The following is a 70,674-nucleotide window of genomic DNA, read 5'->3' on the forward strand; positions in this document are numbered from 1 at the left end:
CTCCAGAGAACAAACATTACTGTAGATTATGTGTGTTCTTAAGGGATGGTTATGTTCATCAGATCAAAATGAATGAACACGTCAAGTGTTACGAGGAGAAAAGAGCCTTTGTCTGTGGTGCGATCAATAGTTCAGTTACAGAACCGTCAAACTGGGGCTCAAATCTGATCTCTGCATCCATGCGTGCTGATTTCAGCCCCTCTTCAAAAAAAAAAAGGAAAGGGCGAGAGTCACGCTTACCTTGCTAATCATGCACCACAGTGTCCTGTTCCCCTATTTAAGCCCATTAAACTTTCAAACTGGGTTTTATTGCTAGTTATTTATAAAATATTCAAAAGGGATTTCATTTTATTTCTGCAAAATCGACAAAAAGCCCCCAAATAGTTGTCGACAGAGTGAGGATTGGGTTTATTTAATATTATGCAACACATTTCATTTACACTTTAATAAATACAGGATACGTTTTTTTTTAAAAAAAAGCTGTGAAATACATTTGATAAAAACAGGAAGAGGAGTGTTTTTAAATCATTTTTAGATTTTATTGAGTAACAGTTTATTCCACATTGATCTGCCCTCATCCTGTGTAAACTGAATGTAAACTAAAGGTTTTAGAGCAATGATAAAACAAATCTAGCTTTAAGGGCTTTAAATTCATTTAAATCTGTTTTCATGTGGACCTAATTATTAATCATTTACAAAGAAAATTAAGATTGCTAAAAAAAAATGCTGTAGCCATGATTTCACGATGTCATTTTTAATTATTTCGCTCAAATACTTCAACCAAACATGTTTTAGTATTTTCTCCTCTCTCCAGCAGCACATCCATGGATACTGCGAGCGACTGGGCACGAGATTGGTAAATTTTAAGAGGGTGTGGTTTGTCCCTGCTCAGACAGGATGAAATCACCCATGCCGCACGTTCATGCACACACATACCCAAAGTCATAAACAGTGATGCCCACACGCGTGTGCGCCCCTCCCTGCCTCATGCTCTGACACACTGACTGGCTGATTTTGTGATGGGCCTGTCTCTGACACACTGACTGTACTACACTACAACAACAGAGACTGCCCCGCCTCCCCCCCTAGCAGCCCCCCCTTGTATCCATGCAGTTTTTAAGCAGAAGAGCCCCTGCCCTACGTCTCCCTCCTCCCCCTCTTCCTCTTCTGGAGGCTGAAAAAAAGAGGGGCAAGAGGAAGAGGACAGGAAGAGGATGTGTGGAGGGCGCAGAGAGAAGGACTGACCTCACACAGTTTCTGAGAGCACCACTACATTCTTAACAACCAGCGATACTTGTAATAATATATAATACACCACACAGTCTGCATTAGGTTGAAAATAATAAATAAATCATTATTATTGCATCATAAATGTTCTCACTTGTTTTCACTTCTCTGAGTATCCCACAGGCTTGTGTTGGATTAATTGAGCACGTGTGTCCGTGCATCAATAGGATTGCACATAATGAACTTACTGCCCCTCTGATCCCTCGTTGTGAAGGTCTTAATTGTGCTCTCACATCCACTTATTGGTTTTAACAAGTTAACGATTTAGGGGAGTCTGTCCATTTCTACCGCCTGTGCCATGTGCATAATGGAGAGAATGACACAATGAGGTGCTTTTTCACTTATTCTACTCTCATATTCAACTCCCCTCCCCCATTATTCATTCAGTGCACTCCAGTAAAACTCACGCGACGAGAAACCATGCTGTGACTTTACAACTACACACACACACACACACACACAGACTCACACACTTGCTCTTACTCACCCCAAATCCCCGGGGGTATTTAGTGCCATCCAGTCCCAAAACAGCCCGGATGCTCATTAAAATTGCACAGTGGACAGCCCTGCTATGGAAATCTGAGCTACTTTGAACTCGTCTCTGCCTTGCTGGAACTCGCACTGATGATGATGATGGGCCTCGGTCTGTTTGGGGTTTAAGGATGCTACTCTGCCAGCCATTTGTGGTCCCCATACTTGTGATGTCACCAACAGGGGACACAGTTAAGACAGAGGTAACCAGACTACATTCTCAAGGACGCACGTGTATCTCATGACATTGTGGGTGTGTGATATTTGGGGCACAGCCGAGCTACAGGCAAATAACCATCCCCATCCGTTTCTGTTGGCCTGGTTGTGTTCTTGGGGAGTCTGCTCGTGATGACGCCATCTTACACAACCACTCATTTATTTAAGTAGAGTCGTTGAGAGGGAATCACCGGGTGAAATACACAGAGGGCAGAAGAAGTGAGAGGAGTTACAAATGGTAAACAAGTGAGCAATAGAACCTAACACTCAGGGTGGAGGAATGGGGTGCAGTAGACGCACGTGCACCCTACACTGAGGCATCAGCAGAACATGTGAAGTAAAGACAGCGGGGTCCCCTGAGATTGTATCTTCCAACATGATTTACAGCCCCCGTCAGATGCAATGAAATAAAACTGGGTCAGCATGATGAAATGTGTCATGTTGAATCTTGATGAATGAAAACACTGCTTTAAAAAAACACCAGGAATATCTTAAACAATGCTCTAAATAATATTCTTATCTAACACTATGAACACAGCAATAATGCACAAAGTTAGATTGTTGCAAATTTAGGGCAAATGTTCAGCAGAATCAAATCAAGCACATGGACTCAATAGTTGCTGCTTGGCTGATATTGAACAAGGATTAACTTTGCACTAAAAGCCCTGCATTCCAGAAATATAATACAGGAATTCACAGAGCTCTCACCACACGCCCCATGATGCTGAATCAAACACGTTTTAGCTGCACAGACAAGTGAAAGTCCCTGTGTGCGCATGTGATCCTGTGTGTGTGATGTGTATAGAAAATATCTGTGTATTGTCATAGTATGTGCTGAGGTGTCATTACATAATAGAGCCGACTGGAGAGAGAGAGGGAGAGGGAGGGATTGAGGGAGTGAAGGGGGGCAGACAACACATGTGGGGTGCCAACCAGGGACATTGGGTGATCTCGCCTGGTGGATGTGTTGATGGTGGAGATAATGGGGGAGGGTAAATAATATGATTAAATGGACAGTTTACTGGATTTTTTTTTGTTTTGGTATTTGATTACTCACAGATTACTGTAAATTGTGTAGAGTAATGTTTGTTTATGTATATTGATAGTGAAATTAAAAGCATGAATTAACATAACCTTAACCATGTATTCATGTATCGTCATATGTCTGTCAGTTTAAAGTTACAAATGATGTAAGCCCTTGTGCTGCTGCTCTAAAATGCCTTGGAACTTTTAATACATTTTACCTGGACTTTTAATGTCACTTTACAGATTTTTTTTTTTTATATAGAGAAACTGCCTCTCAACAGAAAGAAACCTTGAGCAGGATCAGACTACAACAGTGAGAGCAGGAAAGAGAGAGCCAAACAGAGCAACAACAAAAACAACTATAATTATGAATACCCTTCCAGTTATAATGATGTAATTATGTGTAGTATAAATAAAATATGATAATAGACAATCATATTTATATTATCATTCGCAACTATAAAGTCATCAAAATATGGAAGACAAACACTGTTTATTATAGCAGCAGAAGCCCTAACAATAAAATGAACATCAACAGCGTCAAAAAAGGAAAACAAGGAAAGTTTCTCAGTTGTTTGTGGCCCTAAGGAGAGGTATCTTTTTAAGTTACCACATATCATTCCTCATACTAAATCGTGGTTACTACAAACCACAAAAAAAAGTTAAGTCCTGGGATGACCTACATAAACTAAAGCTGTAGTGGGTTTGTAAACATGGATACATGAGTGACAGCTCGACGATACACTGTGGCGGATGGTTCCTTGATGAATCAGCATATGAAGGGGTTGGTGAAAATGTTGTGGTGTTCAGTAGTTTGAATTCTGTTGTAATGAATGACTGATTTTCTTGATTGTTTTTTTGTAGGTTTTTTGTTTCTAGAATACATAAATAATTATATGCAGTTTATCCTAACACACAAAATTACCAATTGCAGTAAAGCATGAATGTTGCTTGTTGTAGAAGAGGGTGGGGGATCTGGCAGACTGGTGTAGCCTCAGGCTGCATTCATGCTCACAGTACTTCAACTGCACTCAGCTGACCCACATCATCAGACAGAGAAACATTGATGGGGGGGTTAGGGTTTCAAAGAAAGGAAGTTGGGATCAGTGGAGATAACCTTACAGAGGATCTTCCTTTATGACTAGTCTGCATTCAACAATAGTTTTCAACAGAGTAGGAATAAAAAGTTTTATCTCGAAAAACATTCAAATACACATCAAATATTATTCGACTAAAAGTCTATTATGAACTGATATATGATTGATTTATAGAAACTGAAAAGAATAAATATGTCAAATTCAATTCCCTCCTACTTATAATAACATAAATAAATGCATACACATTGTAATTAAGGTTGTCCAGCATTTTAAGTGTTACTTCATATTTTTGAACTTTTCCATTGAATTTAAATCTTATCTTGAATAAATCTGTGACTAATCTGGACATTTTTGCAGCCTATAGTTTATAGCCAATTCCTGGTTTTACAATAGCATTTTTTAACGTGCAGATTATCATTTAGCTCATGTATTCAAATACTGTAGGTTTTTATTTGCTGAACATGAATGGGCTTAATTTGTAGTGCTCGCTTTTCATTTCTGCACCACTGACAATACACACACCAAGCTTACTAAACATTAATTCTGAAAACATGATTACATTTGGCTTGACATAATAATGATGACAATTATTTAAAAACAACTAATTCACTGATAGTCCTGTTGTTGTTGGAAAGTAGTAGCAACAATTCAACTCAGCAAATAATATATAATTTACTTTAAAACCTCATATATGGTCTTTTTGTCAAATATGATTTACAAATACTTCTTTATTACAATTTCCACAGCGATAATTATTACCAGAGGGTGAAAAGTACTGTTCACGTGCAGCTAGGTGGAAACCACTAGCATGAACCAGAACGACTGCGCCAAATGCTCGTAAAGAAGAAGAAGAAGAAGCAATGGCGTATTCCGCTTCCGGGTCACGTATTAGAAACGTCGTGTGAACGGAGAACCTAAACGAGCAGGACCAAACAAACTTTTCCTGAAAAAAATAAAGCACTTAAGAGTGTTTACTGCGTTCAGACTTGATCTTTTCTGATTGGATTTTGTAACGTTATTGGCGTGAAGAAGGATAAAGAAACATTTAAAGGTGTGTGACTTATATGAAGGAGTTATTTGTTGGCGCTCAAAGACAGCGGTGTGCTAACGTTGCTAACAGTGCTAGCAAGCAGCCTGCGAGATGTGGCGGATGTAATTGATTTAACCTTTATGTTGCTTAGAGTTAGCACGTTTCACTGTTGTAAAAAAAGAGAAAGCATTGGATATACTGTGTGCATTGATTTAAACGGGTTAAAATGGGTGTTAAGTGTGTGCTTGCTTGCGGATTTGTTGTAGTCTTCTTGTTTTTAGGACTGGCAAATCAATGACAGTTTCTAAAACAAAGGTGACAGTCACGTCTGTTTAAATGAATGAAGCGGATGCTATGGGATATAAAGGTGTGTGTTTTTATGCAGGATTTGGGGATGTCTCTTCCTAAACGGGAGGTGGAGGAGTTGAGGCCGTGGGTGGAGCGCACAGTGAAGAAGGTGCTGGGCTTCTCGGAGCCCACGGTGGTGACTGCGGCTCTGCACTGTGTTGGAAAAGGACTGGACAAGAGGAAAACCACAGGTAATAACTGTTTGAGTGTGAAACAGTCTAAGACTGAATCAGTTTGGCCTGATTTCGATATGTAAACATGTTTCTTTTAGCTATATATAATATATGAATGTTTGCACCAAAAATATGTAATGTTTGCTTTTGTTGTAAAGCAAAGATTGTAGGAGCATTTTGTTTCCATACTGTAGGGATAAGTTACACATCTTGTCGTTTGCTAAATCCTCAGTGTTTGTTATGATTGGTATACTACCTCAGAGTTTATTGAAGCACCACAGACACAGTGGTCATTAAATCCTAACATTTAGTTGATCACATTCCTGACTGTCTTGAATGCAACCTATCAGCAGTAACTTTTTACAAGAGAAATGTAGGGCTGGGCGATATGGACCAAAATATATATCTCGATTTTTTTTTTGCTGAACCACAATATTCGATATATATCTCGATATTTTCTTCTGTTAAAAAATAAAAACAATATGAGTTTTAAGTCAAGTCAACATGGCCCAAATGTCAAGTCACACAGACATTTTTATTCACAGTCAGCTGCACAATAATGAAATAATACAAAATAAATGACCTGTTTGTGAAATACAAATTACTATAAAATAAATTACTCCTTCAAATAAAATACATCATAAATGTTTTCTGTATAGCTATGCAAATAATGTAAACAGAGCAGACAGAATAAAATAACTCCTTGCTCTCAAAAAATAATTTTCCACACAGGTACTGATTTCTTTCTTAATTTGGGCGCAGCCCTGTACAGATATCTTTGCATCTTCATATAAAACTGTCCAGTGTGATCTTGTGGGAAATAGCTGGTTTGGAGACAGGCACTCTTCATTTCCCACTCCTCCATAAAATGTACAGTCAAACTCATATACGGCTCGCGGGTCCTGCTAGACCACATGTCGGTGGTCAGCGCAAAGTGAGACACGTTAGCTAGCCGGACGGAAAGGGTCTCTCTGACTTCAGTGTACATTTTCGGCAAAAGTTCTCTTGCAAAGTAACTGCGACTGGGCAACTGGTACCTTGGGTCCATGGCTTTTAGTAGCCGTTTAAAGCCGTCTTGTTCCACCGTTGCAACGGGGACAATGTCCTTAGCAATATGGTAGGCTACTGCCCTGGTTATCTCGCCCCACTTTTCACCTTTTCTTTCATAAGGCACAGCACGAGTCATTGCTGCTCATCGGATATTTTAAACCCGAACCATCTCCAAATTATAGAGCCGGTGCTTTTCTTTTTACTGACCAACTCCTCTTCGGTTGTGTTACTCTCGTCTCTGTCTGCCTCCATGATGTCTTGTTGTTGTGAGGGAGCGGGGGCGGGGTTTAGTGTCACTCAGAGGGACAGAGCGGGAGAGAGGCGGGGCGGGGTTAAGAGAGACAGATGGAAAAAGGCATACTGGCGACTCTACGGATGAAACTTTTAATGTTACGTGAATTATATCGATATTACGATATAGTCCTACTCTATATCGCCTGAATAAATATCGATATTTATTAAAAACTCGATATATCGCCCAGCTCTAGAGAAATGTTGTGTGATGATTTAAAATCAAAGTCTACTTATTCACGACATCATCTGTGTGCACTAAACGGATTATACATAATTTACCATATTAAATGTAACCTGTTTGTTTTTGTTGTCAGTTTTGAGAGATCCATGTTGAGGTTTTGATTAGAGAATCACTATAATCATGATGCACAAAGATTGGATGTTTTTTTTTTCCTGGTGTATTAAAAGCCCTCTGGTGATGTGGACAGGATTTCTTTAACCTGTTAGTGATTTGAATCTCTTTCCCACCCAGACCAACTGCGTCCGTTCCTTGACGAGTCAGCTGGTGGTTTTGTGGAGCGCCTTTTTGAAGCTCTGGAGGAAAGCCGCAGCGCCCGTGGCAACAAGGGAGCTGGAGAAAAGAACCGCAAGAGAGAACTAAGGGTAAAAATACCAAAAAAACAGTTACATACTTTAACTGGTAAAGTCTGTGTTGTTATTCGATACAAAATATTTAAAACAAAGCTAATCCATTTCATTACTTGTGATCGCACAGAGTAAATTAACATGCACTTTGTGGAGATATCCGAGAGTGTAAGTACTTATTTTTAAATGCAATATTGGTGTCTGTTGTGGTTGGTTGGTCTCAGGATGTGTTTGGTGATGAGGCTGAAACAGGCGCAATGAGAGAAACATCAGAGCCAGCTGATGGGACAGTTGCAAAGCGAAAGCGGGTTCCTCGTTTCGAGGAGGTGGAAGAGCCAGAGGTCATACCTGGACCTCCATCTGAGAGCCCTGGCATGCTCACCAAAATGCAGGTATGTGTATCAACACATGCCTCAGTGACATGTTCCAGGTTGTTGTTTTGAGTTTTAGAATGATAACCATTCTGCATTTACAAACCTTTTTTCCCCCTATATCCGTAGATCAAACAGATGATGGAGGCAGCCACAAAGCAGATCGAAGAAAGAAAGAAACAACTGAGCTTTTCCTCTCCAGTCTCCGCTGCACAGGTGATTTAAAGGCCATCTTTTTTTATTCATTAATAACTGCAAGGCCTCACTTACTGGAAATCATGTCAGCCGTTTCAGGCTGTGCATTTAACGTTTGCCCCTTTGAACTCTGCAGACACAAATGGAATCCCCTCCAGTCTCTCGGCTTCTCGGCCAGGCTGCTGCAGCTTCAGGCGGTGCCTCATCAATCGCCCCTTCCCAGGCTGCCAGCTTCATGAACGACGCTATCGAGAAGGCCCGCAAGGCTGCTGAGCTGCAGGCCCGCATCCAGTCCCAGTTAGCCATGAAGCCTGGTATACTGGGCGCCATGGGGAACACGGGGCCTCACAATTTTGTTGCTCTAGCTAATCTACATGCTATGGGAATCGCCCCACCGTAAGTAACGTCTCAGTATATAGGATATAATCTAAAGGAAAAAAAACAACCTGGGGGAGACATCTTTTATTGACGTAGCGTTTTGAAAACAGAAAGTGTTTTTTGTTTGTCTCGGTATAGAAAGGTAGAAATCAAGGAGATAAACAAGCCAACACCCCTCATTCTGGACGATTTGGGAAGAACTGTTGATGCCAGTGGCAAAGAGGTTGAATTAACACATCGCATGCCCACACTGAAAGGTACGTGTTCACCTGTCATATATCCTTACACACCCAAAAACACACACTAGTTTGCATCTTGTTTTGTGGTTCTTTCACTAATTTTCTTCGTCTGTCTCTCCGTTCAGCAAACATTAGGGCAGTAAAGAGGGAGCAGTTCCGTCAGCAGCTGAAAGAGAAGCCTGGAGACGACTTGGAGTCCACGTCCTACTTTGACCAGCGTGTGACCATTACACCAGCTCAGCGCGCTCGCAGGGGCTTCAAGTTCCACGACCAGGGGCGCTTCGAGAAGATTGCTCAGAGAATTAGAACGAAGGTGGGGCTTCTGTCTATGTCTTGTGTCCACATTCATATTTATATGTCTGAAGTCTAAACAGGAAGTTAAAATAAAGCAACTTGACCCATGTTCTCCCTGCATTGATTTGGACCACTAGGCCCAGCTGGAAAGGTTGCAGAATGAGATTGCTCAGGCAGCGAAGAAGACAGGAATTCAAGCATCTACCAAGCTGGCACTGATTGCCCCCAAGAAAGAGATTGGAGATTGGGAGGTGCCCAACATCGAGTGGTGGGACTCCTTCATCCTACCCTCCAACCTGGACATGTAAGAAAACTGCAGCAGCTCCAACATGAAGCACTTTAGGGTCATCCAGATAACTAGATAAACACACCTGACCATGTGCGGAATGCCATCCCTGTCTCTCTCTCATGTATCTTTTTTCTTTCTTTTGTTTACGTTACACATTTATTCAAAATAGCTACAAAATAAAAAATGTGGTATGATGTTGGATAAAATGTTGGACTGTTTGTTGAAGGCCTATAAGAAATCTACATGGTGGCATAAACAATATTTGAATTTGTACATTCAATTGACTAAATAAAATGTTTCCCTTTTTGTTTCATGAAGAACACCTGACACAAAGTTTGAAGAGTTGGTGCTCTTTGGTGTGACCAATCTGGTAGAACATCCTGCGCAAATTAGCCCCCCAGGTAAGTGTGTGGAAGGTCAAAGTGCACAGATACAGGTGCTCCAAAACTTTGTCTTACACCAAGTGAAAGATACCAGTCTGTGGTGAAATATGCAGGAACTTGTTTTTTTAATGTAAAAATACATTATTCATGAACATTGCTGTTCCTATTGTTTTTGCACTTCAGACGACTTTATTCTGGATTAACGTTCCTCTTGGAAAATGTTCCAGCTTTTTTTTTTAACCACTCAGACTTTGAAAACAAATCTAAAACATTTTGCCCTCTATGGAATAGTTTCTAACAGATCAGATCCACAGTTTAGCATTCTTTTTCAGCAGCTTTTCAAATAGAGCCAGAGCCAAACTATTCCCTGATTGTTTTTTTGTTGTGTCCCTGATCCGTGCATTTCCTCTTATTTATCACAGTCGACACAGATAAGCCAGTGACGCTTGGTGTTTACCTGACCAAGAAAGAACAGAAGAAACTGAGAAGACAGACCAGAAGAGAGGGGCAAAAAGAAGTCCAAGAGAAGGTTCGTCTGGGACTGATGCCTCCACCAGAACCCAAAGGTAGCCAACCCAGATATACTAGTTATAAACTACTACTTAAAATATCAGACAGAATGTAACTCATGCTTCTTGCTTTATCTCAGTACGCATCTCAAACTTGATGAGAGTGCTGGGGACAGAGGCGGTTCAGGACCCCACAAAGGTAGAGGCCCACGTCAGAGCACAGATGGCCAAGAGACAAAAGTTAGTAACATAATAAATCTCACTTATACACTCTTCCGAATTGTCTTTTTAACATTGCATGATAAACTAAGAAAAAGTAAAATATTTCTTCAAAGTTTTTGACTGTGTCCCCTCGTTATTTGCAGGGCTCATGAGGAGGCAAATGCAGCTCGCAAGCTCACAGCGGAGCAGAGGAAAGAGAAGAAAGTAAAAAAGTTAAAAGAAGACATTACAGATGGTGTTCACATTGCAGTTTACAGGTGTGTGATGTTAAAATATTATTAGAGTGTTTGTGCCGTTGAAGTGTGTCTAATATCAGCATCTTTCCCACCCTGTACAGGATCCGTAATCTGCAAAATCCTGCAAAGAAGTTTAAAGTGGAGGCCAATGCCAACCAGTTGTACCTGACGGGCACAGTAGTTCTGCACAGAGATGTCAACCTTGTGGTGGTGGAGGGAGGTAAGAGAGGAAGCTGACGAGTACAAAAACAAACCTATCAATGCTGTCAGTTCTATTGATGTGTGTTTTTTTTTTTTTTATCACTCATCTGTTTTGATTTTATGAAGGATACGAGTGAAGCGTAGTTAGGTGCATTGCTGACTTGTTAGATGGATGGGCGCGATGTAACTTTTTTTCTAGAAGCTTCAAATCTGCTTTAGCTCTTAGTCTGTCATTAGGTTGAGACAGCATGACCAGCTTGGTCACTGTCACCGTCTGGCTCCTGTAGCCCCCCTGCAGACGGGTGACGTCACTTAGACTTCTTCAATGACTATTTACAGTCTATGATTGTGTCACTTTATAAGGGCTGAGGCAAGCAAGGTTTTCCTCTCTTGAAACCATTGGGAAATCACAAAAGAGGGATTGTCAATATCAAACATAAATTTAAATGTTTTCCTTCTTTAGGTCCTAAATCTCAGAAAAAGTTCAAGAAGCTGATGATGCACAGAATCAAATGGGTGGAACACAACAGTAAACGAGATGGTGAGAGTTACTTGCCCTTAAAGCATTACAATAGTTTTTATGGCTTTGTGCTTTATTCAGAGTCACTAAACTTTATTTTTATATTTTTTCAATAAGATCCAGACGCTGATGATGATACAAAAAGGAACAACAAGTGCTGGTTGATTTGGGAGGTAAGAGTTCACCCATTCAGCTTTCTAGCCCACAATGTTGTTTAGTAACTCAATTATAATAAAATGAATCTGCACTGTTTTACCTGTGATCTTATGCATGTCTAATGTTTCCGCTTGGCTCTCCAGGGCACGGCTAAAGAGCGTAGTTTTGGTGATATGAAGTTCAAGCAGTGCCCAACAGAGAACATGGCCAGAGAACACTTCAAAAAACACGGCACAGAGCACTACTGGGATCTCGCTCTCAGCCAAAGTGTGTTGGACTGCACAGATGACTGATGCTGAGAAAAGAAGTCGGCACACTTTATACAAGACCGACAGCCTCACCAGGCGGCCAGTCAGCCCTAACTGAGCGGCTGCTTCTCACCTGGTGACAGACAGACTTCATCCAGGGACGTGACGAAAGTGGAGGAACAATAAACCTATGTGGACGTTTTGTTGAAAAATGTTTGACACATCAGGGTGTATATGTGTATGTATGCCTGCATCAGTGCTCATCTCTTTGGTGATAGGCTATTCTAACAGATGTTGTTTGTCATTGAATACTTCTGACAAATTGCACTGTGCAATATGAATCACGTACTTAAGGCTTCGTGTGATGGCGAGAATTAGTGTCATAATGTGCTATGATTTTTCTGAAGAAAACCGCTATGTGTACACTGATAATCCCTGTTTGAGTCACATCAGCAAACGACTGAATGGGATTGTGCTAACATGTTTATAGTTAAACCTGGAAGGATTCCGAGGTTATGTTACAAAATAACAATAAGACGTACCCTCAAATCTTTTTTTTTTTTGCATTGGAATCAAATCTCTCTTTGACACATGTAGCTACCATATGTTTTGTTTGTTGCTCCACAGACGCAGCCTTAAATAAACAAACTTCTTACCATCTTTGTCTGTTAATTTGAACGTACTGCACTGATAAAAACGATTTATTTGACGGGACAGTCTATGTTCATGATACAGATTCAATATCCAGATTTGCAGTCTGCAGTAGATCAGTCAGGGACTTTGGTTGGGAACTGGATGGTTGCTAGCCCAAGTCCTGGTGCCAGGGCACTTCTCGAGTAGTGCCGGGGTGCCCTTGAGCAAGATGCCAAACCCCTTAACAGCTCTGGCACGCTCCATGTGCAGCAGACCTCTTTCTGACAGCTCTGCATTAATGCATGTCCACAGGTCCTGTTTGTGCATGTGTGAAAATCATATTTCTCTTTAACTGAATTTCTCCCTGGACAAATTAAACATTAAATTTAAAAACATGTTAAAAGAAAACACGAAACAGATGAGCAGCAGGAGAAATCACATCATTATCATCATCATTCTGTACGTTTTAAATTGTAAGGGAAAGACCTATGTGTGTGTGAATAAAGTAATCTATATGACTAAAATCAAGAGGGGCGTGTTTCTAGTTTCTAGTCGTCTTCTTCAGCTCTGCTCTGTCCCTCGTCCGATCACCGGAGAGCTGCAGCAAACATGGCGGCTGGTTCAGCGGCTGCAAGCGGCCACGGAGCCCGCAGCTCCAACGCTGCTCTCGAAGCGTCTTTGGACCGGAGGTTTCAAGGAGTATCCAACACTATGGAGTCAATACAGGGACTATCAACCTGGTGCATTGAAAACAAAAAGCACCACGGCCTTATTGTTCGCTACTGGATGAAGTGGCTCAAGAAATGTGAGTAAACGTTACCTAACCCTGCTAGCTAGCTCGACTCAGGCTAATTCAGATGCATGTCTGACCCGTTGACGGGATAAACTTGCAGAACTGAATCCGAGCTTTTCCTGTTAACCCAGTTTAGCTCGAGTGCAATGCAATCCTGTGCAAAAAAACAAAACACAACAACAACAATGCAGGCTAATCCCTAAAGTGATGTTTTAACAAGCTACGACTTTGACAATCTGTCGTTGTTGTCTACTTGAAATTAGCCGCGTTTAGCAGCTAGGCTAATGCTATGGCAGTGTTTACAGTCGGGCCTCTCTATTTAGCACCACGTCCATGCACTCAAGTGCTTATTTTACACGTTATTAGTTAGCTTTTCAGGATTCAACTTAGGTGTGCGTCTGCCTCGTTACTGTCATACATGAGTAATTAATGATGCAGCAAAAAAAATGCCAAATGCTTGATCATGGTAAATGCTAATTCCTCTCATTAAATGGTTTCTATTAGACATGCTTCATCAAAGTAGTTCGAAGTAAATCGTGGTTTCAGGCTTTTATAATGCAGTACTCAAACAACTTCTGAAGCCATAAACTTTCTTTCCTTTGGATTTTTTTCTCGTTTTGAGCAGTCTTTGCACAAGTACTATTAGTTTAAGCTTTAGTATTTGAAAGAGCTCAAGCAGCATGCCCGTACACCTTTGAACATGTAGCTCTGCTCTCACACACTGAATGTATACCTGCACATTTGCAGATTGGTTGGTTGCCTTGGTTTGCTCTGTGAAATTGTAAGCAAAATGGAAGTATTTATTTTTTTATCACAAGAAAGCATTGTAACACAAACTGCTATGTCTGTCTGTCTGTCATCATCCTCACATGTCAACACATTCACTCTCTATGACATTGGCAGTCCTGCACGTCTATTTAAAAGATGCAATGGCAACGAGAGCTCTCACTTTATCCTCGGTGTTGGATGTAATCCCATAATTACTTACATTAATACATCATCCTCTGCAGTGTCTATTTCATGACTATAAAACTATCCCCACAAGCTATCATCAAATATAGAATATTTGAAAGAGTTAGTTAAATAAGTAGTTAGACGGCTATAAAGCCATTTTAACCTGATTTTTTTTTTCAGCTTAAGCTTTCTGTGTCAACATTGATTTTTTGTTTTCACTTTTTTTGTGCATCTGAAGTCATTTGCATTTTTCTGTGTCCACACCCTCTTTATGAATCTGCTCACTTCATTACAGTTTTATAGTTGTTGGTCTTATTTAATGTTTTTATTATTCGACCTCTGAGAAATACAACTGTCATACATGCAGTTTAGAGACATGTGCATGGTCCCTAACTAAAGACTTACCAAAGACATTTTCAGAGGATTTGGAGTGTTTTTAAATGTGGAGTGGTGAATGGTTCAGTTTCCTCCTGAGTGATGAATCCACTCGAGTTATGAAGTGAACTCGAGTGCGGGTAACAGTATTGGATGTTTCTGCATCATAAATGAGGTTTACATTAGTTGTTGTTGAGTGAGAAATTGACATTAGTCATAAAGTAAATATTGTACACTTGAGTCGTTTCCTGTGAAGTTTTGTGCAGTGAGTTAACAGTGATTAAAGTGTTTTTCATTACGTTTTTTTTTTTCATCATTGTAGCAGGTTTCCAAAAGTAAAGTTTCCAGGGTTTTTTTCTGAGAAGTAAATTTTGACATTTGTTTGTTACATACTTTAATTTATGAGAGGTTATATTTAAATTGACTGTCCAGAATCTTTGCATGTTGAAAAAGTCTTTTTGAAGTCAGACGTAGCAGAAGTTTGGATTGGATTTGGATTCCTATGTGGAAGCCCGAGTGTGCACATTTAAAATCACGTTTATATGGACATTTAGACAAGTAGATTACACCTGATGTTGATTCAAACTATGCAATATTAATCCAAGTTAAACCTCTAGTTTATACATGTAAATTAGCCACTCTCTTGCTAATATTGTTGCTCAAACATTTTAATAAACATTGTGGACAAATGTTTTTGTAGTCTGAGAACATCTTGAAGAGTTAGCTGATTTCGTCTGCTTCTCAGGCTGGAAATGAGAGGACGTCTCATCAGTCAGTGTCTCTTTGCACTGCACTTTTGAACCCCCTTGCATTAGGACCCATGGAGATGCATTATAAAAGCGTTCACTGAGATGGGTAACTGCTGCTGCAGGTTCGGCCATTGTTTTCTTTCAGAGAGCAGTGTCAATTGAGCAACAGTCAGTCCACCAATCATTATGTACTGTTGGCTGAGAGTTATAATATTAGAGCGTGGCGTTGCATAGGGAAAAGTCAGTCCGGTGTAAACCCGTGCTAAACAAAGAGTTCATATCTATGGATCATTTGCAATGCACTGTCCTACATGGGCCTTTTTTTAAAGTACAAGAAAACTACAAACCACTGGCCCAATCATTCTCCAAAGTAGATAACTATTTCTGTAAAGCCCTGCTGACATCCAGCAGTCTGCAGTCATTTATATCTGCTATGCTCTGCAGTGTGAACTCTTTAGATTTAAAGATGGGGGTAATAGTTTTTAATAAAACTGTGGACATTTGTGTTGGATTAGTTTCTCTGTGATGAAAAGGCTCTTCAGACATTTATTGACTGAGTTGTTTTACAGACGAGCGTTGCACTAGTGTGAACTTTGTCATCAGTCAGTGTTCTCAAATGTTTATTATGGGATTAAATCATGCTCCAGTGTTGGTTGAGAAACAAAGGTTCATAACTTTTAGTGCGGATGGTGTGTTTGTAAAAAAACAGACATGAAAGTGACCTCTCATTAATACATTAACACATTAAAGACTCATTACTACAAAGAAAGATCAAAACTCTGAGCTGGCCGCCCAAATGGACTCACACCATCCCACTGTCTGATGGTATATGTGGCTGGGACAGATTGGAATGAAATTGAATGCATCATGTATGAAAAGGGAGGAAAACAGTAACGTGAAGTCATTGTATCTCTACATTTCAGGAACCGGTCAATTCAAAGTGCTGCACACAAGACATGAAAAGCCTTAAGACAAAGCAGAGAACAAAGATTAAAATACTACGTCACAAAAACACTAGAAGATTAAATATCACAATTTGAAATGGAAAATTCCAAAATAAAAACCGAGAAATGAAATTAGGCAGAAAAAATACAATAATATACAAGTTACATAAATAACCTCTAATTTGTGATGGAAATGTGTCGTGCTGTGTGACGGTTGTTTTATTGTTAAGCTCTGAATGGATGTTGTGTGTTTGAAGCTCGGCTGAACTAAACCACATTTAATGAACTCTTTGAATCAATTGGATAAAATAAGCTGTTTGTTACATAAAAAACCCCAAACAGAAGGTACAGGGTGCTTCTACCCAACTGTGTCTGTATTCAAATTAATAATAATTTCCCATTTTTAAGCTGCTCAGGGCTGTAAATGTGTGCTTCCATCTCACAGTCCTGTAGTTAACCATCCTCCTCAGGGTTTTGTTGTTGTTGTAAAAAAAAAAATTGTGTTTGCCCTTTAAAGGGACAGATTTGTTTACTGGAAGATATCAACGTTTTTTGGATCGTACTTGGATATTCTCGTGTGTGTAATTTGTTAAACAGATGTGTAAAGAAATAAATGAAGTTAGTGCTGCTTGGTCTCGTCTGAAGGAATAGCCTGATCCAACACACGGAGCAGCAGTGTTGTATTCTTTCATGCCGGTTAAACTGTGAGTGTGTTTGCCTCTGCATGAGCGAGCGTTGACTCTGATTGGAGATAAAATATTATAAGGACTGTAACTCGTGTCATCTTCAGATCCTCACAGTAAAACTTTAAATTAAAGCTCATCATTGTGCTGTAAGTCGACACTTTAAAGGTCCTCTCCAGCTTTGCTGTTCACGGGTTTTGTGTGAAAAGAATCAAAAGGCCGTCTTGTAAGGACAATAAACAGAGCGCCATTTCACTGACTGAGGTAAATAAAAACCAGGGCTATTGAATGTAGGTTTACGCTAGACGCAGTTTCAATATGTGGTACTTAAAATTATAATAATGATAATAAATCACATCAGCCAAAGTTCAACTGAGATTTCCTGTCTGTGTGGATTTTATTTCATTTAGTTTTTATCTGATCTGAAAGTTTTCCTAGATTCTGACTTTGAGGTTATAACTGAGGCCAAATATGAAACGTTCCAGGAAGATAATCCGATGTCTGAACAGAAAGCACATTATTAGTCGATGCTGAAAGTATGTTTGATAAACGTGACCTGGAGTCGTTTCCCTGCACACACCTTTTTTTTTTTTTCTTTTGTCTTTTCCTTTTTCATCGTCTTATTCTGGTCACTGTTTGATTGAGTTATCATGAAAACAGTTTGTTTAAGCATGGTCATGGTTTCACGGTGTACCAGAGGCTAAATGCAGCACAATGTTGCAAAGTAGGAAATACTGTCTGATATTGAATACCGCTGTTAAACAGTAAGTGAAAAGTCTATTTGAGGAAGCACTGCGTCCGGGCAAACAGGATTAGTTTTTGAAGTGGAAATATTTGATGATCAGAACTATGAATGAACTTATCACAGACGTCATGTGCTCTGATCTGCTCAGTGTACAGACGAGTAAAGGATACGATGAGGGACAGCTTCAACTGAAGGACTGATGTCAATGGAAGATATTAAATAACGTGATTGATGAACATTGATCAGTCAGATGAGTGTTTAAATGATAAAACATAAAGAGGTTTTCATGACATGGTGTTCTAATAAGCATTGCTCTCAGACAATTTCATGTTTATACCAAATATACAAATATTTAAAAGTCTTACAGTTTCAACATCTGCTGTTTGTTTTTATACAAATAGATAAATCTCAGTGATTTTGGTCTGTGTGCTATTGGTCTACCAATATTCGGTTATCCTGACATGATGTTTAGCATGTCGTTACAAAGATCATGAAGCCTCCCACATGATGTTAGCTGCTGCCCCACTCTTCCTCTCCTCAAAAGAAAGTAAACACGCAGAGGAAAGCATGCCATGCTGTCATGCCACATTTAAAAGTGCACACTGCCACCTACTGGCTCAGAATAAGATTGGTCGTCCATGGTTTACATTCAGCGTACATTAAACATGAATGAATCTGTCGGATAGAGAGGATGAGAACACGCATGTTTAAAGCATTCCTCAGCAGATATCCTGTGTTAGTTTGGTGTTTTTTTTAAAAGTAGGACTAACTTTTGATGGAATCGCTGTTTTATGTTGATTTATAGATCAGTAATAATTCACCTCAGCCAGAGGATTAAAAAGATTCAATCATTTTGTGGTTGTTTCATATCTAAAAAGTTGTTTAGTTTGGAGCATTTTATTCGTCCACACTAAGTTTATGAAACACACAGGAACAGTTTGATGTTTGAGTGCCTGAATGATTTCCTTATATTCTGTACATTAATCTTACCTTCTCGTCTCTTCATCTGCTTTTTTTTTTTTTCTTTCCCCAGCTGACAACAATCACCGTTTGAATCTCTTCTACCTTGCAAACGACGTGATTCAGAACTGCAAGAGAAAGAACGCCGTTGTGTTCCGTTCGGCCTTCGCAGAAGCCCTTCCCAACGCTGCTCAGCTCATTAAGTGAGTACGCAGACTTTCAGGAGTGCTGAGCAAACACTTAAAGTGCAGGATGTTATCTCAGGAGTTGTTCTGCCTTTCTGCTGACATTGTAACGTGCCTTTTTTTTTTTTTTTTTTTTACGTTGCAGAGATGTGAAGGTCCGTAAGTCTGTGGAACGGATCTTTGTGATCTGGGAGGAGAGGAGCGTGTACCCTGAGGAGGTCATCGCCCAGTTCAAAGCGTGCTTGAACAAAAAGGATAAAGAGCGAGAGAGGCAAAAGGAAAAAGAAAAGGAAAGGGAGAGAGACAAAGAAAAAGAGAAGGAGAAATTAAAGGAGAAGGAAAAAACGAAGGAAACTCCTCCTGCAACTGGTCAGTTTGGTTATTTTGAAGAAGTAAATGATTATTCATATTTGCATATGTCATATGTTTTAATTGTGTGTTATTGTACATTTATTGTCCAGCCGTGGTCAACAAAGCTGCCCTCAAGTCAAAGATTGTGGAGGAGTTCACAGTAAGTCTGTGTGATTATGTATTGGCATCATTTTCATTATACAGCTCTAACATATCTTCTTTATTAATGCGCTCTCTGTTTTCTTCAACAGCCGAACGTCCTCATTGAACAGTTGTCCAGGTATAAGCGGGAGGTTGCAGAAGAGGAGTTCAGGGAGAAGCAGCTGGCCGCTCTTAGGGTGGACGTCTGCAGCACAGAGGCTCTAAAGAGACTTAAAGGTCAGAGGTCACTCCTACATTTCCTCCCTCTCAAACTTCATCTCCCTCGTGCACTTTTTTTTTTTAAGCAAACAAAAAAATATAGCATGCAGCAAGAGTATTTATGTTTTTATTCTTTAGCACAAGGTTTTTTTTTAAGGTAAGGTTGTTTCTGGAAAGAGTTGTGCTGCTGTATTTTTTTTCGTTTTTTTGTTGAGCTCAGTCAGGCTTCCAACATGTCCTGGAAAACCTGGAAAATATTTAAATCTGTCCGTTCAGGAAAACACATGAGAAAAGAGAGAGAGAAAGTGATTGTCCTCGTTTCACATCAGAGTTTATAAAACAGAGGCAATTGTCACCGGACAGGGCCGCCTTTGTTAGAAAGCCCAATAATGGTCTTTGAATGAGGCACAAATCTCACATTCAATCAAATGAATGTACCTTGATTAAAAGTTCATTTCTACAAATAAAGCAAAAAACAATAAACAAAGCCTTGAGGCCCTCCCCTAGAAATATAGCACTTCAAACACTATAATATAATGATGTAATTTAGTTGTTTTTTCTCTTAATTTGTTAAACGAGAATGATCTCATGTTCTTTACAGAATCACATTTGAATATGAATCAGCCTACTAATTTTAAAACCCTGGAATTAATTATTTAGACATTAATGTGTTGTCATTAGGGGGGCAAACAAGTACTCATTCATTCAATAATAATCGGTTACAAAAAATGTGTAATCAATAATCATTTTGTAGTCCACATTTAAAAAACAAAAAAGATGTTAAAAAAGAACAGAATAACAGAAATAAAACTTCAGGTGCAAAAGATGACAAAGTGCTTATGAAGGCTGATCTGTACGCTAGTGCTCGGATCATGCATAGTCTGCTTTAACTCTAGAACTGCCCGCTGTCTAATGCCCACTCCGAGCGCCGCCATGGGAGACTGTCATTACTGTGCTCAGAAGCTTACTGCTCAATTCCACCAGATGTGTGTTCGGTCCAGCTCCGCTTCGGCTGCAGAGCTGATGGCTTTCTCTTTTTTCAATGTGTGTGCTTCTACTTGGTCTACTTTGTTTGCAGTGTGTTCTGCTTTAGTTTAAAACAATAGACAGTTTGACCTTACAGATGTTTCTAGGAAGTCGTGTTATAAATACAAAGACCTCTGAAATCAAACATTGTACAAATACAGTTTTTAACTGAAATATGATGTCATTTTCCCCAATTTATTAGTCAGACCTATGAAATGTAAATTTAACAAATGTGATCTTAACATAACTTAGTCATTGATTTGTTGTATTAAACTACATGAAGCTTCCACATTTTAATGTTTTTTAAATATTTTTCTGTTCCAGACAAAGCAGGAGGGAACAAGTTTGCGAAGGACTTCGAGGATGGAAGTCTGAAGTTGCAGGAGTTTGTCAGCTTCCTTGAAAATGAGATGAAAACGGGGCCTCCCCTGCTGGAAGCTTTGGGAAATGCAGACATTTTCTACGAGATGCAGTATAAGGAGGTTAAGATCGTGGCCAATGTGAGTGTTAAGTTGAATAATATCTGTATTTTTCGTTACGAGAACATCTGGAGAAATTAACAAGATCTGCAGGTTAACCTTGTGATTGTTACTTACAGTATGTTACGTGGCACCGCTCCTGTTTTACTTCAAAATACAATTTATTTTAACGTTATTAAAATAACTCTGGAGCAGTTTAGATGAGCTCAGCTGGAGCATACTATCTTTCCATTATTTGTCATATAATTCTGATTCTTTCTGCTCAGGCGTACAACGCTTTCGCCAACCGCGTGGCCAGTCTTAAGAGGAAATTGGATTCCCTCAAGTCGACTCTGCCTGGGACCGAGGACTCTCCCATCCCCTCCCCCTCTGAAGACGCTCCCTCTCCCACTGACTCTGATTCCCCGTTCCTGGGACTGGGGCCTAGCAGAGCACAGGTGGATCCGGAGCTGGATGGCAAGGCCATGGATGATGGAGAACTACCAAGTGACAACCGAGACACGGAGGACATGGACATGTCTGATGAAGAGGCCAATGCTGTCACAGCAGGGGGTTAGTGGCTACAGAGGGTCCCAATGTTTGTGACAGATCCACATGAGGCTGTCCAGTTGTGCTGTCATGTCGATTTGAAAAAGTATCAACCCTTTGAATTATTTTACTAGCAGGTGAGAAGAACGACAAGGGCCATGCTGCTGTTGCCAAGCCTACCAAGTCAGACGCAGCATTAAAATCTCCGACCACACCGACAAAAGCCTCCAAGGCCAACAATATAGCTGCTGCCACGGCAACTGCAGTGACTCCTACCTCTGCTCCAGCAACCCCTCTGGGGGTCAATCTGGAGAAGGTGGATCTTGGAAAGATCAGCTCCATTCTTAGCTCGCTCACATCGGCCATGAAAAATACAGGTATGTTCAAAAATAATTATTAAACCCAATGTTCAACTAGCAGACAGAAGTCATTGTGAGAAAAACATCGAACATGTATCCTAAACATAACACTGTATTCTTTCCCCCCTGTAGCACCATGAGGCTTAAAATATTGACCATTATACACAAGATTGGAGCGTTGAATACTAACGTGACTCTTCTTAAGTTTTATCTGTTTTCATATCTGTCATGTCGATTTCCCAGCTTTTCTTTGGAGGTAAAAAAGCGTCTGTACGAGTTGGACATTGGAACAAACCTTGATATTGTCACTGTAAAATGCTCAAAATTAAAACAAAAAAAATGAATATGAATGAACAGAGAAACACTGAAAGACATTTCAGGATTATAGAAATGTTGCTCAGAGACCTTAACGGGTGTGTAGACCACATTAAAAGTTATTGGTCCACGTTTTAAGTGGACTTGAACCATCTGAGCTTTTAAACACTTTCTATCTTTTTGTAATGTTTTTATTCTTAGCAGCCAGCCCCGCTCGGCCGTCTCCTGCGACACCCACCACTCCCTCTGGCCAGTCAGCCGCCTCCAAAGTGACGCCCTCCAGCCCTGCACTGGCCAGCATTCTGTCACGAGTGGACATCACACCTGAAGGCATTCTCAATGCTCTGTCCAAAACAAACACACCTGGTAAAATGCACACTTTTTAAAGTCGGGACATTACTGACCTGTTTTGTGCTTATATTGTAATCTTTTTTTCCTCTCTTCTGTTTCTGTCATGGTGCAGGTTTATCGTCCCTTCTGCAAAGTGTGACCAACACTGCCTCCGCTCCTCCCACCCGAACCTCCCCAGAATCATCAGCCGTAAAAACTCTGCTTAGCCCAACCACTTCAAAACTTAAATCGAGCACAGGGAACAGCTTCAAACGAGACACACCAGGCAGAAGCAGAGACTGGGGGAAAGAGAGACAGCTGTCCCCTCCTCCTCCACCCCCTCCTCGCCCCTCTGTCCCCTCTGTCTCTCCCCCCAGTCTAGAATCAAAAATCAACAGTTTCTTGCAGGGTAATCCAGGCTTTAGTCTTGCTCTAGGTGATGTCAGTCCTGATGGGGTGGATGGAACGCCGGTGAGAGACGAGGCCGCCTGTACCCCCACCCAGGATGAAATTATGGACACGCCTGGGAGTCTGCCAGAATCTCTAGGCTCATCTGGAGTTCATACCCTCTCGCCAACCGCGTATCGTGGCGAACCCTGGGATGCTGTGATCACCCCATCAGGAAGCAACGGCAACGGGGACTACACCAGCTCCTCCTCTTCTTCTCGGTATGGAGCCGGGAAGAAAAGCGGAACAAAATTAAAGGAAGATGAAATGAGAAAGCCGCTCTCCTCTTCTCCAAGTAATGACTTAAAAGGTAAAAAAGATGGACAGCACGGCCAGCTAAGGATTATGGGAAACAACAGAGGGATTGGAGAAAGGAGGCTCTCATCAGGCTCTCGTAAGATGAGCACGGGCTCAGACGACAGCGGTCTGAGTGGAAAACGAGAAGACAGAGGAAAAGGTCTAGGCTCTCCTGGCCCTGGTGAGAAGGAAAGCCAGTATCATCGTATCGAGACACTCGTCTCACCCTGCACTGAAGGGGCACCCATCCAAACTCTGGGCTACTCCAACCGCCCACTCGCTGGAGAGCGCATCAAGACAGTCGAGAGCATCCGCATGTTTGGCAGAGGGTCTCGGAGAGGTGGAGGAGTCGTCAGTCGGCCAGGGGGAGCGATGTGGTACGAGGAGGAGGAATACATGGAAGCTCAGCCTCCCTCCCCCCACGCTGCCCCCCCTCCTCTCAACATTGTTCCGGGTGGCGCCGAGGACATGCCCCCCACCATGCCTCTTCCTCCACCACATCTCCTCCTTGCACATCTCCACCCTCCTCCGTCCCATCCTCATTCTCATCCTCCTCCACCTGCTCAGTTCCAAATGCCCTTCCACGTAGACAACATGCAGGGTCCTCCTCCGTCCCTCCTCCACCAGCATCCTCCTCCCACATCTCCTTTCTTCAGCCCGCCTCCGCCCATTCCCCGACCCCCTCCGCCTCCCATGCCGCAGCGCATTTCCCCTCCACCTACCCATCCTGCCGTTCCCTCTGTTGTCATGGTCGGTGGAGTGTTGGTCCCTGTCGATCGCTCCCTGACTCTTCCTCCTCCTGTCAGACCTGAAGGTGTGGAGCGAGGCGGGGTGGGGCCCAGAGGAGGCAAATTAGGCCCTCAACCCCTCATGTCGTCATTGCTGGGTGAGCCGCCCAAGCTGCTCCGCCCTGGCACAATTAAAGAGCCTTTTGCCAACCGACATCCCCCCCCTCCCCTCCGCCTAGGTAACCCTGGTGTTCCTCTCCCACTACTGGGCAGAGTGAAGGAGCCTTTAAATCTACCTCTTCCTCTGCCTTCTCCCTCCCCCACATCCTCCACGACCTCTCCCTCCACGCCAAACTCCCCCGCCGTCGACACAGTCCCTTCCCATCTCCCCTCACAGTCGGCTGCCCCTTCTCACCACAAGCCCCCCGCTAGTCCTCCAGCTATGTCCCGTAATCAAACCCCGAACCCCGTTCCCCTCCTCAACCTTCCCACTACCCGACCCCCAATGCTTTCAGTCCCCGGCTCACAGAGACCCCTGCTGCGAGGCCGAAACCCCTCTCAGCATCGTTACCAAGATCAACCCATAGGGGGGTTTCGCAGGGGCAAGCGGGCCGGTCCTCCCTTTACAGGTGGTCCCTTCCATGCACAGAAGAGACCTTTTCTACCCCCACGCTACTGAAGCGGTCGTCTATGACAGGCTGAACGAGAAGTTCAAACGACAGCGCCGAAGTGCAGAATGTGTGTTAGCCCTGCTGGTATGAACCTAGATATCTTTACTCTGTCAAATAGCTTGAATTAAAACTACCTTCGGCTGTGTGTAAATAGCTTATTAAAACTTCATGCTAGAGCTAGACAGCCAGTCATCCTACACCGTACAGTGCAGCTGTGAGGTTATCTTTTACAGAGTACAGAGTGTTGTGTGACAAACCTCAGTCTATCTTTTTCTTTCTCTCCCTACACAGTAGATTAGTGTCATCAGGTCTCAATAAAGTTACATCATTTTCAGAAGAAAAGTGAAAAGAAAAGCAGCAGTTTGATATTTTAGGAAATCATTTTTTTTGGTTTCTTGATGTGAGTAAAAGATCAGAAGAAACCTCATCTTTTCCCTCAATATCCAACACAAGCCAGGGCTGAATTAGCTTAACTTAACATCAAGACTGTAAATGGGAAACAGGCTATCAAAAGGTTAAAATACAAACCTTACACTTCTGATCATCATTAATGCATAATACCATTTTCACAGGTTTATTTAATACAAAAGTAAAAGTATTGTAATAACAAGTAGAAGTTTTTGAAGGCTGCAGTGACTTATTGAGTCGAAGCTTTCTGCTGGAAATCATCACAGCAGCAACATGATCCTTGGTCACTGCTATCAGCTACAGCTTACGTTTTTGTTACCCGTTTAGAGAATCAGGCTAGACGTCTGCCCTATTTCCAGTGTTTATGCTAAGCTAACATTATACTCTCCCCAAATACAATTTTAAAGATCCATAAAGCCAATAATGATATTTCCCAAAACATCAAACTATACCTGTAAAAAAAATGTTGTAAATTGCTGAAAATAGGTTTCAAAATAAGCTCTTCTTCCACGAGTGTTTGGGTGTGTGCTGTGTCCTACAATTGTATTTCACATTTCAAGTGACATGTTGCAGCTTAGGTTACCACTTGTTTTTATTTTCAGAATACCTGCTGTAAATAGTGTTCTTCTCTTGCTCAACCTTTCCACCTTCCATCTCTTCCACAATATATCTCTTTAGCTTGTAAATATAAAAAAAAGTGAGATGATGCAGCGTTTTCTCTTCAAGCTCTTGTGTCTGTTAATGAGGACTTTGATCCGCATTCACACACCCCATATTTACTGTGATCGAGGTCTTGGATAAGCTTTAGCCCCAGGAGAATTTCTCTGCAGTATCTGTCGCACCTGCAGAAGAAGCGGGAGAAGATAAATGTACATTTTTATTTTCCAACATAAATGTTTTCCTGTGCGCACTTCACGTTAGACTGAGTCATGAAGATACTCAGTAGTGGGTGGGGGGGAAATATTCAAGCTTGACCTACACTCACACTAGGCTTCAAAGTGTACTGACTTGAATAAAATCCACAGTTTCAATTCAACCTGGGGGGGGAGGTATTTTATTTGGTCACTATTTATGACTTGAATTGCGCTGTTGTAATTTATTTGCGCTGTTCAGCTTTTTGTTTTCTGCCTGTTTTTTCATAGAAATAGTTATCGTATAGTAACAACTACTGCCATTCATATTGCATTTACATTAAACTACTTTTATATTTAGCTGTACTTTTTTTTACCAGATTTAATTGGCCATTTTCACTTTGCAGCTCTCGTATATGGTATCAAGGGGGCAAAACCATTTGAGCTGATTAGGACTGTTTTGACAGTGGTTCATTTCAGATATTTTTTGCTATTTTGGCCCCTTCCTTTCTTTTGTTTCTTTGCTATTTTCATCCTTTTGCCCTCAAGCCCCTGTGCTCACCTTCTGCTCTCATGGAGAGTGGTTTGTTTCTGACCTAAAAGTCATCAAGATTTACTGCAAATGTATCTCCATGACGTTTGTGCATACATGCATTGTAAGAATATAACGAGGAGCATGTTTGTTGCTGCGGTCTTAGCACATCATCAGTGTACTGATGTTTTACTGAATATTATATTATGTGCAGAACAGCTAAGCACCAACCTTAAACTCTACTGTGTGAACGCTGTATTTATTTTCTATACACAGGTTCCTGCTCACCCAGTAACTATCAAATTCACCATTTTAATTGTCCATGTATGTAACTTTTCTTAGTTTTTCTTCACCTCTACTTTGAGTAATTGAGTTTGAAATTGAACATGTGACATTTCTAATGGTCTATGTACATTTTATAAGCTGAATTGCTCTACTGCTGTTCTCATCAATGATGCTTTATCACTGGTGTTTGGGTGTCCAATCCTTTCTGGGTTGAAGAATATGCACACACTGAAAATCACATTCAGTATGCATACACAAAGAGGCAGATGCAGCCATTTTTTTTTTTTTTTTCTTGTCTGAAGCAAAAACAGCAGACAAATCAAAAGGATTTAATTCATGGACATAAGTCTCTTTTCCAAACATCACAATGTTTATCTTTTTTTTTTGGTTACACCAATGACTCTAAGCAGCTGGTGTGGTGTTTTTCTTTAACAAGGGAATTTGCTGCTTTATATCACTTCTTGCAGAGAACTCTCTCAGCCTCTTTTATGTTAATTCCTCTGAGCATTTTGCACACTGCAATGCACAGTGTTTTTTGAAAACCATTTCCATTTTAAATAATGTACACACCATATTTGAAGCACCCACTGAACACATTGTGACACAGACAGACCCAGTTTCATTGGAGCAGCCATGACCTCACATACACTAACCAATGGCTGTACAGTTAATTTCCATTTGCTTACACGCTGTGTATTTAAATTAGTACATTGTAAAGCTGAGGGACCTTAATGTTTCAGCGTTGTGCCAACATCTTTACTGCTACACTGAACATGTAAATATTTAACTTTGGCCTTTGCCTTTCTATTTTTTTTTTTTACTTCATTAATATGTTTAACATTTTGAGGAAGTGCAACATTTTTAAAGGTTATTCACAGTAAATCCATGCCATATTAATCTGCAGGAGGACAAAAAAAAAAATTCTTTTTGCAAACATGCACTGTGAACATTTAGTGGGAAGTCAATTACTTGAGCTGGTCCCATATGCATAATGTCATGCAGAGTTTCTAATTAATTGACTAAACTGAAAATGTCGGCTTCGCCGATAAGTGCAATGAAAACGTATCTTAAAATGAATTTGGCAGCTCTCTTTCAAAATGAGATGCTTTAATGCCCTTTAAAGATGAATTTGTTTTTTATTAGACGACGGTGTGACCCCTCTTTTTAAAGCTGCTCTATCTCCCCCAAGTGGCCGTTTGGCTGAACTGCACCACTTTAGCTCATCTCTCCTTAACTCATGTTTCTACGTACCGCTGTTGGCGTAGTACGACGAGACAGATTCGGAACCAGGCTAAATATCTAAAGCCCGTTTCTGCACATTTAATATAAACTTTAAAGCATGGATTACTTTATATTTAACAATCAAAATTACCATGCACAATTTACCATGCAGTTAGATACACTTGTAAACTGATTTCAGTGCGTCCTCGTAGTTTTCACAAGATTAGAATTTATGTGTCAGTGATTCGACCATTAACTTTACATTTAAACAATATAAATGTTAATTTTCATCATTAACTCTCTGGTCTAAAAGATTGACTGCATCGGGCTCTAGATGAACAGATGCAGCTGTAACCTCAGTAGTTTGCTCTTAAAGCAGAATGAGTGCTGGTCCACCTTGTTGACAGTAGACATGCTGCAGGTCTGTGTATTCGTGTTAAAGTCTTTGCAGCTGCAGAACTGAAGCTGATTCAATGTAATTATTGATGGGACTTGTGTTTTGCGACATTATAAACTGTTGCATCACTATTTGATCATCGTTTTCAATCCTGTCTGGAGAAAAATGATCTGAGAGTGCATGCTTGTCAGGATTTTTAGATGGAGGTATCTCCAACACGTTCAAGTCTGCGTGATAGAGCTGCTGTTTTGACGCTCTCTCTCTCTTGAGTGTGGACGTTTGGTTTTGAGCGAGCACGTTGTCTCGTGGCAACGTCACTACGTCACAGTCTTCGTCTTATCTGTGCTTCCGGTGTTATGGCCGCTCACAGAGAAAGGTTGACAGTGATGTGAGATATCTGAGGATGAATTCGTAGGTTTAGGCAGGCGTGTTTTGGATGGCGGTAGTTCAGCTGTTTCGGCTGGTTGTCAGCCGATCGGCGGCCCGTGCAACGCTGCGCGCGCACAGGAGGTACAGCAAGGTGATCAAGCTTGTTATTACAGTACAGTAGCTTAGGCTAACATTAGCAACCAGAACATGGTGTCTTCTGTCAGTGTCTGCAGCTGTTGCTCAAGGAAAGGAAGCTACTATTGTGTTTTAGCTAGCAGGCTACTCTTATAAAAGCATGATTATCTCTGTTTTTATTGTCTGCCACTTGAAGTATAGGACATTTTTCACTTTGTTTTTGAAGAGAGTTCATGTGATGTAATGAATAAAAACAGTGTTGTATGAGTGAGGCAAACAAATTACCCCCCCCCCCCCCCCCTCTTTGAAGTTTTGTATATTTCCTTCATATAATAGAATAATCAGGCTGAACTTAATGCACTATGTGCATTAATGTAATTATGTTTTAATACATTAGTATGAGCCCAATTTATCTTTAGAATATCTCTTTACAACAATGTAGCCTATCACTAACACTAAGTTATTTCTAATGCAGCCCAGCAGCCATTCCTACCTTTCCTGAGGTCAAAGTGTGTGTGGAGATGTTGTTTTTATCCCTTAATTACATCTCTTCTGTCTGGCTGCAGGTTTGTCCAGCTCTCTCTCAGCGGCTGCAAGTGTTTGAGTCCCTTTGTGAAAAACGGTCCAATAAGAAGAGAGTTGAAGCCACGGAAACACCGCTCAGTATTCGACTGGCTGACGGCCGGACAGTGAAGGGAACAGCTGGCGTTACTACACCTCTTTATGTTGCACAAAGTGTTCGGTAAATTTAAAAAAAAAATAATTTCACATATTTTATTAAGCCCTGTGGGGAAATCTGTTTTTCTTTTTAAGAGATGGGCCTCTCACACATATTTGCTTGAATTATACACATGTACAACCTATGGACATACATTAATGCAACCAGAGCAGTTGGGGGTTTGAGGTCTTTAACAAGGGCATCTAGGCAGTGCTCAGGAAGTGCCTGGGCAACTCTTCAGCAACCAGACCAACTTTCATTTGTTTGTCCGCAATGGGACTTTACCTGGGATGTCTCTGGTTCCAAACCCAAGTCCCTACGGATTGAACTACTGTCTGCCATTATTATAAATATAGAATTCATACAGAAATGCAGCCTTATTTAACTTGCATGCATTTGGATAATATGATCCCTTTTAATTGCAGTGTGAAAGGAGCTCTGGTCAGCACAGTGAACGGGGAATTGTGGGACCTTGGGCGGCCACTCGAGACAGACTGTGAACTACAACTTCTGGGGTTTGACACAGTAGAAGGAAAGCAGGTAATCACTCTTGTAAACTAAATGTTTATCATTTTAATTTGTCTAAACTTTACTGTAGATTTATAGTTTTCTATCAGCCATTTGTTATTGATTTCAGTAGTAAACCACCCAGGGTAAAGGATGCAACATAAAGCAAGATTTCATACTAAAATAACTGTTGTTTTTTAATGTATTTATTGATGGAACTAGTCTCTTTTTATTCCTTTGATCTAATCAGATAAGTATTTGAAAATGTCCTTTTCTGTAATATAGGAGTTTACATCTAATGTAGACTCAATAGGGACCTTCTTAATCCACTCCACTTTTCAAAGTATGCAGTCGATGTATCCTCAACCAGCCCTCCACCTTGGTTCCTTTGTTAGGCAGCATGGAGGACAGGAGCCTGTGTCCTGGGCGCTGTGTTGGAGAGGGAATTTGGTGCCGAGGTGTGCAGAGAAGAAGCGTCCGAGCTCGGGCTTTACTGTGATCATCTGTTGGACAACAGGTGAGATATCTAACTGCTAAACATGTTCAGATGTGTCTGATAAAGGGTGGTACGCTGTAACAAGGTTTATGCACACTTGAAGCTGAGGTCCTTTACTTCTTCATATGCACATGAAGCTGTTGAAATGGAAAAGCAACGAGCTTCTCTTATACCTTCAACCCCTTGCTTTCACATCCTGAGGCTTATAATAAAACAGCAGGGATAGATCAGTGATCGGCACATCTGGATGATGCCGTCTAATGATCATGAGCATGTTTGATGAGTTTCCAATCTCATTCAGTGATGTCAAGCCAAAGTTTCCACACATAGCAGGCAGGTGTTCCAGCTCCGTCGGGTCCTCTTATGTCACTTCTTCTTGTGATTTGTTGCGGCTGCTTCTTCCCTTCAATTGATGTTTCAAAGTATTTGTAAAACACCTATTAGCATCACCGCCACCAGGATTTCTGAGTGGATTGCTCATGGTTCTCCACTCAAATGTATTCTTTGTACAACTACACACACCGAACTATGAGGTCCGATACAAATACCTACTATTAATTAGTTTATGCTGCTGTAATGAAGCCATTTTTCTGACAAGGATAAACTATCCGACCTGTCTTGTGTTTGTTGCTGCATAACAATGTGTCTTATTGCAACAAATTCGTTTGCTTTCGATTGGCTGAACTCTGTCCTCCCCACACAGCGTCCTGTCTCTGAGTGATGTGGAGGACAGATGTAAACAGACCGCAGCCCTCAAAATCCCTCTGTCCAGACTGGAGCTGAATACAGACGACATCCGGGAACTCTTCCATGTCAGTAACACCAGTGTCTCTGTTGTAACAATACACTCATGATCATGTCTGAAAGCATTTACTCTATCACGGCTCCCATCTCGCTGTCTGGGGGGTGGGGGGTGGGGGGGGGGGGGGGGGGGGGGGGGGGGGGGGGTCGCTCTGTGCAGAAGACGACGGAGTGAGCTCAGCAGCAAAATACATTTTAGCTGTGGATCTTTGTACCTTTTATTCATGATGATAAAGCATGTCCCCGCTGTCCATAGCAAACTTCCATATGATCATTGTTGTGGGTTATTTATGTTATAGGACAGTAAGCTCAGACTGCAGCTCTTGGAGGAGCAGGTGCAAGGCCCCATCGTCACGGTATACAGGCATGTATTTTTATAATATGCCTGTGTAATAACTTAATACACTCATTCCTAATGTTGTCTTGCTCTTCATTTTGGAAACATTTATTAAACTGGTTTGATCGCTCTGGTGTGACTCAGGTGTGGGGACCACATTTCAGTCTGCAGCGGCCCCCTTCTTCCACACACCGGCCTCCTCAAGGTGTTCAAGATGCTCCAGGTGTGTTAGTGATTTTTTTTTTAATTCTCCTTCTATTCACTGCTGTCCTTCCCTTTCATTTTGTCCACCCTGCTGCTCACTTTAAGGAGTAATAGCAGGTCTCTTGAAATAAAAACACTGATTAAAATCAGGCACGTCGACTTTGGTGATGCTTCGTTACCATGATTTTAAAATTCCAAATTTACAGCTTTTTCTTTAAATGTGTCATTCAAAGATGTAGGGTTAACCTCGTCTTATCACTAAAAATACATTTTATTTTGGACCCTCTGGGCAATATCCATCCTGTTGGATTACCTGCTGGGGAATATTACATTTCCTCATCTTTATTGATCCAGAAAAAGGGAGGAGTTTCCATACTTGGCTGTCGCTGGGCAGACTGAGATTCCATGGCAGACAGGCTGGAAATATCAGCAACAGGATGTTGTGTTTGTCAGAGGCCAGATTCCTGTTCTCAGCCTTTACAAACACACTGCCATCCATCAGTCTTGCTGCTGTCACCCCTTCCTCTTCTGGCCTCACTCTCCCTTTCTTTTTCTCCACCTCTTTGTTTGCTCATTATCATTCTCTCTTTCCCTCGCCCCCTCCCACTCATCCTCCGTTTCATCCTAGCTGTCCGCCGTGACCCTGACCAATCAGACGGAGTCCTCAGGTTTGACGCGTCTTTTAGGTGTGGCCTTTCCTGGCGAGAAGGATAGGGAAATATGGGAAAGAGAGCAGGAGGAGACGAGAAGGAGAGACCACAGACGAATTGGGACGGTGAGAAAAGAGAGATGCATCACTTAAAATCTGAGGATAGAGATGTGTGTGCAAGTCTTAAATGTACCTTTTTCATGATTTTCTAGGACCAGGAGCTGTTCTTTTTTAACGACGTGAGTCCAGGCAGCTGCTTCTTCCTGCCTAAAGGAGCCCACATTTATAACACCCTCACTGACTTCATCAAGGTGAACATAAAGTCTTGTAACATCTCTGTCACTGACTGTTTGCAAACGGAAAACAAAAAGTAGACTCATTACTTAGTTCTCGGTAAGAGCATTTTATAGAGACACACTGCTTATGCATCATAATGAACTTCACTGAAGCTGATTATGAGAGCTCCACATATGACCTCAGCTGTCTTTTTGGGGAATGTAGAAAAAATGGAATGCTTTCCAAATAATCATCCATCACACACAAACTTAACAAGTGCTGTGTTGATGCATCCCGGGGGCGGGCATGTTGAAATCAGCTGTCAGGATATTGCTCTTGTTAGCCTTCAGTTATCGTACTGTTGTGACAGTCTGACCCAGTCCTGCACTCATTGTCGCACGTCCTTCCTTCCTGACATCTTGTAGAGCGAATACCGAAGGCGGGGCTTCACTGAGGTCGTGACCCCGACTCTGTACAGCACGGCATTATGGGAGCGCTCTGGCCACTGGGAGCACTACAGTGAGAACATGTTCACTGTGACATCAGAGGGCGCTCAGACCTACGCTCTCAAACCCATGAACTGTCCTGCACACTGGTAAACACGCACACACATTATTACAACCCCCCCCCCCGACAGTGTCTCACTCTCCTCTCTTGTGATTAGTCTTATGTTTGAGCAGCGTGTTCGCTCGTGGAGGGAGCTCCCCCTGCGATGGGCCGACTTCGGCGCGCTGCATCGTAACGAGCTCTCTGGAGCACTGGGTGGGCTCACTCGTGTCCGACGGTTCTGCCAGGATGATGCCCACATCTTCTGCACACCTGAGCAGGTACATACACTGCCCCCCCCCCCCCCCCCCATATAAGAGAATGCATACATTATTTTATTTGGAAAGTTCCCTTCTCTACACCTCTGCACACTACTGACAGTGTTGTGTGGGGAGTATGAATCACGAATTGGACACACGTGGAGCCGTATTACAGTGATTAGATGGGTTGTTCAAATAACTCCTGAGACATTCCAGGAGGCCTCAGCCTGAATGAATGAAGGTCTTTGTTCAAACATTACACCTCCGTATGTGCATCTTGGTGGCTCCACAGTCTGTGTAATCCTGATCCCATACACAAACGCCCTTCCACTCCTCCTTCTGTTGACCTGTTAAAAACCTGATCATGGTCACAGGATGATCCTTACTCTTTGTTGCTGAGATGCTAATTTAATCTTCGGAGTTTACAGTAAATACATTTTACAGATTTATTCTTCTTAGAATCCAATCCAAATGTACTATTAAAACACAAACACAAGTGTCCCTCTCCACATCCCTTGTTTCCCTTGTCTTCAGCTGTTGTTTTTTTCTTTCTTTCTCTGCAGCTGCAAGAAGAGATTGTGGCGTGTTTGGACTTTGTGAGGCGCGTGTATCAAGTGTTCGGTTTTTCCTTCCACTGCCTCTTGTCTACTCGTCCTACACCGTGCCTCGGAGAACCTGAGCAGTGGGATGATGCTGAGCAGGTAAACCAGCACACACAGCGTTGTATGTCATAGTCAAAGGCCACTAAATGCATAGAACACGGTGTGGTTCATCACTGCAGAGGAAAAGCTTTTAACGAATGACTTGGTGTGATGATGTCCATTTAATCAGTCAGCTCTATGAGGGGTACTTTCAAACGGCAATCTGCTCTTTGTGGGGCTGCTGGGCTGATTCGTGTCTCTAATTCCCATTGGACGCCTTTTAAATAGCCGACACAGCAGCGTTTTAAGCAAAGTCAATTGAGTGTAATTGAACATAAAGGCTCCAAGCTCCCACAGCTCCTTAATATACACACTTAAAGACCAGCATGACAGTCATAATGTGCATTAATGTACCTGTATTGTGTGTGTGTGTGTGTGTGTGTGTGTGTGTGTGTGTGTGTGTGTGTGTGTGTGTGTGTGTGTGTGTGTGTGTGTGTGTGTGTGTGTGTGTGTGTGTGTGTGTGTGTGTGTGTGTGTGTGTGTGTGTGTGTGTGTGTGTGTGTGTGTGTGTGTGTGTGTGTGTGTGTGTGTGTGTGTGTAGCAGTTGGAGAGGAGTCTGCAGCAGTTTGGTGAACGTTGGGAGTTGAATCCAGGAGACGGAGCTTTCTACGGACCAAAGGTCAGCACAAAGGGCGACACGCAATAAATGAAACAGATTTCCACATACACGTGTAAACATCATGTATCATAGCAATTGCTAAAAGCCAGCAAAAACCACTGGGATCTAATCAAAAAAATAATAATAATTTGAAATTCTTTCATGCTAAAAGCCCCTTAAAAATGATCTCATTAGTGATTTGTAATTGATGTTATTCCATATCCTGATTTTGTGAACAAATATTATTCTTACTGGTCTGAATCAACCTTAACCTGCATTTATTAATAAAAGGTGGAGGTCATAGATTGCAGCATATAGAAGCTTACACTATAAACTGAAGATATACTGTCACTCTGTATGCTAATCAAGCTAATCAGTTGCTATTTTTAGCACGACAGTTCATTGGCAGACACAATGTTGGTATCTATTTTCTCGTCTAACTCTTTGATGAAAAATGCTTCAGCACTTTTAGTAGTAGTCCAGCCATTAAGTTCTGCATAGGTTTAACCAGCTTACATCTTAACTGTAGAAACCTTGAAACCAGACTGCAACGACAAAGATAAGAGCAACACAGAGGTCTTTGTTTCCTTCTGGTGATAAACAAATACATCTCTGAGCCACAGTTCACACTGTCCCAGACCACAGGAACAGCTATAAAAACTGAAATGTGCTAGCTGTTCTACTCGTGCTTCATGACTCATTATAAGTGGCTGAACTTGAGAATGACCTCGGTTTTCTTTGAGGCAATTTTGATTTCTTGTTTACTTATGCGACGAGTCATTTAGCATGAAGAGGAAGTCAGCTTCAGAGAGACATTTCATGATCGAGCTCACGTGGAGGCACAGAGTGGAGGTAGGTCAAATCAGGGTGGGGTTAGACACACTTTAACACGCACCGTGAAACAGAAAAAACATTCCTTATTGCCATCTAGCTAGGGTGTGTTAGCCACAATTAACTAGATCAGCTTCTCTTGTAAACTCAACTGCAACCCTTTTTGTCCACAAAAATGCAGTTTGTCCCCCTGCAGTGTCCGTGGCGTCAAAAGTCTGAATCATATTTGTAGATTTTGGCAGGAGTAGAAGCGCTGTGTAACTCGCTCTTGCGTGTTTCCTAACAGATTGACATCCAGATAAAAGATGCAATTGGAAGACAACATCAGTGTGCCACGATCCAGTTGGACTTCCAGCTGCCAATCAGATTTGACCTTCACTATGTTGGGTGAGTCATGAATTTCTGCTTTTGGCTTTCGATCATTTTAACATTCCTACATCTGCACTAAATCTGCATATTGGCACATTTGAAGCTGGTTAGATGAACCCACAGAATCTCCCTGTGTGTAGGATGTCCTTTAACCACTCAAGTTGACATAAAAAAGTTCTAACTTCATTAGCAACTGATTTTATTATCAAAGATTATTCCTTGGATTGAATTTAAGAGTTCAGGCAAGGGTGCATTAATGTTTGTTTTCGATGTTATAAGTCTCATCTCCTCCCCTCGTGGTCTCCTGTGGTCACTGGTTCTGGCCATTCAAATTCAAATCCCGCATCATGGTATAACAAATATGTTGATATCAAAGCAGTGATTTAAAAAATGTGGTAAAATCTAGTAATGTGGCAAGAACATTTTTAGAAAAATATTTTTTAGAATACCAAAAAATGGGTTGCTGGTGGCCTAGTGGTTGTTTTGCGAGCTTTTTGTACTTTGGCCTCAGTGCAGTCGTCAAAGCAGGTCTCTGGTTTGACCTACGGCCCTTCTTCCCGCATGACATTCCCTACTCCCTCTCCCCTGGTTGCCGGCTCTATCCCCTGTCCCATCTCCGATTTTAAAGGCGTAAAAAGCCCTAAAATAAACGAGTAACTATAGCACACTTAAAAACAGGGAATACTAAATGCAAGATTGTGTATAATGTCATCATGATCGAATCATCTCAGAGATATTAAAGGAGAACGGCTATGTCTCAAATCGGATGGTAATCTGATCATCCTGCTGAAGTTGGTTAAGTTGCCATGTTGCCATTGTTAGGTTTAAGCACTAAAAGTAATTAATGGAGCATCTAATATGGGTTTAGTATCGTTTTTAAGAACACTATGCAGCTGTTTTCTCTGCATCCGATTTTAAAGATTGTGAAGTGAAGGTTACGTTAATGTTAACGGTAATGTGCTAAGGTGTCTGTGACGTGCACAGATGTATGGAAAGTGAATCAATGAGTGATGTTTTTTCTTTCTCTCAGACGAGATGGACAGCTGCACAGGCCAGTGATGATCCATAGAGCTGTACTGGGATCACTGGAGAGAATGATCGCCATACTGGCTGAAAACTTTGGAGGCAAATGGTGAGGAGACGTCAATGACACGGAAAGGATGCATTTTATGAAGCTGTTAAAGCATCATTGCGTTCTCTTCCCTTTCCCAGGCCACTGTGGTTGTCCCCAGCACAGATCATGGTGGTTCCTGTAGGGGGCAACAGTGAGTCATACAGCCAGCAGGTCAGTCAGTGATGAGCTCCCAGCATAAGCATACCAAGTGTACTTTCTGTCGTCAGTATTAACATGCTCGTTGATGTGAGACGCTCAGCATAGATATAATCTTAAAAATAGTCAACTCTCTTTTCTTAAGGTGGCCCGGCAGTTCTGTGAAGCTGGCTTCATGGCAGATTTGAATGACGACCAGGGAGCCACCTTAAATAAGAAGATTCGCTCTGCTCAGCTGGCCCAGTACAACTACATATTTGGTAAGAATGAATAATAGGATGAAAACTGTGGATTCTTCTCATGGTAGAACCTGTCACTTGGGTTTTTTAGTCAACCACACAAATTCAGACTCCAGAGAATGACTTCTTTACTTGTGTTTTTTCAGTGGTGGGGGATAAAGAGGTTGAGAGTGGGACAGTGAGCGTGAGGAGCAGGTCGGGTAAACAGCTGGGGAGGAGGCCGACAGAGGAGGTGATGACATCCCTCACAGAGCTTCGAGACTCCAGGAGCAACTCAGACGAGTTTTGATGAAAACATCCTGTGAAAATGGAGTCATTGATGTTGTAAATGTTTGTGCTAATCGAGCTGTTATACTTGTGTCGGAAGAGGATGTGGCTTATATTTGTAATAAAAGTCTCAAGAAAATGTTCCGTACTTGTTGATTTGTGCATTAACGGCATAAGCTGATAAATCTGTGTCCTTAAAAGTACCGGGTGGGATATGAGGCTATTTTAAGATCATTATCCGTATATTATCAGCATTACTCAGCTACAGTTGAAATGTATTTGCTAAAACCCATTAACTATGTGACGCTTCGGCTTACGCAAGTGTGTGTCATGATGTCAGATTAGGAAACCAGGCATACCTTTAAAAGCCTGGAAGAAAGGGAGGATACGGAGGAGCATTTGACTAAAATAGGAGCGGGAACAGGCCTGACAGGGATGTGTGTTTTTTTCTGTGTTTTGTGGAAACAGCCGAGTCAAGGTACCGGTCAAAAGGATCTGACATTTTTTCTTTTTAATTGAGAGAGGGCAGCGGGATGGAAAAGACATCAGTCAAAACACAGACACAGGGCGAGGGAAGGAGGGAGGCGTCTGCTCTGTAAGACAGACTAAAGCAAGCCATTCAACAGAGCGTGTTGTGAAACAGGTGGAATTATGTGTTTAGTTCGAACAGATCATTAAGTGTGCTAAAGAGGGAAGGTGAGGCAGGTTCATGGAAGAGTCTGCTATACAGCATAAAAAGGTGAATCGGAGTTCAATAAGTTCTTAAGTCAAGTTCAGAATTGCTAAACTGAATGTCAATCTTTAAAAACCACACTTTAGTTGTCAAAAAAGGAGCTTTAGCTTAAAAGAAGTGCCACTGGAAATCCTGTTTCTTGACAGGCTGCTCAGGCGGAGAAACTAGAGGCTCAACACTGTGGTGTTAAAGGGTCAGTTCACCCAAATGAAAAAATGACATCTGTTTCAAGATGAATAGTATTTCAACCAACACCCTAATAAATGGGAGGAAGAGGGGAATTATTTTTCTTGGTTGAGCTCAAAGTATTTAAAAAAGATTGAACAAGACTAAGATTCAAGATCTTTATCAGGCATGCTCGTTTGGCACTGAGATGCAAGGGCTGTTCCGCAAGGCCATGTAGTGAAAGAGAGAGTGGACGAAAGGAGCCAATGGTCTGATTTGAACCCAGACTGCCCGCTTCAAGTAAATATAACCTCTATACACTGGAGCCTCTTTAATCTACAGATTGTAGTTTACCAGTGTTAGATTATTTGCAACCTCACTCCCTTTCATTTCTCACTTGATATTATAGTGTAATCCAATCTGCATTTAAAAGCTTGAACTCCTTTGTTCTTTTAAAATTTGAAAACCGGAGGCAGCACTAACAAACCTCTCACGATGGAGGATGGTTAGAAAACAAGGCTGCGTGTTCACCAAATTCAGAAACATCATTTTGTAGCATCAATGTTTAAACAAAAACATCATTGCAACACATCCTTAGCTGTTCTTAAGACATGTCAGTCCCGATCACAGTCATGGAATACCTAAAATTATAAAATTGCTGGGCAGATACTCCCAGGAGGCATAATGCTGGCTTTGAAAAACATTAAACAGCAGCATCTATGTGCATATAAACAGACTTCACCTTACTGCAAAACTGAACATCTGTCAGCGGGATAATAATAGTCACTTTAAAATTGCTCTCGAGAGATGTAAGAAAATATGTTTTCTCTTGATTTCTAAGTATGATCCTGTAAAAATACAGTCATCTAAATGTATTCTTGATATTATACCATGTCAAGTATTTTTAGTATGACTTGGTGCCAGCCTGAGCTCTAATTCTGCCTTCAGACTTGTTTTAAGTCAGAAGATAAAATGTGGCCTAGACAGCACAGCCACCAGCCAGCATTGTACAGTTGTTGCGTCGTGATGACATAGACCATTCGCTCCAGTAAACACTACCATCTTTACTTTATAGATAACAAAGTCAGGCACCCTGTGCCCTCTTCGCTTCCCACTTATCCCACTCTCTATGCCTACTATCTTTTCTTTGCCTACAAGCGCGCACACACACACACACACACACACACACACACACACACACACACACACACACACACACACACACACACACACACACACACGCACAAAGCAATCCTTCATTCAATAGCTGTGCTGGAGTCGCACAGAGTTCATAGGAAATTATTTTTAGCTAAAGGGGGTTACCAAAAAGGAAAGCTGCTGTTGGGGCGGTTAAAAAGCCTTTTTTCCGAAGGTATATAGTAAAACAATAAAGAGTTCATTGAGGGAGGGATAGATGAATATCTACAGTAGTTAATATGAGAGAAGTAGATCCTCATGGGAACAGTATGAAGAACAGCCCGCTTATTAAATGTTAAAAGACCCTTAATGCCTTTTTACTTAAGTGATAGTTAAACATGAACTAGTTTCTGTGACAGTTTTTTAAAAGAGAGATATTTTCCGTGTTTATGTTCTTCATTGAGCTCTTCTTTCTCTTGATGTATTACAGTATGGACTAGTGTTGTGGTACTCTAAACTTCCTCTCAGAATCTAAAGCACTTTTACTGGGTCCTGCCTTGGTCTCGATCCCTCATTTTCTTGGTCTTGTAGCACTCTGGTCTTGGGTATGTCTTGGTCTTGGTTAGGGTGGTCTTGACTAAAACACTAGCATGGACTTTCTCATTTACGATATCGGCAGATCTGAAAAAGATCTAACTAGCTAATGTTAATAGTTTTCCTATAAAGAAAAATTACAATTGATTCATATTTCAATATAGTTGATAAATCTTTGCTTGTTAAGTCAACAATGGCTAAATAAATCTAAGTACTTCATAAGGATGTTGATAAGGAGTGATTGCAAAAGGCAAGTTCTTGACACTACAAGAATAGACATCGTATTAAATTTGAAAAAAAAAAAAAATCCTTTTACCAAAATATTTTGGAAGCCTAACAGTGATTGTTGAGTGACAGATTTTGTGATCACTGCTTTCCTGGAAGTCCAGTTTTTCCCAGAGGGAGGCAGGGGGACGGTGACCCACGGTGGAGGCAGAGTCAAGCAGGCTGGCCGCAGGAAGATAAACAGGCCGCTCTGTATTGTTCTCCTGGTATCACAGAGAAACTGTCAGCCTGACTGATTGAAGGCTCAACCTTCCCAAAATAGGCCCTGTGAGGCTGGGCTGCCTCTCCCTTCCACCCTATTATAAATAACCAGCATGTGTGCATGTGTGTGTGTGTGTGTGTGTGTGTGTGTGTGTGTATTGGTGCATTTCATCTGTGTTTTAGAGTAGGGGCAAAAATGTGTGTGTGCAAAGAGAGAGAAATGTGATCTGTGCCAAGGCAGTCTGAGAAAGTGAAGCCACCTAAAACAATAACAGGAGGTCTGTGGGGCTTAGAGCCAAACAGTGATAGAGACACCATGGTCAAGACCCAGAACTGACCTCAGCTAAACACACACACACTCATTTGGACTTAAAATGTTAGCTTCTGTAGAAGTTGAAGTATCAACTCAAGCTTTTTTACTCAAGTAAAAGTGCTGGTTTTAAAACGACTTATTTTTTCGAAAAATCCTTACAGGTACGTTCAGGGATGCTCAGGGTTGGAATTTCTGACCTCCTACTTGAAAAAGTTTACTGGAACACCACTCAAAGTCGGACTTCCTAGTCAGAAACTCGGGCCAAATCCATTTACCTCGACTTCAAGGAGAGTTAGTTGTCTGACGTCACGCAACTATGGTCAATGTCGGAAAATCCAACTTTTCTAGAACGCAGCATTATGTCATGTGAAGGAGCGATGGATCGTGTACAAACCAAGAGGGTGTCGGAATGGTCTATATGTTTATACTTCTCATCCAACCACAATCAAATTCACTCTATCCGGATACCACGATATCTCATTGATAGGTTTTTTTGTGTATTTTTTTTTTTAACAATGACCAGCCGGAATGAAATCAAACCAAAATAAAATGAAAGTAACAAGGCCATTTTTAAAATGTAAGGAGTAGAAGTAAAAAGTTGGCTGAAAAATTAATACTATTGTAAAGTATAGATACCCCAAATGTGTACTTAAGTAAAATAAAGTATTTGTATTTCATTACTTGACACCTCTGCTCCTGAGTGGAAGGGTCCATGCCTTTGTGTGTTTAAGTCAATAATGTTTGGATGGGAGCTTGTAAATTACCACCTGAGGGAATCATCTGGGCTGTTTGCTCTGTTCCACAGGTGTGCCAGGGGTAAATGTTTTTCATGCAAATATACAACAGCAGGGCAGCACTTCAGAACGCACCTAAGAGCACACACACAATACAGCTCTCTGCAGGTGGGTGGGTGCTCATTTGCTTGTTTACAGCACTAGGCAACAATCACACAAAAACCTTCCTTCTTTAAGAAGTTGTCAGAAAGCTTTCTTCTTCGACCCCAAAACCTCAGCCCACCCGCACTGCCTGGCCTCGCTGAGCTCTTATTACCATCTGCCAACTCCCTCGTCTTCTCTACTTTCCTGTTTCCCCTCACTCTGCTGGGTCCAGTAACTCCTCTCAGCTCAGCCCAAACTCTCCGTTTATACAAAGAGTTTTTGGACACGTTGTTTCTTATTTGATCTGGCTGCTTTTTAGGACCGTCTAAAAGTCTCCACTTTAAATCCGCATGTAAGCAGTGCTTCACCTTTGATGCTGATGTGTGCTTGCACTCAGCTTTAGATGAATTTAAAAGTAATAGATGTTCCAGCATGCTGAGCTGGTGACCGTGCTGTGTGAAGTCCCACTCACAAAGACACACAGATAAGTTATAACTCTTCACAGTGGTGTACAGTCTCTGCCTGGCCCCAGTATGCTCCCAAGTATGTCTGCAATGCTCCACACACTGTTGACCTGATTTCCTATCCTGCTCTCATCAGAGCGGGCTACTTCGAGAGAAGAGGGAGCAGACCGAGGCCACAGAGAAGAGAAGCTTCTTCCAATCAACAGCCTCAGTGTGACAGAGGCATTCGGTTTATTGTTCTAGCCAACCTGTTGAATCACTCTCAGGATGGAGGAGTTTATGGGTTCAGAGGAAGGTCAGAGGTCATGTTGACTCTCAGACCACTTTAGTGGTTGAGGTGAATACACCAACCCTCTCTGTAAATTTACAAACATTTGCATTTGCTGCTCAGTGAAAATTCTTGTGTTTTTTTTTAAGGGTGAGAGGAGTAAAGAAAAGGAAGGCTTGAAGAGGAAAGCATCAGTTTTGAATTTACTTGCATGACTTTGTGCCAACCCATGTGGACGACGCCCATGCTCTGATATCCCATATTGCTGCACGTGCTGTTAAAATCATGCAAAGGAACATAGGCAGACTAAGGAAATGGTGGGAAGCTGACAGAAAATGTGAGGGTTAGTAATATAGACTCAGAAAAGTTCCAGGTCTTTCGCAAGTTTACCATTTAAAAGTTGTAAATCATACCTGCAAGAGGTGATTTATAGTTTTCTTATGTAACAAAAAATGCTGCAAGTCAGATGTTAGTGAATCCTGAATATTGGGATACTTTGAGGATATTTAGTTTTGGTTTTTTTCTTTCAAACTGAATGTTTTCAAAGATCGTACTCATTCACAGTTCAAATGGAATTTTGTAATGAAATGGATCAAAAGATGACATGTGATGCTTTAGCTTTGATTTAAGTCCAAACCCGTTCTTTCACCAGGAGGTGTTAATTCAGAATTCCCCCCCTCATGGTCTACTGCATATTTCACACAATTTGACTCCCTTTCCTCTTCTCAGTACGCTGCGTGGAAACTACTGAAGCCTTGGGGAGTAAGAGGAGGAGAAGCTGACCTATGACTTTGACCTCAGGTTGTTTTCTGGATTCCTGCTTCTGGTGCGTAGTGTAACTTAAACCTGACGAAGGAAGGAGAGACGGACAGTTCATGCAAGGAGAAAGAACGAGAGTTACACAGCTGAATAAGTGACTCAGAGAAGTCTCAGGCCATGTTTAAGATCGCTTTGGAGTTTATCATGAAACATTTCTTTCGGGTATCTTTACTCTTGAATAAGTATGATAGAGAACAAACTTTTCAGCACAACCAGCAGAACATTTTTACATACATGTTGTTTTGTTGTTGTTGCCTTTTGAGTTCAGAAGGCTTGATGCATCCAGCAAAAAATTAAAACAAACAGATCATTTATTTTAAAGAGACTGTGGCTAGAGCTGATGGTCGTTTAAATTAAAGGAGTAATTCAACTTTTTTAGGAATATTCTTTTTTTTCCTGATTTAGCGAGACTTAGTTTAGCATAGATTGAGAAGTGTCCTGTGAACATCACAAGTTGTCCTTTCATGGCAGATTATGTGGGTAATACAAGCATACAGTAGGAATGGTATAGATATTCTCCTCTAACAGTCCTAACAAAAGCAAATACGCATATTCTACGGTATATTTTCCCATAATGCCTGCTTAATATTTATTTTCTGAGATACTGTAATCATTCCTTGTTTCTCCAGAATGTGAAATGAAGAGCACATATCTCGCAGCGCTCGGACAATATTTAGGGAGAATTGTTTTTCATAGAGGTTGGATTACAACTCAAGCATGGCAGTCTGCTGGCCCAAAGCCCCAAATGCAGAGAGGCCCTACATCCCCAAGTTCACCATGTTTAATTTGTTATTCGCTAATTTGATTAAATGCTAATTAGTTGGGGGCCTCCCTTAGAGTTTTGCGTTATTATCCAGTATTGCATCTCTGTTGTGAAGGGACATGGGCCCCTTCACATGACAGTGGTGTTGGGCTTATGGTGTATTCTGGACTGCCACATTGTTATACAATATGGGAAGGATTTGCATAGCTGAATCAACAGAAAGGACCTTTTGATTGGCTGTTTCTTTGTAATACTAAGGTTCAAGAGAGCTCAGTTATCAAACTGAAACAGAAAATAGGAAGACAAATATTTCTCCAGCTCTGTCGTTTTCTGAAGTGTGAATGAACAGCGACTAACTATGGCAGGTTTTAGTGGCGTTAGAAAGCAGCGCACACGTCAGATTGCCTCACTGGAAGTGTATCACACAGATCTTTTAGGAGATCAACACCAACTAAAGAGTAGACATTGAGATATAATGGCATGTGTTGCTTTCATTCTATCCATTCTTTTTTGGGTCAGTATTAGATTTAGAGTCTTAAAATGCTTGTTCTGATAGTGATTATCAAAGGATTGATATCTTCTTGAAATGTCTCACAAACCAGCAGGACTGTCGCAAACATGTTGTTCCAACATTACTAAAGGTGGATCCTGCAGTATATGGTAGTCCCCTGATCTTTCCTCTTGGACATAGATAAAGGTGATATGAGTGTTTTAAATTGGAAGTTTTGATGGCTGATGGATGGTAGTCCAGCATTGATGATTCCAATGAAATGTCCTAATGACTTCCCATTTAGATCAACCTGCAGCTTTTTAAAAGTTGTGTGTTGGGTAAGTCTTCTCTACTCCATCACACCATTTCGACCAGATGTCTTGTTCAGGTGATACCTTTTGATCACATGTCCAAAAAGTCTTAACCTGAAGAAGATTTCTCAAAACGTTGTGATGGAATATAAACTCTTTGTGGCATTTGATCGACTGTGCAGGCATATCTGCCTCCTAAGATGAGCGTCATACCATTAGTTGCATTCATGGTCTTTGCAAAATTTGGTTATGCCCTTAAATATTTTGACAAGAAGCATCTTGCTAAAATATTCCTTTGTCCAACCCGAAAGTAAACCAATAAAACAGTTTACCTCTTTTTACACAAAGATTCAAAGCCTCACAAATCCCACTGAGCTCCAGTTTGGACACATTTATAGCCCAACAGTCTTAAAGAGACACAAACATTACAGGTGACTGTCAGATCTGTCATCACTGACTGAACTCTCTATGACTAAACAGGATAGGAATTCATATCAGCAGCAGTTAATTAAGAGGCGGGCTGTGATTCAACACACAGCAGTGTATAAAAGATTGACCATAAACATACCAAAGTACTTATTACCCAGCTGCCTCGTTCAATTCTGTCTATTATTTTACGGCGTTTGCTGTGCCAAATGTGTCTTCCCTGTGCCAAGCCATACCATACAACCCCGTTCACACAGACATAAATCCTGTTGTTTGTTGTTGTTTCGTGTATATTTTTGGCCCAGTGGCTCGCTGAATGGGCAACAATTGCTCATTGTGTGAATAATTGGAACAAGGTTATTTCAGCAGTTTTGCTAGCCAATTAGGGTCCAACTGAGCCAACCTCTCTCTCTCTCTCTCTTATGTCCTTGTCTCGCCTGTGACGACTGTAACTCCTCATTAGAAGGCTCCACCCATCGATCCTCTTATCTTCCAAGTTTACCCTTTCTGAACCCCTTCCTTTTTCTTCTTCGTAATGATCGTCCTACCTGAAGTTACATCAACGTGCCTACAGTTTCACAGTACTACAGACCAAAGTGCTTTTTTTTTATTTTTTTATGTTATTTCTCAGCCACTTCCAGACCAAACTGTAAAGATGTCAGCCGTTTTCAGAGCACACACGCCCTGCTTTGATCCGGACCCTGGCACAGGATTGGTGGAATGGAGCAAATATTGACTCCATCTGAGCCAGACAAATCGCTCCCCCTTTTTGCGTTCCTTCTCTTTCACTCTCCTTTACACTCTCTCAGTTCCTGTCTAATCTGCCATTACCTCTTTCTCCCACATTCCCTTTCATCCCCTTTCTGCTGCGGCCTTTCTTCTCACTCCCTTTGTGTCCCGTTTGTCAGTCTCCCTGCACTCCCCTCTCTACTGCTCTGTCTGTGTGTTGGGTCAGTTGATTAAGGTGCCTCTACTGAGATAATGTAATGGCTTTTTACATCTTAATATATGGCAAGCTTGGATTCAATGCTGTCCAAATCAATATGTGACACCTTCATGTGCTAAATACATAGAGCTACATGTTTCCGCCTAAAGCCTGGAACATACTTCAGCATCAGTAAGTCTTCAAACATGCACAGGCAAAGTGTCAAGAAATTCATAAAGACATGTGCTCACACACTTTTACGTTGTGTTCATATGTGCTAGTGTCAGCTGACTGAAGACACAGAAACAGAGAAATCTATCTGTAAATGTAAAACCCTTCTCAGCCTAAATTTAGAGCTTGATTTCCAGGACGACTGATATCTGTATAATGTAGGTGGGTTTTACAGGTGTTCCCACCAGTTATGTTGTGAGCTGCAGTTTTCCCACAAGACTGTAGCAAAGCTTCTTCAAAGAGACTTGGCAATGTTTCTGTGAACCCATTCAGGAAAGACAGTAATGGGTAAGGAAGTTCATTTGTTAATCCTATTCCAGGTTCCAAGCAGGGAGGGGAAAAATATGAAGTTCGACAAGTTGTTCAAACACAATCTCAGATCCCATTGACTATCGTCAGATGATGTTATGTCCTTTGGGAGGGATGACCAACTCATTAGAGTGTCCAGTGTCGCCATGACCTGCGACTTCCATTTGTACTTTGTCTTTGTTTACAGTCAGATTAAAAAATTCAGAAGCAAGAATGTGGTTGATGTTATCAAATAATGGTGAATTGGCTTCGCTCTCCGCACACTGTTTTCCAACAAGAACCACAACAACAAAGCCTGTTGCATGCATATAATTCAGTTTTATGTTGATTTGTTAATAGGGATTAGTACAAATAAAAAACAAAAAAGCAAATGTCCCTTTTAACATATACACAAAATACTTTTGCCATAATTAGAAGGATAAGTGCTCAGTGAAGAAACCCCCACTCCACCCTATATCACCCTCACCCCAGTACTTATGCCCTACTGATGAGATATAAAACCTTCCACATGGCTGTAGGGTCCACAGTGTTCAGCAAGAAAGTCCAACCAAACTGTCCAAATCAAACTTTGATGGTGCTGGATAATCACCCAGAATTACTAAAGTTACCTGGCTTTATCCTCTGGGAACCCTGAGATTGTGTGTAGCAAATATTGTGCCGGTCCATCCAGTGGATGTGGAGGCATTTTACTGAATACGTAATAACTTTGACAAGCTGTTGGTGCAAGATTCAAATTGAAGGTATCAATCAGTATATTCTCTGGACACAACGAGTTAATACATTTACACAGATTGTATGACTACAAATAAACTCATTAAAAAATAAACTGAAAACATGATGGTGGCTTCCCTTGAGGAAAATTCAAGGGCTCTCAGAGGCATGTTCCCTTCATCTTCTTGAGCTGAAGAGCGACCACAGAATGCGGCTGGTTTAATCCCAGTGTTGTTGATTTATTTCAGTCTGGACCAAAGTATCTGAACAACCAGATGACAACCTTATCGACATTCCGAGATGACAACACCTCCTACACGTTTCACCCCTGACTCTTCTGCCTGTGAGTGAGTTTTAACTATGCTTTCATCATGCAGCAGAGTAACATAAACAAGAGATACTTTGGCTTGTGGTCTCAAATTGTTAATGATAACCATCAAACAGGTCTTAGCGCTGGACCCTGCAGTGTTGGCTTCTGCAGATCCCTGACGGAAGCCTGGAGGCTTCATTTAACTGTTAAGGAGATTTTTCACCTACTGTGTCTGAGCCCCAGGCCGGGGTGTGTTTATGTTTTCTGGAGGCAGGGTGTGTGTACATGCTAGAAGTATTTTGGGTAATATATCACTCCCACAGGCCAGGCTCCTCTGATATACAACGCCATTACTCAGATCAGCCATCCGAGACAAATAACAGCTACATTCAGACCTCCACGGTTTCTGTGTGTTGTGGTGACTAGTTGATACTGACATTTTGCTTATCGGGTTGTGTGGTTGGTGGTGCATGCCGACAGACCAACACTTATGTTATTGCTTCTCGGGGATCCAAAGAAAAAGAGAGAGAGTAAGGGGGAGGAGAGGAGCAGAGGGCTATAAGTGGTCACGGACCACTGGTGGCCATGGCAATGACCTCTGGCTAATTGTAGTTACTGATAGACATGCTGCTTAAAAGTACAGAGATATCCATTACACTAATCACACACTAAATACACACACTTTGAGCGAAAGCATTTGTGTCTATGCATGTGCACCAAACTCTGGAATCCCCCCTCGTCATCCTCTGTACGCTTTTAACATTAGCTTTTTTATTTTGACAGATCAGATCTTAAACCCACTCAGCTATGTGGTTTAAGTCCTCAGTTGTTGTCCTTTTGATGTCGCTAATCTTCGTCATCATCGACGCGTCCATGTTGTAGGATGCCTGTCCAAGAAAAGCAGCAGCCTGGCCCTGGGACATCTCAAAAACCCTCGGGTGTGTGTTAATATGTGAGACCATAACTCATTGCGTGCCCACTCTCTGTTCCACTCAAATCACTCTCTCACATTTCCACCATCACGCCTTTCGCCTCGTCTCCTCGCACAGACTCAGCTCAGGGTGGGAAATGTTAATAAGGAGGTTCAAGAAGGATCAGAAAAGTCCCTCAACGAGAGCGACCGACTGTGGCGGTGTTGTTATGTTGATGAGCCGAGTTCAGATCTAACAGAGGATCATGGTAAACAAAGTCCAAAGCAGCACATCAGTATAGCTGCCCCTCCTTTCCCCCTTCATCTAAACGTATTCCTCTCTTCTCTTCACAAATCAAGTCAGCTTTCCCCTCTCGATGAAGATGATGTTTTTTATTAGTTGAACACAACTGCGCTCGCGCCTCCTGGGTTCAAAAACACCACTGCATAACACAAACCAGATCCAGAATTTAGAAATTTGAAACAACAGATGTCAGAAGAAGATGTCACAAACATACATATAAACACACATGTACTTATTCAGAAGGACTCCTAATTCCTCCTCAGATGTGTGTGATGTCTCTTGGGGGAAGTTAACTGAGCTCTGAATTTGGGCAACATGTCTCTTTTAAAGTGGAAAACTGTTATGAGAAAACAGAACCCTATAACATTCAAAAGTCACTTGTGCAACACAACATGCTGCTAGTAAGTCAACAGCCATATTTGATGGCATAGAGACTTAAAATAGCTATTTTCCACTTTGCATTTTCCTTTCTGAACAAAGCTTGTATTGGCACAATGGTGAGCCCGTAAAGCCGTGCACTTCCCCAACAAAGTGTCCCTGCTGCAGATGCTGCCAGCTCAGGACTGTTTCCGACAATGAGCAGATCATTACTACTGATCAGTGTGACCCAGTACAATGGAGCATTCTTATGTTGGATTGTGCAACTAAGGAAAGCGGCTCTGAGAGTTATTATAGCTTAGTCAGGGCCCATAGTGGTGTATGTGTGTGTGCAAGTGTGTGTGCGTGTGAGAGAGAGAGAGAGAAAGAGAGAGAGAGAGAAAGAGAGATAGAGAGAGAGCTGCAGTGGGAGTGTATGCATGTGAAAAAGAGAGAGTTGTGTAATCTGTCCATTTTGTGTCTCCTGTCTCCCCCCTTTCGCTCTCTCTCCCTTTGGCCCCCTGGCTGCCAGGCGTCACACCAGTTTATAATAAGGATCCAAAAAAAAAAAAAAGTTGTCGAGTGAACGGACTGAAAGAAGGAGAGAAAAAAACGGAACCCTTCCCACTCTCCAAAAATCACGGGGAGTGACTGTGACAGGAGGAAGGGGACAGAAAGAGAGAGAGAGAGAGAAAGAGAGAGAGTAAGCCTGAAGAAGCCTTCAGCAAGACTTAATCACGTTTCTTTCAGGACTGCGCAGATCGGAACGGACCACAAACTAAACACACTGGACTGATAATCAATCGCGGTGATTAGCAGCGAAGTGAGACTTGTTGTTGGAGACTGTTCTTGGAGGAGCATGCGGCTCAGTTTACTATTCAGGTAAAATCTGGACTTCTACAGCTGCAACCTGCTGCTTCTTGCAGCATTGGTTGTCACAACACAGACACGTGTGGATGTTTGCATCCTTATTTCATTTTAGCTGGTGTGGTTGTTAAAGTAACAAAAAAGTTTTTTTTCCCCCACGATGTTTTGGCTTTTACGCACGACGCTTTCTCCTTGCGCAAAAGCGCTGTGTGAGATATATGATCGGAATTTAACCGACGGCATCTGGGTTTGAAGTGCTTCTTTTCTCTCCCCATGGCAGTTTTTGTGAATATTCTCCTGGTTCTATCTCTTATCTCGTATCCTCCGCTCTCCTCTCTCTGTCCCCGCAGATCTGAGTTTATTCTACAATGTGCCACTGTAGCGGCCAGGGGAAACGTGGACCCGGGTAGGGGGTCGTTACTTCGGGCTGAGCGGCTCAGTTGTGTCGGACTGTGCTGGACCTTTGTCTGTGTTTTCGGGCTAGTTGTGTAGACTGGTGTGGAGAAGCTTCCAGAGACCACGGCGGTGCACCACAGTGGGAAGAAGGGAGCAATTATTTTGACTACATGTGGGCTGTGGACTGATGGTTGTGGTGATGGTTTGCTTCTCGTGGTAGGCGCTGAAATGTCCATTTTAGCGGAGTGTTTAGAGTCCTGTTGATGCAATTGTTCTTGGCAGACGAAGAGATGATATTCCACTTGTTTTCTACATGCACTTGTCTTGGTGCTTTTATGGAGATTTCTGAGATTAACAAGTTGAGACACGAAAATTAACATTTCAAATTCTCTTTCCCCTTGAATCGGAAAAATAACACTTTTAAGCACTACTTTAGGATGAACAACTTTTTTTTTTTTTCACATGGAAAGCGTTTGCAGTACACACTCTGTGGTTGTTTTTGATGTTTCCAGAAGTGGTTTAATGTCCAATTTAAGGAGTCAATCCCAAAATTAAAGGTGACACTCTACACCATCCCACACCATAAACCACATCAGAGATGAGATTAAAAAAAGTCCCTAACTCTATGAGATGACTTTGTGTTTGATTGTGCCTGTGAATGTGGTTGTTGTGTGAGTGTTAAACCCACATCCTCAGGGTGTGTTTGGTCCCAGAGAGAGGCATGTGGAGGGCAAACATACTTGCTGTTAAAATCCATTAGTCTGTAAAGGCCTCCGAGGCTTTCTCAGATTGATTGGGATGCTTGCCTGTGAACCCTGAAGGGGAAAAAAGAAACTTTTGTTCGTCCTCCCCAGAGCCCATACACCACCTGTACTGGGAAAGCAAGTGGGATAAGTGGTCACTCATGTACTGTTAGGTCACTGGAACATTTGATAGGGTGTTCACTCCACAATTTTTAGTCTGCTTTGAAACATTTTAGGGAGGAAGGTTGAAGAAAGTTGATGCACACTGGACAGGGGATAATGAAAGACTGTGTGAATTCACACAGCATATAGAAAATAAAGGTTTAGCTCATGGAACCTCCATGTCATCTATGAAAGGCCTCATTCAACCTACTGATGCTTAAAATCCTGTATATCTGCCACTTCTTTCAGCCTCTGTCCCTCTCTCCTCAGACTCTATGTGCTGTGGGGCTTTGTGGTGGTCACGACCTCCGTGACCAAGGCTGCCAAGAAGAAGGTGAGTCATCTGCTCATTAAAACCCAGATTCACAGACAACAGAAACACTATAGAGAGGTCTAAAAGGTGTGGTAACTCATGTTTTCAAATCTGTCTTAAAACAATCTGTAAAGGCCCATTTGAGTTATTGGACACAGGAAATGTCCCTGCTGTTCATGAAGTCTCAGAAAACGCAACAAAATTGTAAAACAGCCTCTTGAATTTACCAACCCAGTCTGCCAAATCCTCCTATCAGTTTCTGCTGAACTTAAGAAAGAATTTTTTACCATAGATTTCCACATCCTTTTGTGAGGGGCTTTTAATGAAAACATCTCCGTTTTCACGATTGTGTTTGTGCATTTTTCTGATAATTTAATCACATCTAAAATGTTTATTTAACTTGAAGTGGGTGTAAAATATGTTCTATATAGCAACAAATCTGACATTGACGTGTTTCAAATGACACTGTCAAAGGTTGTTGCTGATGTATCCACAGAGAATTATCACCTGAACGTGGAGCTCCCCCAGCTTTTGAAGTGTGTTTGATCACATTGTTTAGCTGTCAGACTCTCAGGTGTTTTTGTTCCCTTTCATACCCTATTTGTCAAACGTCACATCAGCTGTTCTTCAGTAACAGCTCTATTAGGACATTTTACATTACCGGAGTGCAGCCAAACCGCAGAAAGACACAACTAGCAAAAAACAAACCTGCATCATTTGTGAAGCATTTAGCAGCTAAAAGGACAGATCCCATTTCCTTGTTGTGGTGAAGCCCAACAACAGAGCTAAAAGGAGGGTGGATTTAATATCAGGTGACCAGAAACATGACTCCAATTGACTGGTAATGTCTCCCTTACTATAGGATATATATTAAATGATCAACTTTAAAGGGGAAGATATGACACATTGTCTTTAGATTCTTCTATAGAGATTGCCCTATAACAGTAAACATCTTCTTTCAGTGTTGCTTCTTAGTCTGGCTTTTCTTGGTTATGATTCAGTGTAATTGAAGTAAACGCATCTTAACATTTAGAACAACAATCTTTCTCTTACTGTAACTTAAATACGTATTTCCAATAAAATTTGTTTCTCACATTAAACTTGTTCTGAAGACACATGTTGGTATTGTTTTAAATCAGAATGTAAAATTATGGGAACCTAACCTTCAAAGAGACGTCACACCAGTTTGTTTAAATGGACGAAACAACATCAGAGGCAGAATTCACAGTTTCAGTCTGAGTGGGAACAGGTCTGCTGGGACAGTGTGGCAGAGTTTAACCAGTAGCTCTAGAGGTCACTGCACCCAGCTCATTAATGGTCCCAGTTATTATGTCGCAGCGCAGCTGTGGGTTTGATGTCCCCCATTATGACAGACCACACCTCACACACTCACACTCACACACACACACACACACACACACACACACACACACACACACACACACACAATCAGGGTCATTAAAGCCTGCATGACTCAACACCTCCCTCCCTCCCTCATTTCACCCGTCTCCCAAAAAAATCTGGAGAGTTTAGCAGGAGAAAGGAACTTTTTTTAATCAGGAGCACACACGTTCGCCGCTTACACCTGTCCCAAACAGCTTGTACAGTATGTTTGCTTGCATATTTCTGCCCATGTACAAACACATTTACACACTCGAGAGAGAGAGAGGGAGTGAAGTGGAGCTCAGATTGATGTTTTGCTTCTTTCTGAATGGAAACTTTTGTTCAGCTCTAATGTCCTCTGCTGTGCCAACCAGGCCAATGCTTCACTTATGACATGAGCAGAGAAACATTTATCTTCATCTGCAAAGGAACACATCAAAGCCCGGCCTGGCACTAATATACAAGCTCTCCAACACACAAACACACAATCCACGGCCAGATTAGCCACAGTCTTCTCCTCTTAGCTACACTTTCACACTAACTACACTCCAGTGATTTTATCCATCTGCTCAGAAGCTGCTGGCAGGTGACTGGGTCTCTTCTAAACCCATATGAACTATGAGGAGTTCAGGACTTTTATTTTGGAATCAAAGGGAAGCAAACTCAAAAGACAAACTCATCAGTGGACTGTGAAGAAATAAGTCTGCACAGAGATTTCTGATTTTGCAATGGCAACGTTTTTGCTAAGCTTAGTAGTTCTTTCAAATTTTGCCAAGGCTGGCAGTTTTCACCTCTTTTACAGCAGTTTCAGTCAGCCGTGAAGCAGCCGAGGTACTCAATTCAGAAGCACTTTTTTAAGAAGCTTAACTTGATTTAACCCACTTTTGTCCACCCTTTTAGTTTTAGACGAGTATGATAAAAAAAACGGTGACCTTGGTTTGAATCAAGTTTCATCAAAATGAAACTCATTGTCATCTTTTTCTGGCTCCAACTTCTGGATTAAATTAAAGACTCCAAACATTTTAGTCGAGAAATACACTTTTTTTTTTTTTTTTTCTTCGATATTTCATTTGATTTAATCAGTACTTCATTGTGGTACAAGGTTAACAAAAACAAAGTAAGACAAAGTTGAATAGGTACAGGTTGTGGCTTCACACAGATTTCTTGTACTGCTGAGCGCTGAAAGGTGGTGATGATGGAGAGCTTACCTCATGAACAGATGACCTTTTGTTAAAAATCTCTCTTTAGTTGTCAGGGGGTCTGACAGGTAGTGATGAGGAAAAATGTAGCACATCAGATTCTTGGTAATTACTACAAAAATAGCCTTTAATAGGGTGCAAGATAACCAGAGCTGAAATGTTGATAAGTTGATTGATTGATTTCTAAAGGCAAACTCCTCATGGTCTCTCTGATGTTAATGTGTTCTGGCTTTCTTCATTGATTACGTTTAAAGAATGAACAATGTTTTTTTGTTTTTTTTTACTGTATTGACATGTTAGATTTTTTTTTGGCCGGTTATTTGGTTATTGAACAGCATTTGGTCATACAAAACAAGAAATTGTTGGTTAAAATGATAAAAATTAAGATTTTTGGTGCTTGTTCATCAGTGTGTCCATTCTTCTCCTTTTACTAAAGACCAATCACAATCATAGTTCTGTACTCAATATTTCATTGAATTATAAAGGCGAAATGGTTAAACTTTTGATTTCTCCCAAATGGATTGATTAATTTACATTTCATTCCTTCAAAGTTTTCTCTACATGTGTTATACGAGTTATCCTCTAATTTATTTGTATCTGTGTTTGTATTTGTGTGTATGTGTGCGGTTAACAGGTGACAGGCAGGCGGTCCAGACAGGTGTTTGAGGCGGAGCCTGTAGAGGGGGTGTGGTCTATCTGGGGAGAGTGGTCTGAATGCTCTCAGACCTGCGGTGTGGGTGTGTCACAAAGGAGCAGGAAGTGTTTACCTCCTCCTTCTCCCCAAGCTCCTCCCCTCTCTCGCTCTCCACCTAATTGGGCGGGCTACGTGCCTGGAGGGATTGGAGGTCCAGTTGTCTCACCTGTGCGGCCCTATTACCCTCCTCGTTACCCTGGGCAACACCCATCTTATCACTCCCAACCAAACCCCACCAATTTCAACCCAGGCTTGTCGCTGTTTCGAGATTCCAACAATGGAGGAGGAGGAGGAGCTCCTGTGCTGGGTCAGGACAATCCATCACCTCCTTTTTACCAGCCAGAGTTCTCCCCATCCAATCAAGATCCCATGTCTGTTTACCGATCGCCATATCAGGCTTCATCACACGGCTACAACCAGCCGGCACGGATCGCCAGGAGACCAACCAATCCGGGAGCACACAGGACCGGAGGGGGCGGAAGCAGGAGGTCGATCTCCACCAATCGGGAGGGTTTACCAGCCAGGAGGTGAGTGTTACCTAACAGGATATCAAACAAAGCAGTTAGAGCTCACGCTGAAATATAACTGTGCTGATAGATGAGGAGAGTGTCCTAAGGAGAGCGAATCAAACGACCGTCGTAAAAAAAACATGGATGTTCAAAATGTCACTACATTGTAAGCCAACTAGGATGAAAAATGTTTTAAAAAATGGACATTTCCAAACCTTTGAACTCCACAGGCAAAGAAAGGCGACGTCCTGATTAAAAGTGGCAGAGAGTTTTGTGTCAATTTCTGTATCAAAATGTTATTGTAGTTAGTGTATAGTTTGCACAAAATATTGCCAGTATACTTTTATCCCAATCAGTCATTATTTGTCTGTAATACCAATAGAATCTGTCAATATTACATTATTACAAACTCCTGTGAGGACAGGCCTCATAAAATAATAATGACTAAAGATTAGTTATTTTAATTCATTTAAGCAACTCAAAGTCAATGGAGACTTCTACATGAGCTTTGCACTCAGATTTTATGTTTTCCTTCAGAATGACCCTATGTAACAGGAAGTGAGTCTTAGCAACAGCAGCTTGTTTAGAATAAACAGAAGAACAAAAGAGTCAGCATGAACTGCGAAAGTCACCCCATCTGAAGACAGAAACCTCAAGTGCAGAATAGAAGGTAAAATGTACCACAGACAGCCCAAACTGAGCAACAAAGAGGTCACACAACAAAAAAGGCTCTCTGTTGAGAAACCATTTGGTTTGTTATTTAAAGTAAAAGTGCTGACTTTGCTGAGACCTTAGAGAGGGTTTGTTATGATGTTTAAGTGGGACTCTGGTATCTGCTGTGTCATTACATCATTACTTCTGGTTTTTGTCACACAGACAGACTCTGCATTAATCTGTCTGCTCATAACAGAGTGCAGGCTTCATGTTGGTTATAATCGTGTTGAACAGCCAACATAAGCTGTATCTATTTGTCCATGTCTCTGCCTGTGTTTCTTTTGTCGGCCATTTGTACATATTTCTGTCTAAATGCTTACTGTTACAGATCTTCCAACATCCGTCCCGGTCAGTTTGGGTACGGCAGAGTCCCGTTCTCTCTGCCTCTTCATCGTCCTAACAGGCAGGCTCGCCACACTGCTAATGGAACTGAAGCTGCAACATCAGGACCTGAACTCGCCTCGCATGAAGACACCACAGAGAATACCAGGAGAGAGGAGGAGGAGGAGAAGAGAAGAAGAGAGGACAGGGAGGCCGGGAAGAATGAGGAGGACGAGATCACTGAGGGACCTGCTGCTGACCAACTCCCCACAATGACCACAACCACAGCCAGCATCCCACATCGCCGCTTTGTTAGACCTGCACAGGTTAACACAGATCACAGCAGGGCGAGGGAGCGATCCCCTCCCTTTCATCACTCCATGTCCCGCTCCTCGTCCCCATCGCTGTCTCTCCCATCCAGCCGTCACCGCTTCAACTGGCAGTCGGTGACCGCCCCGCCTCCTCCCATCTCTCCTCTGTCCCGCCCTAACTCGCCTGCCACCTCTCCTTTTTCCACATCTCTCCATCGCTCTGCTGCCACGCACAGAGACAGGGAGCGCCACCCGGGCTTCAACCCCCAGGTACCAGCCACAGGAAACATCTACCCGCTGCAGCACCAGCACACCCCACACCAGGGGGAGGAATCCGGAAGAGATGGAGGAAGAGGAACTCCACAGGTTTACAGATGCTCTGGTCCAGAGAAGGAATACCGCAGGTGCTTTTCGCAGGTAAGAAAACCCCATCTGTGCTTTATTCAGCCTTGCTAGCCAAGCTTAATTTAGAAGCACAGCATGTGTTGAAGGGAGAAGTTAAGCGGCCATAAACTGAAGAGTTGAAGGTCAGCAGAGTGTATTTGATAGGTAGATCATTCCCCTGCTCTGACACTGGCCGCTTGTGTACGAGCACTCGGATGGAAACTGACTGCAAGAGCCTCCAAGGTGATTGTGTTTCCTGGTACACAACCAAAACACACACCGAGCTTGTGAAGCCATACACCTGCTTTTTTTCTCCTGTTTGTTCAGAACTTTTGCTTCTGTTTGCACATCTGTGTGAATATTAATGTGTGTGTGTAAACTTCAGCTGTGTCAGCCTGTGTGTGTGTGTGTGTTTGTGTGCGTACTGATGTGATGTCTGGCTCGGAGACCTGCAGAGATGATTGGGGTCGCAACCTGCTTCATACCTCTTACTGCCTCTCAGTGCGAGCGTGCTCAGTAGTAAAGCTTTCGACGTGCCGCCAAGGAGAGCAACCAGAGACCCAAAAAGGCCTGTGATTGGCCAACTCGCCCTCAACACATAAGTGAGAAAGTATGGTCACCCTTGCAGGTTTCACTTACACAGGAATGTTTCACTTGATTTCACTGAATTTAATGTGAAATTGAGAGGGAACGTTCTGGAAAAAAGTTTCAATGATCAGATTACACTCACCTTACCTTCAAAGTAATTTATTGTTTGTATTCTTTCTTTCTTTTAAACTTTTTTTATTGAAAGCTCAAAATCTAGGATCATTTTTATATATTAGATGCACAAACCAATCAGTGCCAACAGCCACCAACATCAATGTATCACTTCACCTCTGCAAAGAAAGCCACAATGTGTGAAAAGTCACACCTTTCATAGTCAATGTTTTTCCTCTTCCAATCAGAAGCTCAAAAATAGATAGCTACTGTAGAGTCTTCAATCGGTAAGTTAATGATGAAGAAAAGTACCGTTTATGTTCAGGTTTATTTCAAATGTATCAACCACTTCTGAGATATCACATGTGAGTCATGGATTGACAGGCTGGAGATATAAAAAACATAACCCAAACCTATAAAGGGACACCAGTGTCCCTTTTTTAAGATCTGATCATGGGGACAGAAATACCCTGAGTGACATTTGGGATGGTTATTAATGCCAGCAGACCACTCGAAGCTGTTTCAAGTGAGAGCGCAGGAGGAGATAAGGTTGAAGTAACACACATCTACACACTTGTCCATTTTCTCTCTCCAAAGTTATTTCCACAACTAGCTCATTGGTCGAGTGGAGGTAAACTCTTGCAGGTCCAGGTTGTCACTCATGGCCTCTTGACTTTCCTCTGTTAAGATAATGTGGCCTCTCTCTCTCTCTCTCTCTCTATGCCTCTGTATGTCTCTTTCTTTCTGAGTCTGTGTGTGAGATAATCCCCATGTTAAAACAGATTCAGTAGCTGGAAGAATACTTGCTGTGTGTGTGTGTGTGTGTGTGTGTGTGTGTGTGTGTGTGTGTGTGTGTGTGTGTGTGTGTGTGTGTGTGTGTGTGTGTGTGTGTGTGTGTGTGTGTGTGTGTGTGTGTGTGTGTGTGTGTGTGTGTGTGCGTGTGCGTGATGACTGAGCCTGACTCATAAGGTTACATATTTACCTGACATTAGCCTCTCTTGCAGCCTTGTTTGCTCCTGCAGGAGATTGTCGACCCACATTCACTTAAAAATATAGGTTTATGTTCTGATGAATGCTGGACTTTGCCCATACATGTATGTGTATGTGAGTGTGTGTGTGTGTGTGTGTGTGTGTGTGTGTGTGCGATTGAGGGAGTGAGCGAGACTGAGTGTGACACATCCTATTATCTGTTAGGTGTGTTTGTCATAACAAACTGTGCCTGAGGCCCACCACAAGTATGACTGGCTGTGTGTACGTGTTTTTCTTTTTTCTTTTTTACTGTTTCATAGAAGCAAGAGGGGAACCAGGAGAGGGGCAGAGGAAATGAGGAGGGCGAAAGGGGAAGTGTGTGTGTAATGTGTGTATGTGTAGGGGGATAAAGGAAGTGACGCAGCTCAGTTGTCGTGAAAGAGGGTTCTGTTTTTAGAAAAATCAGCTAGTGGGAGGGTGGGCTTCAGGGTGAGGGGAGAGAAAGTATGGGGAGGTAGGGAAGAAGTGGAGATGAAAGCGGGTGAGAAAGGAGGGAGGAAGAGTAGTGTAAAAGAGAAGCAACAACAGATGGGTTGTGATGGAGAGAAAAAGATCCTGCAGGAAGTTTTTGTCAGAGGAAGAGGAAGATTGATGGAAAACTCTGCCTGTATGTGTCTGTGTCTCTTTGCAGAGTATGACCAGAGCAGATATTTTTCAGCAACAGAGAGAAAGGGGTGAAAATTGAAAAGAAGCTAAAACAAAAAAACAACAACAGAGGCTCAGAGCGACACACGTCTTTTCCTGCAGTTTTGAATGTCTTTATAAACCTTTGAGTATTCCATCTCACCTTATTAAATCATTAATAAGTCAATTAATATTTTTTTAAGTAGAAAAAAAAGACTATCCAAGTCTTTAGTCTTTTCTAAAAAATACTCAACTGTTATTTATTATAAATACAGGAACCAAATATATGCCTGTTCCTAAACTTAATGATAAATGAACTGAATCAAAATGCAGTACAGAGAACATCCTACACATGAAAGTTGTTGCAGACAGCCAACAGGGCTGATAAAAGTACCTCCACACCTTTGCAAGATGGCAGCAAAGATGCAACACAACCTATAATACAGAGATACGTACGCGACAGGGAAGAGAAAATAAAAAAATAGGTGTTCAACTGAAGTACAAAAACACACAGAGAAGACATTGACCTTGCTGTTGTAGCTGACGCCTGAGGAGTTGTTGTACCGTGCATGCTTCCATGTTTCAATCACAGCGCGTTGTTACTCAGGCATTAAAATGCAGGAAATATATGATTCCAACTATCATCACTAAGCCACTAAGCCTCGTCAAATGACTGTTTGCAGCCCGGCTCTCTGTTGTTCTCGTGAAGTGACAAACAGGCCCAGATGTGTAAGTTTATTAAGTCCAGCACACACACGCACACAATAAACCACACTGACTCATTCAGGCTGATCTGTACTATATTTGCTTTTGGTTCTTTTAACAAGCAGCAGTACCTGTTTCTCAACAAAAAACAGGCATCTGTGCTTGTTAAAGTCTGTTTATATCAGCTCCTGTGCGCCCTGAGTTGCCCTCAAATCCTGCTTTCATGTTTTTTATTTCCAGCGCTCACTTTCCATCTCCTCGCTCGTTTCTCTCTCTGTGTTTTAAAAAAAATGTAATCTATACTAAAATAAAACCTTTTTTTTTTAGTTCTGGTGACATTATTATTTGCTTTCTTGGGTTAGATTTCATGATTGTTATCACTCTCAAGTTCATAAATATTCAGCTAAAAGTTTGTTCAGTCAACATATGAAGCTAAATAGCAGAGGGTTAATTTAGCTTCTGAAACTAGGGGGGAAAAGCTTGTTTTTGACGAGATTTACTTCAATTAACTGATTAAATGCAAGGCTTGGAAAACCAGCTTTTTGCTACAGTCTTAGACTTCATGGATGTGTGTCAGGGTGATAGCCTAATGCTGATCTCTGACTCTCAGTAAAAAAAGGGAAAATGTGTTTTAAACCAAGATGTTAAACTCCTCTTTGAACCAGGAAATCTTTAATTTGATTATAAATCTCTTCATTAGTTTGACTGCAAGACAGACAGACGCCAGGACACAAAAAAACCCTGAAATGTGATATGACATCATGACTTAAATTTCAAATATGACCACAAGTTTGACCTACAAAACAACATAGCTGACCCCTTACAAAAACAAAAACAGCTTTGGGAATCCTTAAAGTTGAATAAACTAAACTGAAATCCTCAAAAACATCTGCAGTCAGAGCTCGGAGCACACAGTTTCCAATTATTGCAATTCAAGATCCACTTGCAGAAGATTTCCGGGCAGAGGAACTAGCATTACTTTAAACAGTAAAAAAATCCTCCACATAGTTCAGCGGGGACGTTTGGAGCTGTTTTAGAAAAAATAAGTCCTTGGGAAATGGAGCATTTCTGTTCATACTCCACCCCCACCTCACCCCTTTCTCTCTGTCACAGCCATATTATTGTGAAAATATGTGGCACATGAAGAAGCTGTGTGTAAAATGATGTTGTGTGGCAAGCTGCTACATTAAAAGTGGAACATGAAAAGAATGTCAGATTGAGGAGCTTTGAGAATAGCTGTGGTTTCAAATATTGACCCTCAGGTTTTTGTGCTTATCTGGTGTTTTCTTTCTATCTATGCGCACTAGTTGAACTGTTTTCAGGCTCAACTGAAAAGTTAGAATTTTGTTCCGCACAGCATGGGCCTACTCGTTTTGACATTCCCATGTTGTTGATAGATGAGCTGTGTTTCCTCTGGGGCACTCCTGACTCCCCCCTGGGGTCAAGGCCGGGACCTGGGTGTTACTCTGCAAAGCACTTACACAAAGCATAGGTCACAAGATTAAGTAGAGAATGTTAATCGCTGAGGACAAACACATACGTGAGCGTAGACACACATTTTAGCATATGTTATGGATTTGCGTGTGCGTTGCATACAGTGATTAGTGTCGGCGTGTGGAGTGTGTTGATTTATGGCCACAGGGGCTGGCGGTCACTTGCTTTGTCTGCGCAGCGTTGCAGTAATGCCTGAGGAATGACCGGCCAGCCTTAACCTGCATGTATGTGTGAGTGAGATGATGTGGCCAGCTGTGCAGGCACAGACCTGCACAGAAAAAAGATAGTCTGATAGGATGACGACGACGTGTCACCTGGGCTTTCGCTGCAGAAACACATGTGGTGAAAGGTTCCCGCTTAACTCGTAATCTGTCCCTCCTCGAAACTCATTAGTCTTGTCTGGGCCACTCTGGGTGTTTGTGTTTCACGGCACAGTGTTATGTGTGATCTGGACCTTGGCTTGTGTATATAAGTGTGTGTGTAGAACAAATCTTTCAGCCTTCAGGCTTTAACCTCCCCCAGTCATCCTCTTATATATTGTACGGAAACCTTTTTCTCTCTGGCCCCCCTTCCTGCTCGTAAAACATTGAAAACTTTCTCTGCTCCCGTATAAAAACACTGACTGTCTCTCATTCAGCAGCTGGATTCACTTTTCTTTCACCTGCTCTTCGCTGCGATCACTCTTTAACTTTCAACCTGTCAGTCAGCCACTCCAAAGCTGCCAGTTTTGATATCGTTCACATGAAGCCTCATTTTTGGTTTGCTAATGCATCAGGGCACCTTGAAGTGGATTTAAGTTGTGATTGAAGCCTTGGTTTAATACAAGTTGGGGGAGACACGCAACTTTGGGTCATCTCTGTTGTTGACATTGATATCTCCAGATTAATCACGTTAGAGAAACGTCTGAGACATCGCCTAAAACATTCAAATGGAGAAACAAACACATTTAGAGAGTTTAAAAAACAGTGCAACCTATTTTTAAAGACAAAACAGTTCAATGGTTAAATAATTTCCCAAATGGTTTATTGGAATAAGTCATTACAGTTTGCATTTTGTCTTTAAAATGTAGTTTGTGCTGTGCAGTACAGCATTTTTTCCTGCCTTAGCACTTTGTCAGGTAATCTGCCTAATCTGCTGACCAGTTTACATCTTTTCTGACCACACATGTTTCTTGTGACTCATGTTGTTATAGTCATAATGAATATAACCACATATTAGTCGTGATTTCGGTGAGCTATATGTTACAGTATCTGGTTGATTGTTAAAGGAGTGTAAATGTTTAACGGCACTGCGAAAGAACAACACATCAAGAGAAAGTCATTTTCATTTAATCAATTAATCAAAACCAAAACAAACGAGCTTGGTATCGTTTGACATGCTTCAATAAAAGTGTCAAACCATTTCAAGATCCCATATTCAAAAGAGGTTCAGATTCAGATTTCCATCCCTCAACTTAATGATTTTTTTCTGCCAAGAAGAAGCATTTAGAGTTCCTAGGTGAAACTAAAACAGGTGTCCTGGTTAGTTTAAATGCGTATGGACAGTAGGTCCTGGTTTGATTCCAGTCAGCAAACTCCTCTCCTCTCTCATTTCCTCTCTGTTTCTCATTGCAACCCTAAAAAAAAAAGGCCAAACAAAATTTAAAAACTTCTCATACAATAGTTAGTTCTGACCTTGTTTTCTTATTGGACATTTCGTGTTGTAAAGCACAACATCGCTGATACTATCACTACATGTTTCACTCTTTCCAGATATTCTAAATACTGTAAATGAACATGAAAACAGAATGTGTGCTGACTAATTCAGCCCATGTGTCTGAAACTTAAAACAGACCCTGATTTACTCACGAGCAGTTTAAACATACAAATAAATATTCATAGAAATAAGTATCGGATGCATGGAAAGCATGGTTAAAGAAAATAAAGTGAGTTCAGGTGAATGTTGGGGTTGCCTGGCAACTCCAACATTCACCTGAACAATGTGCACTCAAATTGTTAAGATGTGAAACTAGTTTAATTGGCTGAGTGAAAAATTTTAATATTTCTTTTTTTTGTTAAATCTACTTCATTTCTTGGCTACATCTCTCTTGTAACAGAGATGTTTAATCTCAGTGGGACTTCCTGTTTAAAATAAAGGTACATTTAGGAATTTATTCCATATTGTAGGCAGGCGGATTTTAAGCCTCTTGACTAACCGTGAACATAAGCCCACCTGTCAATCATGTCAGCTCCCTGCCTAACTATGAATAGCATGCATTCTTTTCAAAATCAAAACCGAACCGTTTAAAAAAAAAATTCTGCTCTGTACAGCGTGAGCCCCGGATGACAATAACTAATCAGACCTATTTTTTTTTTTTTGGACCAGGCTGTTAATAAGTTAATAGTTGGTGTAAAAACAGCTTTTTTACCAGTCATGTGGATGTGACTTCTGGTGTTTCTGAAGCCAGCCTCACGTGGACACTCTACGATTTCACACTTGGTTTAGCAGGAGAACCTTTCAGTTGTAGGAGCTGACATTCAGTTAAATAATTAAACTGGCAATTTAAGTACTCTTTTTTTACTTTTACAAATACTTTGAATGCTTTCAAGACATGAATGCTTTTCACTCTGTTTGGAGTGTATCGTATTTGTGGTGTTAGGATTTATCCACAGGTCCAGGCCCATCCTTGGTGCCCTCTCCTCACCACCCACACACGACCTCCCCTTTACCTCCTTCACCTCGAACCTTCTTTAAGTATTTTGCTCCTATAGAAGCAATCTATCTCTTCTCTCCCCTCCTCAACCCTTTCAACAACTGTCCCTCTCCCTTCCCCCCCCTCTGTCACCACCTCTCCTTCTCTTCCAGCTCCCCTCTGCCTGTTATTAGGAGACCCCTTTACCATCTACTCACAGTTAATGAGGGAAAGAAAAGTGTACCAGCCTTACAAAAATAACTCACAATTCCTTTCCAGAACAATGAAACACCAAGACCCCTTGTTCCCCCCGTCCCTCCTTCATTCAGTCCATTAGCCTCCCTCTGTTTTTACACATCCCAAACTCTTTTTAGGAGGAGAATCCCCTCGCTCTTTAGTGCTTGTACAATCACAAACACATGAATGCATACTTGACTTTTCCTGCATTCTTTCTTTTCAATTCACATTCCTTTTTTGACTTTCATGGTGGCATTTTCCTTCTTTTCTTCTTGTTACTGTACTAAAACATCCCATAGCTGCAAACACAATGTTTATGTGTGTGTTTGGGCTCGTTGTAAACCTCCTGTTTATGGTCCCACAGGCACATACACGTACACAGAAACCGTCCAGATTAAAAGCAGGGCTCAACATATTTATGTCCAGCAGAAATATTTACAACCATTAACAACCACATTTCACACACACATCCGGGGCAGATTTACTGTGTTTTTTAAAACCATCAGGTCACATACCGGCCGCATGCTCAAGTATTTAGCGGATAGAGGCAAATCACACTCGCATATAAGAGGCTTTAGCCAGAGTATAACATATACGCTCATAAATATGACAAAATAAGCCTGTTCAAGCAGCGTGAAACTGTGGAGGAGTGCACACATAAAGTTTCATGTGCTGGTTTCACACTTCTTTATGACAGCCTTGTGACAAGACAGCCACACATGCAATCCTTTACCCACAGACAGACGCAAAACACAGGGAAAGTGTGAAATTTAGAGCATGCTTTGTCTTTTTAGTTCCACTTTGTCGCAGAGGCCGGTTCACATGGGAAATAAGGATTTCTGTGTGCTTGAGTGTGTTTCTGTGTGTATGGATAAAAGTGACTACTCCAGTACTCTGGTCTCTGCAGACAAGTGTGGAGGAACTTTCCAGCTGTTTGTGGCAGCTGCGAGAGTGAAGAGATGTTCAGAAAGAAAGAAAAAAAGAGGAAAGAATCAAAGAAAGAGAGGAGTGAAAGACAAGAAGATTACTGAGCTGACAGGGATAAGAGTGACGAGGAAACCTGAGAGCTCTATCTGTGTGTGTGTGTGTGTGTGTGTGTGTGTGTGTGTGTGTGTACCAGATATATATCAAAGGGTGGTAAAGTTGGTTGGTTTCTAACACGACAGAGTCCTTGTGGTTTCCTAGAGTAATGATACCTATAGCTCTTTGGTTTTTTTCATTAGCTTACAAGTAAATGTGTAGAAATACTCCCTCTTTATGGTACAGCAAATGTATGTCAATGGATCAGTTACTTAAACAAAAAATAAAGATGCCTCAATGCCTCATGTAAAAAATACTTTTACGTGACAGTTGAGAAATAGTTATTTTCCTAACTCTCATGTCTGTCCATTGAAAATAGACAGATATGCTAACGATACGCTGGAACCGTTTGCTTGGCATAGCACCTTTGGCTCGGTCCAAAGGTTGTGAAATCTGCCTGCTGAAATCTCAAAGAAGTTGATTAGGGAGCTTTAGGGGCTTGGAATGTGGATTTTGTGACTTTTGGACGGAGCCAAGCTAGTATTTTCTGCCTGCTTCCAGTCTTCGCGATTAGCGAAGCTGACTGGCGTCGAGCAATAGCTTAATATTTTTAAGCTTTATAGCTGGATGAGGAAAACCATAAACTGAGATTTAAACTATATTTAACTATATTTACTTCCATTTACTGCAACAGAAGAAAATACAACAACATAGAATAGCAAAATATTTGTGTTTTAGCAGCAATTTTTACTGTCTAAGCTAACCATGGTAGTGGCTTGCATTTGCTGATTTTACAACCAAAGCAGTGGACTAACCAATTCAACATAATTGCCTTAACATCCATTGAACCACATTTTTGGCATGTCTTAAACTGCAGTATTACCTTCTGAAGTTTGACAAATAGCATGAAGTGGGAATACTACCATAAGATTTAACTTTACTATAGTATATGGGTAAATGTTACTTTGTGTGTGTGTGTGTGTGCGTGTGCGTGCGTGTGCGTGTGCATGTGTGTCCTACAGGGCTCAGTGAGTTATTGTCAGTACAGTAGTATAAAGTGTCTGCCTGATGTTTCAGCTGTTGTTTAAGTGCAGGTATGTTAAAACTCTTTCCACTGTACGGCTCCGTAAGGACTCCCCCTGACGGAGCACAAGCTGGACATGTGCTCATACGCACATGCACATGCTCACACAGATGCACGTGCACACACAGTCACAAACATTTGTGGTCATGCACTTAAAGCGACAGGGGATTTATGAGAGCAGCCGCTTCCAAAAATCTATTATTTCCATATGGTTCTAATACACTCTCTGACTGCCAAGAGCAGCATGGAGACTAAATGAATATGTGTGTGCTTGTGTGTGTGTGTATCAGGGTATAATTTCGTGTTTGCGCTTACTTCGGGATTTCAAGTTAATTTCCCTGTTTTTTATAAGCTGTTTTTTCTCAAATTTTTCCTTCTGCTCCACCCTTACTTCTCCAGGGACTTGGAGAGAAACTACCATCGCAGTTTAATAGCTGCATGATTTTATATTAGATCAATATGTTGGGCTGTATTTTACACATTTCTATCTCTAATTCTCTGTATTTCTGTCCTCCAGGTGTGTGGAGGAGGTGCCTTGGATTCCAGAGCAGAACAGTGTGCAGCATTTAACACCCAGGAGTTCATGGGTCGCCTCTACAACTGGGAAGCTTTCACTGAGGGTGAGGACGTAAAGTAAACATATACATATCATGCTGCAAAGACCTTTAACATGATAATAGGCTTATTGTGTGAATTAAATGTTTTAATAGGGAGTCGGGGGAACGGTGAACACATCAGTAAAAAGTGTGCTTCAGTGAGTCAAATGTTGCTCTGGCTTTAGTGCATTGGCAGGTCTCCACAGCGTGCCCAGCCCTCTTCTCGTTGAAGCAGTCATGTGGCGATGAGGGTGTTGAGAGTCAAGGGGAAAAGAGAATGACTGGAACTCGATCTGCGTTTATTCTTTGTTCTAAATGCTCTGCCTCCTCTCTTTTTTTCCTCTCATTTGTCCAACATCTCCTGGCCTCTTCTGCTTTCTCCTCCCTGACTAAGCATACAGATTCCAATTGAGTGAGATAAAGAGAGACAGAAATTTACAGAATGAGGAGGTGAGCGGTGATGAGATGCAACTGTTTTTGTCACGTGACAACTGGGAGCGAAGGGAGAAAACGTGGTGTGTGTGTTTGCATGTATTTCTGAGTGTGTCCTTGTGTGGTTGACTGTGTTTATTTACTCTCTTGTTACGAGTACAATAGTTCAGCAGCGCAGTGGAGATTGTGTCTATTTATCTTTTTCTTTCCAATGCTGAAGGGGGAGAGATAGAACGAGAGACAACTCCAAACAGATATTTGAGGAATTCAGGAGAAAAAGAAAAGCAGATAGAGAAAATATTGGAAACATGGGGGCTTTGGGAGGGAAAGAATGGAGGAGGAAAAGTGAAAGAAACACAGCTGTGAGATGATATCAACAGTGTTTGTCATTACATTAAGACACACTTTACAATGAAGAAGCCTCTGTGTATTTACAGTGTGGGCTTCTTGGCATGAGTGCCTCTGCGGTAGATGAACTGCCTCGTGGATCTGAGATAACATTTGGAAAAATGTTTGTGCATGTAAGTTTGTGTATGTGTCTGCCTGTGCTCTTGTGAATAATGTATCAGCTGGCTGACGTTCCTTAGCATAGAGCCAGAATCATTAGACCATCAACACAAACCACATGTATTCATCTAGTTTTACTCGATCCGCTACAGGAGAGAGATTGTATCACAAATAGGAATTGTGAAAACGTTTCTTAGAGATATACACTAATTTATTTCTGCAGTATAATCATAAATAGATAGACATATTATCAGATATCTGATGATATGATATCATCAGCCTTGTTTCCAGATGCAATACAGCTACAGATGCAGTTGTTTAAAATTTGAAAAGCTTTGACCAACCCACTGTGCAGAACCTGCTCAGCACCAAACAGCATAAAGAGTGGTTCAGTAGCTGGTGAGGAAAAAGCAGGACATGAGCCAATGCCCCCAAATCACCAAAACTCAGCAGTTAATGCTGGTTTAAAGTGTCATATTTCAATAGTTCAACGTCATCACATAACACAGCTTTGTACTATGGAAATAAGTCAAAGTAGCCCTCACATTTTTTTATTCTGTGTCATGCCTCAGTGTGTAATTAGCATAAATTGCTCCAGGACAGTGCGTTGGTGCAGCAGTCCTAGATTTGATTTATCTGACTTGAAGGCCTTGCATGTTTTCCCAATTCCTGGGTGGATTTCCTTCTGCAAATCCAGACACATGCAGGTAGGAGTAGACCATATGGACAACATTATTTTACCTTTTTGTTTTATAACCAAATGTGTTGTTTCATTATATATTCTTCAGTCCAGCCAATCAAGAAAGTTTTTTCAGGTTTTAGGAAAACTGATGAAAGAAAGCTGGCATATTAGGAAATAAACCAAAATCAGACTTGAACTTACAGTGTCTCTCACAACTGTTATGAATTATCTCCCAAAATGGCATAATGCCCTGCTCCAGCAAAAGAGAAAAAATCTTGTTTGTTTGAAAATGTATTGCATGTGTATTTGGATACTAATATTAATGGTTGCAGGCCTATAGTGTATATTTTGTCACCCAGTCCAAGCTCATTATCCCAGTGACCCTGCAGACGATTAGCACTTAAAAACAAGGGGCCTGATTAAAAACCTATGTCCATTTCTGATATAAAAGGTCAGAGGTCATTGTTTTGCTGGTAGAACACCTCGCAGATTTTACTAATGTTTTTCAGTTTTGTCAGAGCAGCAGAGTAGACGTGGATGCATACAGATCTAGACAACATATGCTGTACATCTGTACCAGGAGTCATCGCCCAGTTATCAGCTGGAGTCCAACTGTCTGCAACAACACTCAGAGGGCTTTCCTTTCGCTGACCACCTCCTGTTTCTGTTTGTGAGGGGAAAGAGAGAGATTACTGTATTTATCCTGAATGTATTCCCCCTTACATTTTCTCTCGTGACTCTTCTTGCCCTTTGCTCTAATCGGGCTTATTTTAAACCACCGTGCCTAATATCTGCTGAGAAGAGGAGAGGACCGAGCCAAAAGGTTGGAAAAGACATATTTCATATCAGACGATCTCTGATATGGGGGTAAATCATGAATCTGGCTTCAGAAAGACACATTCTAGACATGTTATTTTGAGAATATTTTGGATAAAAG

At 41.6% G+C, this 70,674-nt stretch overlaps 4 protein-coding genes across 8 annotated transcripts in view; all 4 read left to right on the top strand.

Annotated features, from left to right (window-relative positions):
- The first annotated feature begins 4,962 nt into the window (after nucleotides 1-4,962).
- Nucleotides 4,963-12,536, top strand: prpf3 (PRP3 pre-mRNA processing factor 3 homolog (yeast)). Its single transcript, XM_079343086.1, has 17 exons — nucleotides 4,963-5,208; nucleotides 5,573-5,726; nucleotides 7,525-7,655; nucleotides 7,862-8,029; nucleotides 8,138-8,224; nucleotides 8,340-8,599; nucleotides 8,720-8,838; nucleotides 8,946-9,133; nucleotides 9,252-9,418; nucleotides 9,722-9,804; nucleotides 10,209-10,352; nucleotides 10,436-10,535; nucleotides 10,661-10,774; nucleotides 10,855-10,973; nucleotides 11,418-11,495; nucleotides 11,592-11,647; nucleotides 11,774-12,536. The coding sequence occupies exons 2-17, from the start codon at nucleotides 5,582-5,584 to the stop codon at nucleotides 11,921-11,923; spliced, it is 2,109 nt and encodes a 702-aa protein (XP_079199212.1). The 5' UTR covers nucleotides 4,963-5,208; nucleotides 5,573-5,581; the 3' UTR covers nucleotides 11,924-12,536.
- A 99-nt stretch (nucleotides 12,537-12,635) lies between these two features.
- rprd2b (regulation of nuclear pre-mRNA domain containing 2b) lies at nucleotides 12,636-26,672 on the top strand. 4 transcript variants are annotated; one of them, XM_079343081.1, is made up of 10 exons: nucleotides 12,636-13,316; nucleotides 18,788-18,917; nucleotides 19,045-19,268; nucleotides 19,361-19,410; nucleotides 19,502-19,628; nucleotides 20,961-21,136; nucleotides 21,382-21,667; nucleotides 21,778-22,020; nucleotides 22,519-22,683; nucleotides 22,781-26,672. In XM_079343081.1, exons 1-10 carry the CDS (start codon nucleotides 13,121-13,123, stop codon nucleotides 24,796-24,798), a joined length of 3,615 nt encoding a protein of 1,204 aa, XP_079199207.1. In that variant the 5' UTR covers nucleotides 12,636-13,120; the 3' UTR covers nucleotides 24,799-26,672. The 4 variants fall into 4 exon arrangements, with proteins under 4 accessions (XP_079199207.1, XP_079199209.1, XP_079199208.1 ...); XM_079343083.1 differs by having other exon boundaries at nucleotides 22,522-22,683; XM_079343082.1 differs by having other exon boundaries at nucleotides 21,781-22,020.
- Nucleotides 24,752-38,196, top strand: tars2 (threonyl-tRNA synthetase 2, mitochondrial). Of its 2 annotated transcripts, none has more exons than XM_079343087.1 (18): nucleotides 24,752-24,874; nucleotides 29,555-29,730; nucleotides 30,132-30,246; nucleotides 30,609-30,730; nucleotides 31,413-31,521; nucleotides 31,810-31,874; nucleotides 31,992-32,070; nucleotides 32,680-32,826; nucleotides 32,913-33,011; nucleotides 33,402-33,571; nucleotides 33,641-33,803; nucleotides 34,346-34,483; nucleotides 35,025-35,102; nucleotides 36,199-36,299; nucleotides 37,312-37,413; nucleotides 37,494-37,566; nucleotides 37,697-37,811; nucleotides 37,937-38,196. In XM_079343087.1, exons 1-18 carry the CDS (start codon nucleotides 24,761-24,763, stop codon nucleotides 38,077-38,079), a joined length of 2,109 nt encoding a protein of 702 aa, XP_079199213.1. In that variant the 5' UTR covers nucleotides 24,752-24,760; the 3' UTR covers nucleotides 38,080-38,196. The 2 variants fall into 2 exon arrangements, with proteins under 2 accessions (XP_079199213.1, XP_079199214.1); XM_079343088.1 differs by lacking the exon at nucleotides 24,752-24,874 and adding an exon at nucleotides 28,712-29,004.
- Nucleotides 38,197-50,449: 12,253 nt separating this feature from the next.
- Nucleotides 50,450-70,674, top strand: part of adamtsl4 (ADAMTS-like 4) — a 34,296-nt gene continuing 14,071 nt past the window's right edge. The window contains exons 1-5 of the mRNA XM_079343085.1: nucleotides 50,450-50,843; nucleotides 52,400-52,463; nucleotides 55,659-56,245; nucleotides 57,270-57,990; nucleotides 68,038-68,140. Of these exons, the coding sequence (XP_079199211.1) occupies nucleotides 50,821-50,843; nucleotides 52,400-52,463; nucleotides 55,659-56,245; nucleotides 57,270-57,990; nucleotides 68,038-68,140 (1,498 nt within the window). The 5' untranslated portion in view covers nucleotides 50,450-50,820. The remainder of the gene's footprint in view (nucleotides 50,844-52,399; nucleotides 52,464-55,658; nucleotides 56,246-57,269; nucleotides 57,991-68,037; nucleotides 68,141-70,674) is intronic.

The sequence above is a fragment of the Symphodus melops genome (genome assembly GCF_947650265.1).
Source record: "Symphodus melops genome assembly, chromosome: 5".
NCBI classification, from domain to species: Eukaryota; Metazoa; Chordata; class Actinopteri; order Labriformes; family Labridae; genus Symphodus; species Symphodus melops.

Bases quoted from the DNA above. Each gene is read 5' to 3' on its own strand.
- prpf3 (XM_079343086.1), top strand. From the start codon at position 5,582: ATGTCTCTTCCTAAACGGGAGGTGGAGGAGTTGAGGCCGTGGGTGGAG. The intron at 8,839-8,945 runs GTACGTGTTCAC...CTCTCCGTTCAG, and splicing joins TCGCATGCCCACACTGAAAG to CAAACATTAGGGCAGTAAAG. The intron at 11,648-11,773 runs GTAAGAGTTCAC...TTGGCTCTCCAG, and splicing joins AGTGCTGGTTGATTTGGGAG to GGCACGGCTAAAGAGCGTAG.
- rprd2b (XM_079343081.1), top strand. From the start codon at position 13,121: ATGGCGGCTGGTTCAGCGGCTGCAAGCGGCCACGGAGCCCGCAGCTCC. The intron at 19,411-19,501 runs GTAAGTCTGTGT...TTTCTTCAACAG, and splicing joins AGATTGTGGAGGAGTTCACA to CCGAACGTCCTCATTGAACA. The intron at 21,137-21,381 runs GTGAGTGTTAAG...CTTTCTGCTCAG, and splicing joins AGGTTAAGATCGTGGCCAAT to GCGTACAACGCTTTCGCCAA.
- tars2 (XM_079343087.1), top strand. From the start codon at position 24,761: ATGCACAGAAGAGACCTTTTCTACCCCCACGCTACTGAAGCGGTCGTC. The intron at 30,731-31,412 runs GTGAGATATCTA...CTCCCCACACAG, and splicing joins GATCATCTGTTGGACAACAG to CGTCCTGTCTCTGAGTGATG. The intron at 31,522-31,809 runs GTCAGTAACACC...TTTATGTTATAG, and splicing joins ACATCCGGGAACTCTTCCAT to GACAGTAAGCTCAGACTGCA.